This window comes from Lactuca saligna, chromosome 5 (assembly GCF_052625555.1).
Source record: "Lactuca saligna cultivar CGN05327 chromosome 5, ASM5262555v1, whole genome shotgun sequence".
Taxonomy (NCBI): Eukaryota; Viridiplantae; Streptophyta; class Magnoliopsida; order Asterales; family Asteraceae; genus Lactuca; species Lactuca saligna.
Window position 1 is genome coordinate 299570868 of NC_136421.1, and position 72089 is coordinate 299642956.

At 34.6% G+C, this 72089-nt stretch overlaps 1 protein-coding gene and 1 long non-coding RNA gene across 3 annotated transcripts; both read right to left on the bottom strand.

Moving 5' to 3' along the window:
- Window positions 1-28365: 28365 nt before the first annotated feature.
- Window positions 28366-30166, bottom strand: LOC145044987 (uncharacterized). Of its 2 annotated transcripts, XR_013681749.1 has the most exons (4): window positions 30103-30166; window positions 29756-29804; window positions 28552-28606; window positions 28366-28415 (listed from the first exon to the last, which is right to left on the bottom strand). It is a non-coding gene; the product is annotated as an uncharacterized LOC145044987 (long non-coding RNA). The 2 variants fall into 2 exon arrangements; XR_013681748.1 differs by lacking the exon at window positions 30103-30166 and having other exon boundaries at window positions 29756-29839.
- Window positions 30167-48431: 18265 nt separating this feature from the next.
- On the bottom strand, window positions 48432-53619 carry LOC144998421 (uncharacterized). The gene is made up of 17 exons (XM_078958193.1): window positions 53259-53619; window positions 52867-53013; window positions 51942-52401; window positions 51544-51856; window positions 51297-51443; window positions 51125-51213; window positions 50953-51045; window positions 50690-50819; window positions 50440-50504; window positions 50145-50319; window positions 49815-50015; window positions 49675-49722; window positions 49428-49580; window positions 49262-49344; window positions 49082-49197; window positions 48881-49004; window positions 48432-48794 (listed from the first exon to the last, which is right to left on the bottom strand). Exons 3-16 carry the CDS (start codon window positions 52382-52384, stop codon window positions 48943-48945), a joined length of 2118 nt encoding a protein of 705 aa, XP_078814319.1. The 5' UTR covers window positions 52385-52401; window positions 52867-53013; window positions 53259-53619; the 3' UTR covers window positions 48432-48794; window positions 48881-48942.
- Window positions 53620-72089: the final 18470 nt, after the last annotated feature.

The window sequence follows — 72089 nt, forward strand, 5'->3', positions numbered from 1 at the left end:
AATTTTCGAAGTTTATTAAATAATTAATAATTAAATTTAATTATTCAATCTCGGTATTATCCGGAGGCGAGTCATCGGGCTCATCCGAAGTACGCCCCGCGTACTAGCCTACGCCCCCGCGTACAGCGAGGGGTGACGAAGCAATACTCGATTACCTCTGATGACGCATGCGCTTACGAACCGAGGCGTGCCCCCCGCGTACCCTCGTACGCCCCGCGTAACCCCGAGGTCCAGCCTCTATAAATAGGATCCGAAGGCAGCCTTAGTTCCTTTACAAATTTCATCCTTCTCTCTAGTCTTTTGCCTCGTTTTGTGTGCCGTTTGTACCCCGAAGCCCCGGTAATATTCCCGAAGTAAGATCCGAAGCCCCGAGGATCCCGAAGAGCGTTATTCCCGAGCCGAAGCGCTGCCCGCGAGGAGCCGGTTTTTGTGAAGATCTTCCAGATCTACAGAGAAACACCTCTTCTACAAGCCGTAGTGCTGTCCGATCATCTTCTGATCAAGTGAGTGTGTAGTTACTTTCTTCTAACGCATAATTATGAAGTATTTTATACGAAATACGTGTTATGTGTATATTTTGTTGTTATGTGTGTGAATGTATATTCACTTTCTTCTATCTCATGGATCTGATTTATTTTCTATGAAATACGTGTTATGTGGGTGTGCCTCATCTGTTATGTGTAATATATATTGAATAAAATTGCTATACAGGTTTTAAATTATGTATAAAAATGTATATTTTTATCTACTAATATGTTGGGTAGAACATGGGTAGATAATTGGTGTTTAATAAACAGAGGAGAGGCCTCGATGTTGTTGTTGTTGACCTAGTTATCCAACGGAGTATAGATAACGACCACAGACTCCTTCTAGACAGCCTTGTGGAACGCTAGCAGGTTCATAACCTGTAGGTGTTGTGAACGATGTGTTCACCGGTGTACTCTATCCCCCTCATGGTTGCCTTTAGGATATCTATTGTTGAGGAAACCCCTTAACAGTAATGTCCGTCCCGATGAAAATCCTAGATTAGGTCCCTTGAGATAGATGTTGTTTTAGGGACGTAAAGTGAGGATAACGGGAATGGGTAATCGGGATAGTGATTGGTTGGTGAAATTAAATATAATTTATTTATTGTGGGTTGAAAACCCTATATGCTCACCAGGCTCCCAAGCCTGACCCACTCAGTTTTATTTGTATTACAGGAAGTGGCACAAGGGCGTAAGATGGATGAATCATCAAGTTGTTTTGTTTACAAGTCTGTATATGTATATATTTGTTGAATGACTTGTAATGTTATCGTTTATGCTTTATGGTCTGTATCGGAACATGACATCCCGAGTTTTGATTATATAATGAAAATGCATCTCTTGATGAAATGCTTTGATAAATATTATTTTATCATGTTTTGTTTTGGGAACAAATTCCGCAACACTTTTAAATCAAAAGGATTTACTCTGAAATTATTTTAAAAAGCATAAATGAAATCGGTCTTTTCTGGCCGTGATTTTGGGGATGTCACATCTTATGACACTCAGATTTTATGGTGTATGTGTTTCTATCCATGTGAATTTGTCAAAACGAAGGTTTACGACAAATCCAAACTTATATGGACTGAACTTTTTCAATCTTGATTTCTTGCCTTATGGTAACACGAATTCCCACCATGTCTTCCAAGTTGTTTTGCAACTCACCCCTACATATCAATGTACTTTCCATTGATCAAGGTATTATGCATTCAAATGAGAACTCATAGAACTCACATATATATAGTTAACTCAAAAGGAATGACACATAAACTAGAGTATGTTAGTCACGATAGGTTATAAACCTCAAGTCGTGTGCTAGTGATGATCAACTAAGTTTATCCTATAATTTGTTCTTGAAACTTTTCAAGACATTTAAGACTCCTACTGACTCCTTGACATATAAGGTTCTCTTGTCAAGAAACATTTCTTGACAAAACAAATATTCAAGAGTTAGTGTAGCTTCTTATCAAGTTTAACACTTCACTCAATTCATCCTAGTTGGTCATTGTCTTACCAATTTCAAATGTACAAGAATAAAAAACTTTCTTATTCTACATTTGATAAGTGTTACTAACCTACTTAAGACTTGTCACTCATGTCACAATCTTGACTCTAAGACTTGATATTGGAACGAAGTATGATCGACTTCTTGATTTAACCATTTTCACAATTCTTGATTCATCTTCTTAGACATACAAATGTACTAAGACTCATTTAGAGGATCAATCAAGATATGGTTCTTAATCATTAAGACTTATCATAAAACACAATAAAATGTACTCTCCCTTCTTCTTAGAATAGAGAAACTTGTATCTTTCTACCTACTTGATTCTTCTTATTCGTTCAGCTATTCATTGAAACTCTTTCAATCAACTCATAATTATACTCAATCTTATAAGTATAACCATATTTACTAAACTTTAGTAAATCATGACGAATATCTTTATCACTTCGTGGTGGAATTGATCAATGTACAACCTAGTGTACTCGATCTTCTAGTCCTTCACTTGACACTTTGTCAAAGAATTAGTCTAAATCTCCCAAATGTGAAAGTTTTTCATTCACCATACAATACATGTTGCATGATTCCAAGTTTCTTTCCAATTGAAACTTGGGCGATGAGAAACTCTTTCTATTTGGTAAATTTTCCTTACAATGCAATTCAACTGAAAAACTATGATATTATATATTTCTTAGCAGTCTCCCCTAACTCTAAAGTAGCAGCTCAAAAATCCGATCTTTGAATCCATGCGATCCAAATCCATTTCTTCGTGATCAGATTCAACACGCTTCTTCCTTAATTTTCCTTTCTTTTCTTCGATCCTGCAAAACATCAAAATGTAATCTTATCACATCATGTATTAAGAATCAAAAATAGGAACTTATATAGTTAGTTAATGGATTTTACCTGAAGTAGAGCCATACGTCTTGACTCTCCCATCTCTTAGATCTCTCAGGTAGCTAGGGCAGCTTCGTCTCCAATGCCCCTTCTCTTGGCAGTAAAAGCAAAGGGACTACTTTGGTACATAGCAATGGACAATCTCAGTGTTTTATGGACTTCCAATGTAGCCAGTGTCCAATGAAGTATGGGAGTTTGATCGACCAATCAAGTTTGCTTGACCAGTGCGCCAAATCATCATTGATTCAGCAACAATAAGAAAATAGGTCAAATCAATGAGGGTCACGTCGTTAACCATCGTATAGTACTCTCTTAAGAACTCACTATACGACTCAGGAAGTGACTGAAGAACCCAATCAACATCCAACATCTCTGAGATATCGACACCCAACATCCTTAACCTATCAATGCGTGACTTCATCTCTAAGACGTGTGCACACACAAGTTTCCAATCTTCGTGCTTACTTGCCAATAGGTATTGAGTGAGCTTGAACTTTTCAAGCCTTTGAACTTGTGGGTCAAGGAGAACAATTGGAGGAGGTCGAGAAAGTGAAGCATGACTCTCATTTCCTTGATCGTATCTTGGAACGCCATCTTCATTTGGAAAGCTTGTTCCAATGGATTTGGGAAGACCATTGTTAGATTCAGACATCTACAAAATGGGAGAAATTCAAGTCAAGTTGATTAGAATCCTTGATGTAACACCCAAACGAAACATCAAGGCTAAGATCCAACACAATACTCTACAACCTAGAAGAGGGATGTCGTAATCTAGTTGCAGAATATTTGAAGGTAGGTAAATGACGATTTACCAATTTCCACCATGAAAAACGAAAAAGAAATTTAAGTTTTAAATGAATTGAAACTCCTAGATCTTTTGAGATTCATTTAACTTTTCAATGGCGAGTTTAATCTCGATTATGCCCTTCAGGTTTGCGACTGGGATGCCGAGGATCACAAACAAGGTGTGAATAACCGTCCGAATCACGTGATGCACCCAATGCTACTATCACCTAATGAATGTGCCGGTTAGCCACACACGATCCATTGATCTACGATAAACACCGAGCCACCCTTTGCCACCAATGTTAATCCCAAATTAGTGTGCCGGTTAACCACACACGCTCCACTAACGTTTGACAAGGGTACGAAGTGTAATTCCATGGATTAACATACAACTTCACATTTTGCCTAAAGTAACTACAATTTTGGGAATTTGTAAAAGCATGTAGTTACTTTGTACTTCATTATACTTATAATCGAAGGTTTCATCCTATCCTACCCATTCGGCTAACGACCCTCCACTAGTCAAGAGTGTAGTGGGTAAGAGTGGATACCCATTCAATCTCCATTTTATAGGGAATTTCCATAAACACCCCTTATTGACCAGCTTCATGAATGAGGCTTACTAACGGTAAGACTGATTGTTTACTCATACATATATAATATTAGACTTTTAATGTCATATATACATAGTATAGGGTGTATTTTAAACTTTTAAAATACTAGGTGGTCTAATTTAATTAATTATACTTTTAGTTTAATTAAATGTAAACCAAAAACTTTATGGATTTATTAACTCTCTTTTAATTATACACTTTAATTAAATAACAAAATCATAAGGGTGGAATTTGAACTTTTTCAAAATACGAGGGTTTTAGAATTTAACATTTTAAAATTCAACTTTTAAATTCCAAAACTTGAGGGCAAGTTTTGAAACTTTTCAAAACATTTGAGATTAGAATTTAAATATTTCAAAATTAACTTTTAATCAAAAATTTAAATTCCAAAACTTGAGGGCAAGTTTTGAAACTTTTCAAAACATTTGGGTTTAACTATTCAAATTTCAAAAACAAAACTTTTAAGTTCAAATTTAAACTATAAAACCAAAAGGAGACAATTGAAACTTTTTCACAAGAAAATTAAAATTTAATTTACAAATAATCAATCTTTATCTAATAAAACAAAAGATTATCTAAATTTTGACCATTATCTTTTATTTTGGCCAAGATAATCACCATATATACATAAAATTCGGATTTTATTGATAAAAACTCTTTTGGTAACTATCACACGGCAAAATAGGCAAGAAAATCGCAAAAAACAGGCTGCCAAATCCATGGACTCGTCGAGTTAGGGACTGGACTCGCCGAGTCAGCTTGACTCGCCGAGTTCATCCCCTGACTTGTCGAGTCAGTAAGGCAGAGGGCAAAAAAACTTCGTTTTTCATGCAAAAATCGATCAATCAAGCATCAAATTCACTAACAAATATACCTAGGCTCTAACACCACTGATGGGTTTCGAGCAATACATCAATATTATGGTGTACATGAAAACACTAATAGCTTTAGATCTAGTTTGTCTAATGAACATGCAATTGATAATCCAAATCCATAAACCCTAGATCTAATAAACTATAATTGAAATTAGGGTTTAGATCTTACCTTTGATTGTTATATAGCAATAACAATCAATCCTTAGCTTCAGAAAGCTTAGTGCCTCAACTATTGCACCTCTAATGGAGTCACAAACACCATTAAGCAACTTGGATGAAGAGGGAAGAGAGAGGAGGCACTAAAAATGGCTGGAAACCCTAAAGGAACACTTGGCCACGTTTTTGGGGCATAAGGGTCCTTTATATAGATGTAGGTTATTAGGGTTTGCAACTAGGAAACCATAATCTGACTGCTTAGGCCCTAAGCAGCCCATAGACTCCTTTAACATATCCCTTGGACGAATTCCTTATGGGCTTCCCATAGAATTCGTCCAACCTATATATTATTAGGTGATCCATAGCCCAATTGTAATTATCTTATAATTACAACTCCAGTCCCCTAAGTTTAATTAATCTCTTTTAGCCACAAAATTAATTCTTAATTAAATTTTGACAAATATCAATTAAACATTATGATTTCTCCTTTAATATATTATTCTTATAATATATTAATAAATCACAATTAAACCTTTCTCTCCTTAATTCATCCTACATATTGCTATAGTGAAGGCAACCCAAAAGGACCATGCTCATAATTGGGACAGATACATACCAAAATAGTTATGGACTTAGACACTAATCCAACAGAAAGTACAAGTATTTTCTGACTTGCATGCCAACAACCTTCACCGAGAAGGAAGATCTGATCGAAGTTATGGATTCGATCTCAGAGATGGAGTTGGCTTTTATGGCGTGTGGTTGCGGAGTTAGACTACAAACCACATTTGCAATGAGCCAGTTTAGAGGAGGCACGGTTCGTTGTTGGAACACTCTGGGGAAGACTTTAAGCCCCAATGAGCACCTGCAACTGACGTGTGTAGAGTTTTTGGTGCATTTCAAACGCAAGTACTGCTCAACCCAAAACCTGCTCGAGTTAGAAAACCAATTCCTAACCCTGAAGCAAGGAAGCATGTCAATTGATGAATACACCAACAACCTCCATGGGAGTACGCGGTGCCAGTACGTCAAACACCTACTCTGGAGGCAGCTATCTTGGCTGCCAAGTCTGTGGAGGATATGATTAAGGGAAGAGCTGCCAACAAGGTTGAGGTTGGCGAGAAGAGGAAGATCAAGGGGTTTGTAAGGCCCAACAATAAGAAAATCAAGTCTGGTTCAAGAAAGTTCGGAGGAGGAAATGAAGCGAAGTAGTGCGAGAAGTGCAAAAAGAAGCACTCAGGGAAATGTAGCGAGGAGGTGACCTGCTACAAGTGTGGGAAGACGGAGCATTACGCCAATGAGTGCACCGCCAGCAAAAGGGTGTGCTACGAGTGTCGTGAGGAAGGGCACATTGCAAGTGATTGCCCAAAGAAGAAAGAGGCGGCAAGCTCCAACGTTCCACCAAAGCCAACGATGAGAGCTTCCAGATGATGCTCGAGGCTACAAAGAAGGTAGCAGACGTCGTTTTAGGTACCTTTCTCGTAAATTGTTTGCCTGCCAATATACTGTTTGATTCGAGAGCAAACTGTGACATCCCCTAATTTCTCGGCCAGAAAAGACCGATTTAATTTATGCTTTTTAAAATCAAATCAGAGAAATCTTTTTAAAAGATGTTGCGGAATTGGTCCCCAAAGAAAAATATGATAAAAGTTTTTCAAAACCTTTCTTTAAGAAATATATAATTTCCTTTTATATCAAAACCTCGGGATATCATGTTCCGATACAGATCAAAAGCATAAACAACACATTACAAGCCTTACAACAATTATTTATAACTACTGGCCTATAATCCAATATCACTCATCATCATCATCTAACTATGCTCGGGGTCCTCTACCTGTAATATAAACAGCTGAGTGGGTCAGGCTTGGAAGCCTGGTGAGCATATAGGGTTTTCAACCCACAATACATAATTTCATGTGCTTAAACATCAATCAATCAACCGAATTACCCCAAACCCTTATTTATTTCTCAAGGGTTTACCCTAAGAATCAACCATCACTCCTACCTAAGGGTTCATCCTAACGAATAGGTACGAAGTCACATCGTCATCAGGGTTTATACAATAGGCACTAAGTCCATAGCTGCAAAGGTTTATTCAACATGTGCTAGTTCATAGCTCTCATTTATTGACAATATTATTTACATGTATTCCCCCCTGCAATACATGTCAATGGGTTTAGAGTACATAAAATGAAAATATATTTCATTACACCTACAGGTTGCGGGCCTACTAGTGTTCCATAAACTATCCAGAATAGTCCAAGGTTGTCATCCATACTTTGCTGAATGACGAGGGCTAACATTTTGGGTAAGTGATTCTCTCAAATTTCACCACTCACCCTTAACTCATGATCAATATTACTGATCATCTCCTTTATCCAACTCACCTTTCATCATACCCACTGTTTCATCTACCCATATTTACCCAACATTTTTCGTAGATAAAAATACATATACAGTTTAAATTATTTAAAAACATGTATAAATCATTCCTTCAACACCCATCTCAAATAAACAAACAATATATATTCACACAACATGTTTTTATGTAAAATACTTCATATCTATGTGTAAGGTGAAAGTAACTACACACTCACTTGATTTAATGAAAATCGGGCAGCAATTCGTTTCCTAAAACGATCGTTTCTAATAAAACCGGAAGTTTTATTGAGAAACCGGGCTCTGCGAGGGTCGGACATCGAAACCGAAAAAATAAATTTCCCGGGCTTCTCGGGCACTCTGGGACGTGTTTCGGGCGTTGGAAATGATTTCGGGGCTTTGGGGAAGTTGAAATAGGTTAAAAATGGGTTTAGGGTGTAAAAATGTAAGAATTTCCAACATTAGTCGGGAGGGTTCGCACCCTCCTATTTATAGGCTGCGAGGTCCGAAGTCGGTTGAGAGAAGGGAGTCAGCGGCGAGGCAGATGGCATCAGGAGCGCGAAGGTATGTGCTCGGATCCGGAGGAAGACACGCGTCGGACATAGGGCGCCCTCGGATTGGACCAGCGAGGCTCGGATGATGAGTTAAAAGCGAGGCGCGTCGGACGTGCATTGGACCGCTATTCGGACGAATCAGAAGGTGAAGCGTCATCAGCTGGGTCTTCGGCTCGGACACGTAGCTCGCATGACTCAGCCATTTCGAACACGTGTCACATTTTGGGCGACGGTGACGTGGCCGAAGCCACCTATGCGAATTTTCTCGGTTTTTGTGCAAAAACTTCTAGAATCCATAACTTTCGCATACGAGCTCCGTTTTTGACATTCTTTATATGCACACGTAGGTAAAATTATGATATATAACTTTCGTTCAGACTTCGTCGGCTAATTTTGACTTTAATTTTTTTATTATTATTTTTAACAGACCTAGATAGGAAATCCGTTAAAAATTCATAACTTCTTCATCCGACCTCTGTTTTCGTCAGACTTTTTACCGTTGTGCTACTAATGACGAGACCTTCGATTCTCGTTTAGGTCGTGTCGGCTAAAAATCACTCGATCTAAAATTCGAGTTTTTAGCTGTCTACTACTAAGCTGAAACTTCGAAAAATCATAACTTACTCATACGAAGTCAGCTTTGGGCGTTCTTTTTATACATACTCTCGGTTTAACGAGCACTATGAGTTTCGTTTAGATTACTAAGGCTAAAAGTGGTTTATCAAAAACTCACTTTTTACGACATTTGGCATCGTGTCGGTTTATCGCAAAACTTCGACAGGTCATAACTTCTTCGCTATAACTCGGATTTCGGCATTCTTTATATATCTGTAATCCTTGTCACGCCCACTACAAGTTTCTTACTAGATATTGGCTTTATCTAAAATTCAATTTTTAACGCTCATTTTTATTCTTAATTAATTAAATTCTAATAATTAAGCATAAAACACATAATTCACATAAAATTAATATAATTCCTTTTCATTTCTTCTAAATGAGTTACAAAGATTAACCTAGACCATTATGTCAATATTAATGCCTAGCCTAGAAACACGGGCGTTACAACTCTTTCCCCCTTAGGATGATTCCGTCCTGGGAATCACAGAACGACAAACAATTACGAGTAGCGACTCACCATGTCACTATTCGTTTCCCAGGTGGGATTTGGCCCATTCGTATGTTTCCAACGCACAAGCACTAAATCGACCATCTTGCATCACAATTTTTTAGTCTTACGGTTAACGGTTGCCTCAGGTTGTTCAATTAACCTCTTGTTCTCATCCAACCTTAATTTAGAAATGGGAATTATGTCGGGCACACCTCCCGTGAACTTTCTCAAATAACACACATGAAAGGTGTTATGAATACCCTCTAGTTCTTCCAGTAATTTTAGCTTGTAAGCTTGATTCCTAATCCTCTGAAGAACTTTAAATGGTCCAATAAACCTTGGACTCAACTTTCCCCTTCAACCAAACCTTATAAGTCCCTTCCACGATGACACTTTACGTAAAACTGAATTAGCAACTTCGAATGATATCGGTTGTCTTTTCTTGTCAACATAGCTCTTTTGAGCAGCTAACATCCTTTCCCTAATCATTTTCAACTTTTCAGCAGTCTAATGGACTATTTCAATTCCCATAAACTGCTTTTCCTCAGCTTCCAGCCAACATGATGACATTCAACACTTTTCCCCATACAAAGCGTGATGAGGTGCCATAAGGATGTTCGAGTGGAAACTTTTATTATAGGAAAACTCTACTAAAGGTAAATGTTCATCCCAGTTACCTTGGAATTCTAGGGTACATGCTCTTAGTATATCCTTTAACGTTTGAATCGTTTATTCGCGCTGACCATCGGTTTGCGGATGGTAAGTTGTATCCAAACACAACTTGGTACCCAATTCCTCTTACATACTCCGCCAACACCTTGAGGTAAAACGACTATCACGATCGGATACAATCGTTTACGGAACACCATGAAGCCTCACAATATCCTTCACGTAAGAATTTGCAAGTTTATCCATGGACCATTTCTCGTTGGCTGCTATGAAATGCACACTCTTAGTGAAGCGATCAATAACCACCTAAATCATGTCGTGACCGTTCCTTGTTTTGGGCAATTTAGTCACAAAATCCATAGTGATTTCTTCTCATTTGCCCATGGGTATAGGCAAAGGTTCTAAAATCCCATAAGGTTTCTGATGTTGTGCCTTAACCCTAGCACAATTTACACACTCGGCCACATACTTTGCAACATCGAGCTTCATCGCCGTCCACCAGTAATAGGGTTTTAGATCCCTGTACATTTTCGTACTGTCGAGATAAATCGAGTACATGGTTTTGTGAGCTTCTTCCATCAGAAGATCTCTTACTCCTCCCGCCTTAGGTACCCAAATCCTATCTTTGAATACCTTCAGTCCTTGACCGTTTGTATCAAACACCAACGTTTTGCCCAAACGTTCCTCCTTTCGGTCATTTCTCTCTAAAGCTTCCTCTTAAATTTTCACATATGTCGAGACAACTTCAATTCTCAACGCTCTTGGCTTTTTCTTTTCAAGATTTACCTTCCGACTAAGAGCATTGGCAACAACATTTGCTTTACCAGGGTGGTAAAGTATCTTACAGTTGTAGTCTTTGAGTAAATCTAGCCAGCACCGTTGTCTCATGTTCAATGCCATCTCCATACCTTTAAGGCAAATACTACCGCTGCCAACTCCAGATCATGAGTGGGGTAGTTCTTTTCATGCTCTTTCAATTGCCTCAATGCATTCGCTATCACTATAAACTGTGAAGTCATCAACTCCTTTAGGTGACGAAAGAATTGGTTCTTCACACGACACCTTCTTTAACTTCTTAAAGCTTCCTATGCTTCTCATTCCAACTATAGACAACTCATTTGTGGGTCAAAGCTGTCAATGGAGTCGGGATCGAAGAAAAGCCTTGGATAAATCAGCGATAATATCCAACTAATCCTAAAAAGCTTCAGATCTCCATAGGACTTTCAATCGTAACCTTCGAGTTACAAAATAATCCTTATTGAGGGCTCCTTCTTCTTCTCGGAATAAGTACTTTCCTTCATTTATTGTAACAGGCCGATGGGTCATGTTCTCATGACCTCTCATTGTATACTGCACTACTTAGACTCAGATCTCCTAGGGACAAATTTCGAAACAAACTATACCTTCCTTCATGTTCTAATGTGATACAATCACAGTTCAACATGAATCATTTCTAACTACCAACTTCTTTAACAATGAGTGCGATACTTCTATTGATCGCTTTGATCATCTTTCACTTCAATCTTCTGGATTAAGTCAAATGCTACATCGAACTTGGTTCTCTGAACCACATAATAAACTCATCGTAGTCGGACTCAATTTGATATGACCACTATGGTCGGAATAACAATTATCTTCTTAGTCATTACCAAAACGATGGTAACGATGGACTAGAATAAGAAAGAATCAATTACGAGTTTCTTGGTAACCTTGTGACTTTCCCTGATCCAAGCGTGAGTCCTGTGCTTCCAGTAGTATAGATCTCTACTACTATTCACACCTACTCATACTCATCCCAAGTACGGTCTCGTAGTCCCCAAGTCCTAAAATCACAAAATAATTTAACACATACGAATGTGTCCAATTAATCATAAAATTTTCCTAGACTCTACTAGGACTTCTTCCATGCGTATCTTCAATCATGAATTCTGCTTCAACTTGGTTGGTGATGGAAATTCCAGACGATTGGGACAACTTCAAAATTTACACCAACCATTCCATTCATTAGATGACAAAACCAGGGTTTATATTATTTCCTTGAAACGATTACACAAAGGTTCTAGTTTATCCTATACTATGCCTCTAATAGGCTAAACCACTTGTTACTATTCACATTACTACTTCGTAACTTGATCTTCGGGTATCAAGTCTTTACTTTTACTTCCTAGTGTTATTAATCACTTCATCAAGGATATCCTAAAATTCCTTTAGCGTTGGTGGTGCACTTGGCCTTGTTACTTCATTTTTCTTCGGACATTTGTTAGAAATATGGCCTTCTTCTTTACATACATAACACACCCCCTTGGGAATCGTACACTCATTGGCATAATGTCCTATTTCTCCACACCTAAAACACTTCACCTTCCCGTCACAATTCCTAGAGTGTTTATTTTTGCACTTCCCGCACCATTTTCCTTTATCTTTTCTTTTGCCAGACTTTAAGGATATGTTGCTCTTGTTGGGCCTTGAAGATCCCTCAAGTTTCCTCTTTTTGTCAACTTCAACCTTGTTGGCGGTTCTATCATTGATCAATTCTTCAATAGACTTAGCAACCCTAATAGTTGCCTTAAGAACAGATGCCTTACATACTGGCACAGTAAGTTCATCCTTACTTTGTTGAAGTAAACATTTGGTTTCTTCCATCTGTTCATCTAACATCATACGCACCATTGCCTGCACCCCAACCATCGTGATTGGCTCAGGCTGCGGATTATCGTTTCCGAAATCACTTTGCGTACTTTCCATTTCGATCTATACACCAATCGTAGGTGATTTTAGATCTTTATTTTCGATAGATGTTAAATCTTCGTTATTACTTCGAAACATTTATATGTTAGTTCTAATATCGTAGTCATACATTTAGAATCCTACACACATAAGGTTTCAAGATCCGGTCGGCAACAGACCATAGATCCGAACAAATAATGACATATATGGCAAGCATATATCATTTAGCACATAAAAGCATTTTAGACATCTTTCCTAAAATAAACTAGTGCTCGTGTCTAAATTATGGTAGACACTCATCTCACAATCATCACTTAGCATTTTAAGTTTAAGTCTAGAAATCCTACAATTTCTTAGTTCGCTTAAACTAATGCTCTGATACTAACTGTGACATCCCCTAATTTCTCGGCCAGAAAAGGCCGATTTAATTTATGCTTTTTAAAATCAAATCAGAGAAATCTTTATAAAAGATGTTGCAGAATTGGTCCCTAAAACAAAATATGATAAAAGTTTGTCAAAACCTTTCTTTAAGAAATATGTCATTTCCTTTTATATCAAAACCTCGGGATGTCATGTTCCGATACAGATCAAAAGCATAAACAACACATTATAAGCCTTACAACAATTATTTATAACTACTGGCCTATAATCCAATATCACTCATCATCATCATCATCCGACTATGCTCGGGGTCCTCTACCTATAATATAAACAGCTGAGTGGGTCAGGCATGGAAGCCTGGTGAGCATATAGGGTTTTCAACCCACAATACATAATTTAATGTGCTTAAACATCAATCAATCAACCGAATCACCCCAAACCCCATTATCTTATTTATTTCTTAAGGGTTTACCCTAAGTATCAACTATCACTCCTACCTAAGGGTTCGTCCTAAGTAATAGGCACGAAGTCACATTGTCACCAGGGTTTATACAATAGGCACTAAGTCCATAGCTGCCAAGGTTTATTCAACATGTGCTAGGTCCATAGCTCTCATTTATCGACAATATTATTCACATGTATTCCCCCTGCAATACATGTAAATGGGTTTTTAGAGTACATAAAATGAACATATAGTTCATTACACCTACAGGTTGCGGGCCTACTAGTGTTCCATAAACTGTCTAGAATAGTCCAGGGTTGTCATCCATACTTTGCTGAATGATGACGGCCAACATTTTGGGTAAGTGATTCTCTCAAATTTCACCACTCACCCTTAACTCATGATCAATAGTACTGATCATCTCCTTTATCCAACTCACCTTTCATCATACCCACAATTTCATCTACCCATGTTTAACCCAACATTTTTCGTAGATTAAAATACATATGCAATTTAAATTATTTAAAAACATGTATAAATCATTCCTTCAACACCCATCTCAAATAAACAAACAATATATATATATATATATATATATATATATATATATATATATATATATATATATATATTCACACAACACGTATTTTATGAAAAATACTTCATATCTATGTGTAAGGTGAAGGTAACTACACACTCACTTGATTTAATGAAAACTGGGCAGCAATTCGTTTCCTAAAACGATCCTTTCTAATAAAACTGGGAGTTTTATTGAGAAACCGGGCTCTGCGAGGGTCGGGCGTCGAAACCGAAAAAATAAATTTCTCGGGCTTCTCAGGCTCTCTGGGACGTGTTCCGGGCGTTGGAAATGATCTCGGGGGCTTTGGGGAAGTTGAAATAGGTTAAAATGAATTTAGGGTGTAAAATTGTAAGAATTTCCAACATTAGCCGGGAGGGTTCGCACCCTTCTATTTATAGGCTGCGAGGTCCGAAGTCGGCCGAGAGAAGGGAGTCAGCAGCGAGGCAGGTGGCATCAGGAGGCGAAGGAACATGCTCGGATCCGGAGGATGTCACACCCCGAAACCGATGGCGGAAACGTTCCAGGGCAGAGGACGTCATGCGTAGTATCACAAAACAGTTATTACTCTGAGGTTAGTTCACTAGGTTCATTATTACTAAAAGTAAATCTCCATTATCTAAGTTCGTGAGTTCTATAACCATACAATAAACTGGATATGGCGCGTAACGGGGCCAATATCATTTTATGACTTTGTCACCCGTAGACCTATCGGTCCCATTGTAGCTATCAGCAAGGTGCGGGGTAGTCAGCCCCATATAGATCTATACACACAAGTCACGTTCTCCCTCCAGGAGATTCTGGTTACAGGGTCGGTCCTCCACTTGCGTATCTCTGTGGAGTGTTACCGAGGACGTGTCTCTAATCTTAAGATAAATAAATTTACAAGTAATAGTATAGAAAATCTTGTTTTATTGGTCCTTCACTCGCGTATCTTTGTGGAGTGTTACCAAGGACGTGTCTCGAATTCTAAGATTAAAAAATTCACAAGTAATGATATGGAAAATCCTGTTTTATGATTGGTATAAATCCTTTGTAAATTATAAATTACAACATAAAATATAACATTTTATGATGAGGTTCACAAGTTCCTTGTTCTGGTTTTGAAAACTAACTCTACAAGTTAATTTCTTAATCGGTTGGTAAAGCGGTTTTCAGTGTTAAAAGAATGTTGAACATGTAAGTATTTCATACGAATTAATAAGTTTTGAGTACAAGTTCCCTTGTACTTTTGCTTGTATTCCCCCCTGAAAACATGAAAAACTCGGAAAAAGGTGTAGGGGTATGAACTCACCTGACGCGGGTGTGCCGGGTAGGACGCTAGGTGTCAATTTAGGACTTGAACACACGCGGGGGTCCTATGTAACATGAAGTGATACAAAATTGTATCTAATTAGCTATCTAATCACTAATTAAGCATGTAAATACACTCTAATGCATGGAAACACTTTATTTCAAGTGTTAGGAATGATACGGGTTGCATCTAAGGAGTGTATGGCCTCGTTAAGGAGTTTACACTTCAAGTGATGGCCCTTAGGGGTGTTTACGGCCCAAAGACCATATCCCCATGAGTTTACGGCTGTAAAATCATGGGTGTGGTGTTTTTGGGTGTTCAAAGGTCTCATATTGCACAAGGCAAGGTTCTAGGGTTGAATCAAAGGCTTAGGAAGTGGTTGGAACTTGAAATGACCTTGGAAATGGAGTTTACGGTTTATGAATGACGCTTGGTGAGTTTACTGCCGTAAACACGTGAGTTTACGGCCGTAAACTCACGTTTGGCTCATTTTTGCATGGTTTGGTGCTTCATATGAAGGAATACAAGGTTCTAGACATTAATCCAAGCTATAGGAGGTGTTTAAGGGCACCATATGACTCCTTTAGGGAGTTTACGGCCAAAGGACCAATTACTTCGGGGTTTACGGTCGTAAACTCTATGAGGACTTGGTTTCTTTGCTGATTAAGGTCCCTACTTCGATGGTGGTTGATTCTATGTCGAGTTCTAGGCATAAGGAAGGAAGAAAGGGCAACTTTGCACCCTTAAAGGGAGTTCACGGCCCAAGAACATTCATAGGCCGTAAACTCTCATTCATCCTCGATTCATGGTGTATTCTAAGTCCAAAACATGTTAATCCTAGTGTACAATGAGTTAGGATAGGAATACTTACAATCTAGGAGCTTGAATTGGGTGTTTCTTGATCAAATCCGAGTTGTAAAGAGAGAGTAGAGAGAGGGACTTCTAAGAGCTGGAAAAGGGTGAAATGGAGGACCATTCATCCCGTATATAGGGTGAGTTTACTGCCCAAGTGTGTTTACCGCCCGGAGTTTACCACCGTAAACTCCATCTTATGGAGTTTATGGCATGGTTTTTGATGTTAGGACTTTAGTAGCGGTTTTCTAACACTTGATCCTTAAGTGTAGTTAGCTCGGAATACTAATACGGACTTTAATTTGGGCTAAAAGGTGGAGGAAATGAATTTGATTTTCAAATGAAGTTATAGACTGCTGAAATTATATATACGAAATATTCGGGTTGTCACAGAGGAAGACACGCGTCAGACACGGGGCACCCTCGGATTGGACCATCGAGGCTCGGATGATGAGTCAGAAACGAGGCGTGTCGGATGTGCATTGGACCGTTGTTCGAACGAATCAGAAGGCGACGCGTCATCAGCTAGGTCTTCGGTTCAGACACGTAGCTCGCATGACTCAGCCATTTCGAACACGTGTCACATTTTGGGCGCGGGTGACGTGGCCGAAGCCACCTATGCGGATTTTCTCGGTTTTTGTGCAAAAACTTCTAAAATCCATAACTTTTGCATACGAGCTCCGTTTTTGACGTTCTTTATATACACGTGTAGGTAAAATTACGCTCTACAACTTTCATTTAGGCTTCGTCGGCTAATTTTGAATTTAATTTTTTTTATTATTATTTTTAACAGACCGGGATAGGAAATCCGTTAAAAATTCATAACTTCTTCATACGACCTCCGTTTTCGTCAGACTTTTTACCATTGTGCTACTAATGACGTGAACTCGATTCTCATTTAGGTCGTGTCAGATAAAAATCGCTCAAATTAAAATTCGAGTTTTTAGCTGTCTACTCCTAAGCTGAAACTTCAAAATATCATAACTTCCTCATACGAACTCAGATTTGGGCGTTATTTTTATACATACTCTCGGTTTAAGGAGCACTACGAGTTTCGTTTAGATTACTAAGGCTGAAAAGTGGTTTATCAAAAAATCACTTTTTACGACAGTTGGCACCGTGCCGGTTTATCGCAAAACTTCGACAGGTCATAACTTCTACATTATAACTCAGATTTCGGCATTCTTTATATATCCGTAATCCTTGTCACGCCCACTATAAGTTTCTTAATAGATATCAGCTTTATCTAAAATTTAATTTTTGACGCTCATTTTTATTCTTAATTAATTAAATCCTAATAATTAAGCATAAAACACATAATTCACATAAAATTAATATAATTCCTTTTCATTTCTTCTAAATGAGTTACAAAGGGTAACCTAGACCATTATGTTAATATTAATGCCTAGCCTAGAAACACGAGCGTTACACAAACTACTCCTTTGTATCACATAAGTTTGGTGGAAAACTAGCATTGCCCGTAGAAAAACTTGATAATGCCCTGATTGTAGAAGTTGCCAGTGGCAAGTTCATACCTATTAGTAATCGTATTAAGAACATAGTCACCGACTTAAACGAAAACAAATTCCACGAAGATCTGTTACCCATAGAGTTGAACGGTTTCGACATCGTTTTGGGAATGTATTGGCTCGGTGACAATGATACCGAGATACTATGCCGAAAGAGGATAGTAAGAGTAAAACCACCCGAAAAAGAGTCATTCATTGTGTACGGGGACAAACGCAGAGTAAAATCTAGAATCATCACCCTGATAAAAGCTAGAAAATGTTTGTCCAAAGGATGTGCATCATATTTGGCATTTGTGATCGACGCTAAGAAGGAAAAGGAGGTGCAGAGTAGAACAATTGTATGTGATTATCCGGAAGTCTTTCTTGAATATCTTCCCGAATCCGTCACTTGAATTTTCCCCAGCCTAAACCCAGGCCTCACATCGATCAACTACCCATCTGGACCCATGGTATGTTCCGTGCCCTACGTGTCTATCAGATACGCTAAATAACCCGCATACTTGAGTTAAAATGCTGCCGAGCCCTGGCAGCTAACAAAACCTTCAATCTATCAATCCAAAAACCCTCAGAGTTGAGCACACCCTCGAGCGAATACTCGAACTTAACTCAATCATAACCAGACTTCCAACCTGATTCCCCAAATTTTGTTATTAACTACCGAGAAGACGTGATACACATAATAGGGAGTTTACCGAACCCCCAACTGACACAACCCTCAAATCAAGCGGCCACTAGGGCCTCCATTCTCCCTATCGGGTTATGAAACTTATCCCCATTTCAAAACCTCTCACACTTCCACATCGCGGGGTAACACTCCCCTACTTAGATTCGACTAAGCCTTCATAATTCATGAAAACTGGAGGATTCTCAATCCTTCTCACTTCCCGACGACCGATCCGAGGCCAACCAACTCTTTCCCACTAGTGCTCCATTACTAGCCCATCCCGAATGATCACACACTTCCAAGAACCAGATGAGAGCTTGCTGAACTCCAGAGAAACCATCAGCCACTAATGCTTGAGCGACCCTACACTCATGTCCTGAAGGCCAAAAGATAAATGCTCTAACTAATACCTCAACAACGAACCCCTTTCCGTTGATGCTTTCGTTCGTCAATCACGAACGGTTGCTAATACCACTGAGTCCCGACAATGCTGAATAACCATCCTGAGCAACCCGATCCGCGGACTTCCCACATAATACCACTTTTTCCAAAGGTTTTCCAATAAACTTCCCGCTCTCAGGCTCTAGAATCAGTCTCTTGAGGATTCGTACCCTGACTTAATTACCAACTCAAACGTCCATAGTTGAACTGCAGCAGCTGAAACAACCTCTGCCCTAAACCGGGCTACAACTACTCCCAAGACATAATCTACAATCCTACATGTGCAATAGATTGAACAATCACTTCTTACCATCCGATGCAAAAGATCCAAGGCAAACCAAACTCCATACTTATGCCAAGTCTACCTACCTGTGCTCACTGGCGCTGAAATAATGTTGCCAACCTCTGCAACCGAATGACCCCAAGCTGGAAAACAACCTACCCCTGGGTCACAAGCCTGCTCACTCCTTCGAGCTCGAAAAACTGAGAGGGCACAATCCTTGCCCTACCAAACTACAATCCAATTCATCAATTAGCCATTCCACTTCCAGCTGCAAAACCCCAGATGAACATACTCATCACTCCTTTCCAGTGTCCCTGCGACGCACATTCCGGTCTCGAGCAAAACCCCCGAGCCTCAATCTAGAAACCCACAAGTTAGTCTCTCCCGCTCAACCCGCGAAAATATAACGAGTACAGGTCATCTTCCTGCTCCCAGATAACTGTATCCCTCTGCTCATCAGATTATGCACCAATAACAAGTCCCGGTTCTGCATAGCACTCGTCGAAATACTCAACCATGGCGGTCTTAATAGACCGAAACATCCAAAAAAACTATTCCCGGACAACCCCGAGATCTCACTAACATGATCCTCTGACAATGCTGGCCTATCCTAGCTGCCAGCTCCCGATCCAAACCTGGATCCTGTCTCAAGATGTCTCGTAACCACCATTCTGGTAATATACCAGAAAGATCTCTGATAACCCATATAATGACAAGAACCAATTCCCAACCAAACCCTAGGGGTTGTGACTTCCTTGCTACACGTACAGGTCCTATGCTTTCAGTAGTACGGGCCCATACTACCTTCCACACCTACCCATATTTGTCTCAAGTATCATCACAACGCCCTAACAATAACATAATCATAGCGAGCGCTCAAAACCCCACTCCTAGAGAAATGCTAAACATCTCATAACTTGCCTCCCAACCTCTCACAACCCACCCATGAAACTTCCACCAACCCTGCAGCCCTCGTATATGCTAACCATACATAACGTTAGACCCTATAGACTTTTGAATACTCGGTCCTACTCTAAGCCCACAACCAGACAAGGAACAGGAAATAAAGTCAAACCAAACATTCTCAGGCTATAAGATCTTAATTATGTACAACCGTGATGCATATACTAAGCAACTACAGTAATGATGTCAATTTCATATAAGGAAAACCCTAGGCTATCAGGCATCATGTAATCAGACAATTCTATCAAGCAATTCCTGAAGATCTCTAGCCTAGTACCAGCATGTTGTTCTAACATATTACATAATCAAATATTGTATGGTATTTTGGGGTCTATCCGCGAGCTCCGGCTGATCGTACACTGCATCCTCCTTTATCATTTGAAAACCATTTTAGAAATCATTTTTGAAATCTTTCCCTGATTTGAGATTGGATTCACACAAGTGTTCCTCCAATTCACTCAAACTAAGGCTTTGATACCAACTTGTAACACCCGTATAATTCAAGCCAATTTAAAACTTTTTAAAACATATAAAAAGCATTAAGTTATTACAGTTTACTTTCAAAATAATTTAAACATCAGAGTATTCCTAGAATATATCATGAAAATGTAAGGAGGTGCACGATCACGCATTCGCCTTCCCGCGATCATCAAAAAACCTGAAACAATAATCGATAAATGTAAGCTCGAAGGCTTAGTGAGTTACCCCCAAAATACCAACGCCATACAGATATAACCATATCATATAAACATATAAGAAAACAACAAACAACATGTATAATGAGCCATTAGTCTGACTGGACCGACTTCTGGTCCTCAACCTATCTGGACTGCTCTCCGAGCCATCGGCACGTCTGGACCGCCCTCCTCGGGGCCTTGAGCCTATCCGCACCGCTCGTTGGGCCTTCGGCCTGACTGGATTTGCCCGGCCCGGGCCTGCAGTCTACCCGGCACACAGCAGGTTCTGCCTTAACCTTCCCCAAACCAATAAACATGTACACATACATATAAACAAGTAAACATGCAGATCTAACAGATCACTAACATGGAAACCATCCTATAACCAGGATACCGATTTAACCGATCTCTAACATAGCAACCATCCTAAACCAGGATGAAATCTAACATAACAACCATCCTAAGAAAGGATGTAATCTAACATAGTAATAACATAGCAACCATCATAAGCCAGGATGTAATCTTACATAGCAACCATGCTAAGCCAGGATGTAATCTAACATAGCAACCATCCTAAGTTAGGATGTAATCTAACATAGCAACCATGCTAAGCCAGGATGTAATCTAACATAGCAACCATCCTAAGCCAAGATGTAATCTAACATAGCAATAACATAGCAACCATCCTAAGCCAGGATGTAATCTAACTTAGCAATAACATAACAACCATCCTAAGCCAGGATGTAAATCATAAAGGGTCGGCCTTGGTGCCGTAGACCCTGTTGATATAGTGAGGAGAACTCACCTGCAATTACCGACTGAAGAGATAAGACCAAGCTGCTCCAACCACTGACACGAACTTCACCAGAGAACACTACCAAAGAACCAATTCCAAAATTACCAAAATACCCTTGGAAGTCAAACTGGTCAACTCTTGGTTAAAGTTAAAGTCAACCATCCTGGTTGATTCTACTCGCTGAGTCAACCCGTCGACTCGTCGAGTTCTTACACTCAGAAACTCTCATAACACGACTCAACTCGTCGAGTCGCCCCAAGACTCGTTGAGTTCAACGATCTCGGAATTCCATCCTGTCCAACTCACTGAGTCGCTAACCGACTCATTAATCCAAAGCTTTAACCAAAAGAGGTTGGGTTCTGCGACCAGACTCGCCGAGTCCAAGAACAGACTCGCCGAGTTGTTCTTCCAACTCGCCAAGTCCATGCACATCTTCATACAACTCGTCGAGTAAACATGGGTTTACTCGACGAGTCTCTCTAGTTCTCAAACCATACAGTGGCTTTTCGAGCCATGCAGGGGCTCAAATCCACAGATCCACTCTTCTACAGTTTAACCCTCACATAAAGTGGCAAACTTTACGTGAAACCAAGGAGATATAGGGCCAAAACACTCTAGGGCTTGGGTTTTAGACAAAGGGGCCTCACCAATAACTCTTAGACAGAAGCTTTATGACATTTTGGACCATCACAAACCTAGATCTGAACTAGCTACCTTAGATCTAAGCCTCTAACTCGAAATAGTTCTCAATCATACCAAAAATGCCCCAAATCTCAAATGATAATAGATCTAGATGCAAAAGAGTGAAGGTTGTTATTACTTCCAAAATGTGCCCAAACTAAAGTAGATCCTGGATCCACACCACTCTCTTGATGCAAGCCTTTTGATCTTCAAGGGTCTCCCACTAGAATTAACTTTCAAAGCTTTAATCTCCCTCCAAGGCCTCACACACATGAGTTTAGGGTTTTCGGGATCTCAAAGGGTGCTAAGGAGGATAAAGGGATGACATAAGGTCCTTTAAATAGGATGCAAACCCGAAAATTAGGGTTTTCCCTACTCAGCAACAACTCGTCGAGTCCAGCTGCCGATTCGGCGAGTTGGTCACTTAACTCGCAACCAGAATCCCGTTCAGACTCAACGAGTAAACGCACCCACTCGTCGAGTCTGCCCCCTAAATACACATTACACCCTTGAACTCTTGCTTCTGAACTTGGGATGTTACATTTTCATCATAAATTTGGTTTATTAAAAAATCTTATTTTCCGCATTACTTGCTACTTGACGATTCTGAAACTTTGTTTCAGTTCTTCAACACTTAGACACTTGAAGTCTAAAGTCACTAGTTTTTCTCAATTTCTTCAGTTTATATCAAGGCTCATGTGCATTATTGATCACTTGTTTGTCCAATTTTCTAAGCTTCTAAGGTTACAAAAAAGTACATAAAAATTCAACGAACAAAGTGCAATATAATAAGAAAACTGAAAGTATAAGGCTATAAATGGTGGATTTGTCAACATAAATAAGGAATACTTTTTAAAGTAAAATGAGAAACTTGAATTTTGCAGTTGTAACAAAAAGAAAACCAAAAAGCACAATGCTATAATAAGAAACTTGAATTTTACAATGGATTGATTTTTCAAAGTTAATTGTGCTTATAATAAGAAAATTGATAGTACAATGCAACAATTGGTCTTTTTTTCTAAGTAAAATGCCTTGATAGGATAAAAAAATTGATTGATTTATTTTTAAAATGCCTTGATAAGAAAAAACTTGAAAGATACAATGTTTATATGGGTTGATGTTTCAAAGTAAAATGTCTTGATAAAGAAAATTTTAAAAGTTACAATGTAGTAGAACAAAACATACCTAGATTTAAGAACTGAAAGTATTTTGCTATTTTTCAGTACACTTGGAATAACAGCAGAACGTACCCAACACATATTATAATTGCACTGAATACCAAAAGAATGCTCCAAATTTGACCCATATACCGAAAACGGGTCGATTTGGGTTATGTTATATCACTGAAAAGAACTACATGTGATATTAAGTAATAGCAATATACTGTTACATAAAAATTAACTTAGAATTGTAACACACACACACACACACTTGTAGATGAACACAAAAAATTATATTTATGTGACATATAAGTATAATGAAATAAATTTGATGATGATAAAAAAGAAAATACAAAACATAACATTTGTTCACATAGTACATGAAATAAGCAAGGCGTCATGATCCTAAGTTTTCTTCATACCCATATGAAATGGTGACAAGTATCATATTTTGATAAAATTTAATAATATTTTAAGACACTTCACATCATTTCTAGGAGGGTATTTAATTCCTCTTATAACAATTTCATTGAAATACAAATCGATTTCCACTGCTATAAGTGGGTGAATTTTCAAAGTTTAATGTGCTAGCTAACAAGAAAAAAAAGGTAGTTGTATAATTGGCTAGGGTTTTTAAAAGTACAACACCTTATGAAGAAAAAAAAAACAAAATGTTGCAAGTAGAAAAACAAAGAATATAGGCATAGTTTGAGTTTCAACCTCATCTTGTGCCTCAATAAACACCTTTTTACATAGTAGCATATATAGGCATAGTTTGAGTTTCAACCTCATCTTGTGCCTCAATAAACACCTTTTTACATAGTAGCATAAGTTCAAGTTATTAAGCTCACTCAAAACAAATATGTTATATAATTTTTTCCACCTTAAAAGATCCATGTTTCATTCCAGTTGTTGACAAACATTTTTATCAAGACAACATCTCCAACAAAAGCCTCGTATAGTTTCTTTCAATTCCAAGGTCACTTTCAATATCAAACTACAATCTACATGCTAATTGAAACAATATTATAGAAACTAAAGAAAAAAACAAAATGGGGTGAATAACAATGGACATTCTTCTCCATTATAGAAACTATAGAAAAAAACGAGAAGACATTAAGATTCAGAACAAAAAAGTTAAATACACTACTACCTTTTGGTTTTGCTTCAACAACAAATTAAACAACCTAAAAAGCTCTATTATCACAAAAAGATTGTGATTATTATCAACAAAGTTGAAATTTTTTATTATAATAATAGATTAAAAAGAAAGAAATAAGTTCCAAAAGAATCTAAGAATACCTCTATTGTAAATAAAAGATGATAAAAAAAAGAAACTCATAATTTTCAAATAGGAAAATTTTGTATAAAGCACCTTTGCTTTTCAAAGATAAAAACCATAATTTAACTGTTTATGCCCCTACCAAAAATGCTATCATTTGAAATAAACAGAATATAACAAATGTTCACAAAAGTTAGAGAAACTAATAGTAATACACCTTATATTATAATCCCTTTATTTTGAAAACCACAACAAAACACATTAAACAAAATAAAAAGAAATAAAACAACTTGTAGCTCAAAATTTAAATTCCATAACAAGAAACTAAAGTTAGAATAGTTTAAGCAAGATCATATTAATGCATAAGTCGTGTACAAAACATAAGAAAAAGGACATCAATCCATAGGTCTTTTTTTAAAACATTACTATTAAAGATTATATAAATAAAAGTAAAAAAAATATACTAAGTGCCATGGAATCTTAAAATAAATTTATAGTCAAGACAGTTATTTTCATTTATATGCATCGGATGGTGATGAGGTGGAGTTGTAAGTTTTTTCTGTAAGATTGTATGCATTGGAGAATTGAAAGATGAAGTTGTATAAGAGTCGAATGATGAAAATGAAAACAGAGAAGATAACATTTGTTCACATAAGACATGAAATAACAAAGCATCAAAAGAAAGAGAAGATTAAAAAAATGTAACTTAAAACATCATATAAAGACCCTAATTTTCAAGTAGGAAAGAATTATATAAGGAACCTCTATCATTTAAAAATCAAAACCCTTTGAAAAATTCAATCAAAGAAGAATCGAGAACAAGACAACTGAGATTAAACAAATGAAAATACATAATATCTAACATGAAATGAAGAAAATAACACTGCCAACAAAGGGGAAGGAATCACATTCCATTCCATCAGGCAAAACAAACAACTTCTTTCCTTCCAATGGAACTAACCGTTACATTCCCTCAAACCAAACACATCCTCAAAAAGGAAACACATAAATATAAAGTTAAGGGTTGTTTCTCTTTTACGAGGTTAACGAGTTAAGCAATTAATGAATATTGTGATTTGCTTTTAGAAATGTAGGGTAAAATGGTCATTTTGGTGTCATTCTTTGTGAGTATTCACAAAAAAAAAAAAACAAACGAAACATTTTTTTTTATGATGTTTTCCCTGTGTTTGATCTGAGTGGAGATAATACAACAGGACCATAATCTTCTATATTCTTTTTGTACCTGAAAATGAAGAAAACAAAATCATATAAGAGGTTCAAATGCTAATTTTGTTAGAAAACCTTTCAGACATGAGGAAAGTGTACAACTTGACTTGAGCACTATGTCCCATTGGTTGCTTTTCAGGTTTTGAACTATATAGAGGCATGATTAAATCACTGGTTTCATTAGTTTAAGAAGCAACTTTTACATGCATCTATGACTCCTTTCAATCTGTATTTTCACCTTCTGAAGTCCATCAATATTCACTAGAGCCAAAATCAACCTTAAAGAGCTGTATTGAGCATAAAATGTATAAAAGGAAAAAGGCTCTTATTTCTTAACATGAATGGAAACAAGAATCAAAACATTAATAGTTCTAGACTTCAAGAACAGAATATTTGTTCACATAAGACATGAAATAACCAAGGCATCAAAAGGAAGAGAAGATTAAAAAAAAAAAAAAAACATAATCATAAACACCATTATATATAGTTCAATAAAGACCATGATCAATCAAAAGGCCATTACTGATATTCAACAAACATTTTGAAAAAAACAGAGAATTGACACAAATACCCTTTTGAACATCAACATTGAGCAAACATCTCATCAAAATGGAAGGGGAGTCAGTCACATGTTTATGCTCCCCATCTTTCAACAAGAAACCCGAAATAGGAAACACTTACTAATAAATAAATCCAAATTTTTTATCAAACAAATAATTTTGCATATAAATGTAAAAGTTATAAAATAGAAAAGGGTGAACAAAGGACAAACCAGATAAACTGCAGATTAACACCAAACATCTGTTTTTGCTTCACCAACCTAAAAAAGGCTCCATTGTTATCAACAGAGTTGAAATTCTTTCTTGATTACAATAATAGATTCAAAAGGAAGAAATAAGTTCCAAGAAAGTAAATTCGGTGGACAGATAAGAAAGCCAAAATAACTGCAATTTAATAAAAAGAAACACAAGAATCTAAGAATGCCTCTGTTGTAAATAAAGATTACATCGCGGTAATTTTCACCTTCTGCAACGTGAGCCAAAATCAACATTAAAGAGTTGTATAGTATTGAGCATAAAATGTATAAAAGGAAAAAGGCTCTTATTTCTTAACATGAATGGAAACAATAATCAAAACATTAATAGTCTTAGACTTCAAGAACAGAACATTTATTCACATAAGACATGAAATAACCAAGGCATCAAAAGGAAGAGAAGATTAAAAAAAAAAACATAAATCATAAAGACCATTATAAATACTTCAATAAAGAGCATGATCAATCAAAAGGCCATTACTGATATTCAACAAACATTTATGAAAAAACAGAGAATTGACACAAATACCCTCTTGAACATCAACATTAAGCAAACATCTCTTCAAAATGGAAGGGGAGTCAGTCACATGTTTGTGCTCCCCATCTTTCAACAAGAAACCCGAAATAGGAAACACTTACTAATAAATAAATCCAAAAATTTTATCAAACAAATAATTTTGCATATAAATGTAAAAGTTATAAAATAGAAAAGGGTGAACCTTAAAGGACAAACCAGATAAACTGCAGATTAACACCAAGCATCTGTTTTTGCTTCAACAACCTAAAAAAGGCTCCATTGTCACCAACAGATTGTTATCAACAGAGTTGAAATTCTTTCTTGATTACAATAATAGATTCAAAAGAAAGAAAATGAGTTCCAAGAAAACCTAACTTTTTATCTTCAAATAAGAAGGCAAAGTATAAAAGCATGAATATGCTATAAATAGGTTAATTTTTCAAAGGGAAATGAGCTTATAATGTTGTAACAAAAAGAAAACTTAAAATGCAATGCTATAATTTGGTTGGTTTTTAAAAAGGTAATGTTTGATAAGAAAAAACTAATACATGTTTCATTTTGTATCTTCTTTGTTCTAAATGACTGATGAAGATAATGAACTTAAACAACAAAGAGCAGGATCAATCAACTATCAAAAACAATTACAAATAAATAAAACCAAAAGATTCTAAAATTATCTATCTATAAAATGAACATGATGAAAAATAAGAAATTGATAACCAAGAAACTCAAACACCCTAACTTTCAAGTAGGAAAGAAACTATAGAAGGAACCTCTGTCATGCAAAAATCAAAACCCTTTGAAAAAAAAAAAAAAACATTCAAGAACAAGATAATGGACAGATGATAAAACAAAATATGAAAATCAGACATGGGATAGATAATCCATTTAAATAAAATTAATTTTATCAAAAAGAAAATGTAAATAATGTTGAAATTAATGAATCTTGTGAAATTTGCTTATAGAAATGTAGGGTAAAATGGTCATTTAACCTGTTTGGACCCCTTTCAACCTTTATTTTGTAGCCCACACCATTTCCCTAACAAAATGAAGTATTAGATTTAGATGAATTACAATTTATGATTAAACAACTAATTATAATCCGAGTATTCACAAAAAGATGAGATGACAAAATATATAAACCACAACATCAAATGACTTAATTTGACAAATACTTGAATGTTGACTTTTCAAACTTTGGGTGCCTCGCATATCTTGTGAATTTACAACCTGGAGATAGGGAAAAAAAAAAGATAAAACATATTCAATAAGGAAAAAGATAAACATACAGACAAAGTTAAGGGATGTTTCTTTTTCACATAATGAGGTTAATGAGTTAAGCACTTAATCTGGAAAGCTATACATTGTAATTGTCGTTTCTTTTTTACTTATTTTAGACAGAATGACTCACTAAATTGGTTAAGCCAAGAAACTACCTATTTGCACTTATTTTTCCTCCCTAACTCCTCTCACGTTCAAATTGATAAATATTGTTGAAATTAATGATTATTGTGAAATTTGCTTTTAGAAACGTATGGTAAATTTTGTTAGAATATAAAACAACTTTCAGACATGAGAAGAGTACACAACATAACATGACTTGAGCACTATCTTCCATAGTTTCTTTCAATTTCAGGGTCACTTTCAATATCAAACTACAGTCTACATGCTAATTGAAACAGAATTATATTTATTTTTAGAGAAGATAAATTTTGCATATAAATGTAACAGCTATAAAATAGAAATGGGGTGAATAAGAATGGACATTTTTCTCCATTATAGAAACTGTAGAAAAAACGAGAAGACATTGAGTTAAATACAGTGCTACCTTTTGGTTTTGCTTCAACAACCAATTAAACAACCTAAAAAGCTCAATTATCACAAAAAGATTGTGATTGTTATCAACAGAGTTGAAATTCTTGATTACAATAATAGATTAAAAAGAAAGAAATAAGTTCCAAGAAAGTAAATCGGGTGGACAAATAAGAAAGCCAAAATAACTGCAATATAATAAAAATCAGAAGAATCTAAGAATACCTCTATTGTAAATAAAAGAAGATGATAAAAAGAAGAAACTCATAATTTTCAAATAGTAAAATTTTGTATAAAGCACATTTGCCTTTCAAAGATAAAAACCATAATTTAATTGTTTGTGCCCCTACCTAAAATGCTATCAATTGAAATAAACAGAATATAACAAATGTCTCATCAAAATGGAAGGGGAGTCAGTCACATGTTTGTGCTCCCCATCTTTCAACAAGAAACCCGAAATAGGAAACACTTACTAATAAATAAATCCAAAAATTTTATCAAACAAATAATTTTGCATATAAATGTAAAAGTTATAAAATAGAAAAGGGAGAAACTTAAAGGACAAACCAGATAAACTGCAGATTAACACCAAGCAATCTGTTTTTGCTTCAACAACCTAAAAAAGGCTCCGTTGTCACCAACAGATTGTTATCAACAGAGTTGAAATTCTTTCTTGATTACAATAATAGATTCAAAAGAAAGAAACAAGTTCCAAGAAAGTAAATTCGGTGGACAGATAAGAAAGCCAAAATAACTGCAATTTAATAAAAAGAAACACAAGAATCTAAGAATACCTCTGTTGTAAATAAAGATTATATAAATAAAAGTAAAAAAAATAATATATATACTAAGTACCATGGAATCTTAAAATAAATTTATAATCAAGACATTTATTTTCATGACTTTATACTAACCTTGCTGCATCAACCAAGGCTGTTCTTATGACTTTCAAAGGGTCAATGATTCCATTTTTCACCTGCAAATAAATAAACTTCAGTAAAATTACTCGATTCCAAATGATAATAATAATTAAAAAAAAAAATCTCCATATCCACTGACGCATACCTTTGGCAACATCATACCCAAGATCCAGATCTGCTCTAAAAACTTGCCAACAACAACACTCAAAAAACAACAAGCTGGATGCTGACATGGCAATATTTACAACTCTTATAAAGTTGTATGATGCTCTAACCTTTCTTGATCATAATAAGCCAGAATCATTTGATAACCTCATGTATACAGCAAAAAGAATCATGTTATAGAATTGGGATTTGATCCATCTGAAAAATATAATCTGATCCCATGATGAACATGTTTAATGGTTAAAATAAACATCACAAAGAGGCCTATGTTATGTTATACACATCATGAATCATGCCAACTAAGAAATAAAATACCTTGATAAGGAAAATTTTAAAAGTTACAAATGTAGTAGAACAAAACATACCTGGATTAAGAACCAAAGGTATTTTTGCTATTTTTCAGTACACTTGGAATAACAGCAGAACGTACCCAACACAGATTATAATTGCTCCGAATTCCAAAAAGAATGCGCCATAAGATGAAAAAAAAAAAAGGACAACCTGCATTGCAATTTACAAGCACACACACACACACACGATTATCTCTACATAAGATGAAGAACATGATGACCCATATACCAAAAATAAGTCAACTTGCATTACAATGATAGAAGAGAAATAAATGTGATATTAAGTGATACCATAATCCCATTCCATAAGAATAACTTAAAACTGTTCATTAAAACACACACTTGTAGATGATCATGTTCAAGGGGTTATTAAAAATTATATTTATATGGGAGTTATGAGCCAGATCTAACAAAGGGTAATCGAAAAAAGAAACATCTCAACTATTTTTAGAAAAATTCTTCAAAACCTAGGATAGACATTTCGGATATCTGATGGTAAGACTGAACTACACAAAAAATGATTTTTTTTTAATGATATTTACTGAATTTGGCCTATTTTCTTATTGAAGTTGTTCTGGTTTGAACAGAAAATACTTGGATTAGGAAACGACAACCTGCATTGCAATTTACCAGCACACACGAGGTGACAAGCTGGAACAGAGAAATCAGATTCTAAAAAAAAAAAAAAAAAAAATTCAACCATCACATAAGACCATTATAGAGAGGAAGATACTTGAATAAAGATGATGATCATTTGGTTAAAAAAACAATTACAAACGAATAAAGCCAAAAGTTTCCAAGATTATCTTTGTATAAAAAGAAGAACATGCTGATAAACAAAAAAACAGATAACCAAAACTCAAAGACCCTATCTTTTGAGTAGTAGTGAATTATATAAAGAGTCTCTGCCATGAAAAACAAGAAACTCAAAGACCCTAACTTTCTAGTAGGAAATAATTATATAAGGAACCTCTATCATTCAAAAATCAAAACAAATCCAAAACGTTATTAAACAAACAAAACTATATTTATATGGGATAAACAATCCATTTAAAGCAGATGATTAGAGATGTTATTAAGATTGATAATGAAAAGATTTTAAATAATGGAAAAGTCATCAACTATAAAGATACAGACCACAAGCCTCCTAAGACAATGAGAGAGGAGAATCATTTCACTGCAGTAAAAAAGGACACTGGATACATCGTGTTACAAAAGAGTTAAAAATGTAAAAACCGTTATCAAATAAATAATTTGAGGAAAGTCATGATGGAAAGAGCATAAAAACAAGTTGAAATGAATAAAATCAAAAGACAGAAATATAAATGACGACCCGTATACCTAAATCCAGTCGCGTTGGGTTAGAGTATATGACTGAAGAGAAATATAAATGTGATATTCAGTAACACCAATATCCCATTACATAAAAATAACTTAAAACTGATGATTTAAAAAGAGACAGAAAATACGATAAACACATTCAAAGGGATATTAAAAATTATATTTATATGGGAGATATGAGCCACATCTATCAGAAGGCTAAGACTGAAAATACCTGGATTAAGAGAAGGGCCAACTGCATTGCAATTTACCAGCACACAAGAAAAATAAAAAAGATCCAAAATTAACACTTTAGTAAATCTGACCTGAACAGGATCTTGGATTTTTTTTTTTTTTTTTTTTCATTTTTCTCAAAAAAAAAAACCTTCTCAAACTTTTTTGGAAAAAGAAAATTAACTAAAAGAGCTAGATCACAAAAACTGAAAAATGCAAGGTCTGTTTCAGGTAAAAAATAAAATTGAGGTTTAATCCAGAAAAAACACAAAATTTATGGTTCGTTTATTAGATTAACCCTAAATTAGCCTACAAGAGGCAAATCAGACCATTACTCAAGTCGTCGCTTTAAAAAGAGTGTCCTGAAATTAGGCTTAAAACCACATATCACCAGAGATTAGAGATATTCAACAGACCTTTATGAACAAAAACCAAAAAGTCATCAAACAAATGAAAATATATTAATATGAGAGAGAGATTAGCCGTTTAAAGAAGATTAATTTCACAGGAAAAAAGGGTATGAGCTATAAAATAGGAACTGATTTTGTAATAAAGGGGGTAAATAAGAATGGGGAAACAAACAAACTGCAATTTATCAGCATGCATTGGTTGACAGGAACCCACTTTCAGAAAACATATATATATATTTTTACCTCCACTATAGCAACTGCATAATTAAATTAGATGTTATTAAGATTCATAATGAAAAAAGATTTTAAATAATGGAAAAGTCATTAACCATAAAGATACAGACCACAAGCCTCTTCAGACAATGGAAGAGGAGAGTCATTTCACTGCAATAAAAAAGGACAATAGATACATCGTCTTACAAAAGAGTTAAAAATGTAAAAACCGTTAAACACTTCATAGTCAACAAAACCAAAATTATGTGAATATGGGATAGAAAAGCATAAGCCTACTAAAAAGATAATACAATCCTATGATGGACATGTCCAATGGTTAAAAAACAACCATGACAACTAAAAAATAACAATCTCATCATCATAAAAAAAAAACAGAGAACAGAAACTTCGTTCACATAAGACACTAAATAACCAGGTCAACAATAGGAAGAGAATATTAAAAAAGCACAAATTAAACCATCACCTAAAGACAATTTAGAAAGCAAGATACTTCAAGAAAGAGCATGATCAATCCCCTATAAAAAAAATTGCAAGTAAATAAAACCAATAGATCCTAAGACTATAAATCAATTTCTTAATGAATTAATCTGTACAAGAATGTTGAGGCCATTACTCGAGTCATTTTAAACAAGAGTGTAAGGTGTGACTCTTTTTAGCCAAAAAGAATTTAACTTTTCATTATTTAACGAAAGATTAAAATGTTAATAATGTGAGGTAAACGATTCAAAAAAAAAAAAATATAAATGAAGAAGGAAAAGGAAGAAAGAAAGTTACCTTCTGTTCCATTGAATGAACATTAAGAACTTTCTTGATAGCTTCCTTGTTACTGTATGGAATCAGATATAAGATCAAACATCATAAGGGCATTAAAAATTATTTACAATCTATTGGATTAGAAATTGAACTTACATGTACACAACAGTTTATTCAAAAAGGCCATTTTCATTGTCCCAAAGAGAGTCCATGGAAATTCAAAATGAAATTCACTACTTATAAAAAAATATTTATTCATGGAAATTCAATAAGAAATGCAAAAAGGAGTCCATTAAGAACAATTATAAAGCTCTCACTCATATCAAGTATCATAGTGTATTATAAATTATGATTACAACAATTTATAAGAAAAATAAAATACCAAAAAGGCATATACTATGAATGTTTGGAACATCAATATATACCGAGTCCATAACTACACTTATAAGTGGTTCCTGAAACAAGGCACCAATTTCATATACTGAGAAACTCACATGTTAACTTCTTTCTGTGGACTATGGGATGTTAACTATTGAAATATCACACAACATGAATACATCTCTAACTCGATAGCAATAGAGAATAGAAGAGTATTGGGAAAAAAAAAAAATACCAACAATAGGTCTAAACATTATGAAAATCATGATTGCTGTTTTTTTGAAATTGAGCCCCTTGTCAAATGCCTATACCCAATACAAAATTCATATCAGTTCATATCTAAAACAGAATCCATATGATAATTTATGTAATCCAAAAGCTATCACTTTACCACTTTGCATTCGGTTGACAAGAGCTCAATTTCAGTATACATATGTGTATTTTCCTCTGGTATTAAGATTCATAATGAGAAGTCTCATGCTTGTGATCCCAACTATCAACCAGAAACCAAAAAAAAGATAAACATTTCCTAGTGACTAGATCCAACAAAAAAGTAACAATGCTTCATGTCTAAAAAGAAAAAACCATGTCATATCATATATTCGTATACCTATATATCATTGAAGAGAAATATATGTGATACCCCTTTAATTCTACTCCTACCACAGACCACATAAAAATAACTTACATAAACCCAGAAAGAAAACCAACTTGTAGATGAATAAATTTTAAAGCTTAACAAAAATTATAACAGAAACAGGTCGAGTTGGGTTACTTTATAACACTGAAGAGGAATAGATGTGATATTAAGTGCTACCAATATCCCATTACATAAAAACAAATTAGAAAGAAAACACATTTGTAGATGAATACATTCAAAGGTTTATGATTACCTCTACATAAAATGAATACGTTCAGAAAAACTCATAAAAAGCTCTATAATACATTTCTGAATTCTTACAGTTAAAATGAAACTACAAAAAAAATAATAATAATAATAATAATAATAAAACATGACATTGAATAAAGAGCAAGAGCAATCGACAATCAAAAACAATTACAAATAAGAAAAAAACTACATGAGTTTAAGATTACCTCTACATAAAATGAAGAAAATAATGACCCGTATACCTAAAACGAGTCGAGTTCCATTAGAGTATATGACTGAAGAGAAATTCAAATGTGATATTCAGTGATAACAATATCCCATTACATTCAAAGGGTTATTAAACCTATGATACACATTTCAGATATCTGATGGTAAGACTGAAAACTACACAAAAAATGATTTTTTTTTATTTATTTATCGAATTTGGCCTACTTTCTTATTGAAGTTGTTTTGGTTTGAACAGAAAATACATGGATTAAGAAAGGACAACCTGGATTGCAACTTACCAGCACACAAGAGATGACAAGAGCTGGAAACAGAGAAATCAGATTTACATAACGCATAAAAATTAAGATCAGATTTATAAATCAAAGTTGTTTTGTCATATAAATCTCACCTGGTGGTTGTTGTTAGGGTTATTAAGTTCTTGTGGAGACTTTGCTCCCTCTTGAATGGATTTTGATTATTGAATGGTTATTTGAGACTTAGTCTTTCTTCATTTTTGGTGAATGGTTATTTGAGACTTAGTCTTTGCATCGGTTGACAAGAGCTCAATTTCAGTAAACATATGTGTATTTTCCTACGGTATGGCAACTGTATAAATAAGTTAAATGTTATCAAGATTCACAATGAAAAGATTAATAATGGAAAAACTCATTAGCTAAAGAAACATACCACATGACTATGGAAGAGAAGTCTCAAGTTTGTGATCCCAACTTTCAAACAGAAACCCAAAAAAAAAAAAAAAACATTTCCTAGTGAATAGATCCAACAGGTATATACAAACACATCTCGAATCAAGCCAACTAAGAAGTAACAACTGTATCAAGATAAAAAAGAAAAAACATAACATAACATTTGTTCACATATTAGATGAATTAACCAAGGCATTATGATCAAAAGGATTAATAGAAAATAAAAAATAATAACTTAAACCGCCACATAAAGACTATTATAGAAAAGAAGATACTTATCATCATCATTAGTCAGACATCCGTCTCCAATATGAGAGAATGGGTGGATAATTATATTTAGATGATGATCCTTAATTATGTGATACCACCTTGTAGATGAATAAATTCAAAAGCTTAACAAAAATTATAACAAAAACAGGTCAGGTTGGGTTGCGTTGCGTTAGAACACTGAAGAAAGAAAACACACTTGTGATGAATACATTCAACGGGTTATTGAAAATTACATTTATATGGGACATATGACCTATCTAACAAAGACCCATCTGATAGTTAAAATGAAAAAAAAAAAAAAAAAAAAAAAAAAAAAAAAAAAAAAAAAAAAAAAAAATCATGAAATTGAATAAAGAGCAAGATCAATCCACAATATAAGAACAATTACAAGTTGTGTTATCACGGAAGAGAAATAAATGTTGGTAAGACTGAAACGACAGAAATAATGATTTTTTTTATATTTATTAAATTTGGCCTATTTTCTTATTGAAGTTGTTTTGGTCTGAACAGAAGGGACAACCTGTATTGCAAGGCATAATAAGGAAGAAAAGATTATTAAAAAAAACATCACTTAAAACCATTATAGAAAGGAAGACACTTCAATAAAGATCATGATCAATCGACTAAAAAAACAATTACAAATGAATATAGCCAAAAGTTTCCAAGATTATCTTCGTATAAAAAGAACATACTGAAAAAAAAAAACGGATAACCAAAACTCAAAGACCCTAATTTCCATGTTGGAAATATTTATATAAAGAACCTTTGCCATTCAAAAATCAAAACGCTTTAAAAAAATTAATCAAAGAAGGGTCAGGAACAAGACAATTGGTAGATAAAAAACAAAATATGAGAAACACAGACATACACGAATTCAGTAAACATATGTGTATTTTCCTCCACTATAGCAACTGTATAAATATATAAGATGTTATTAAGAGTCAAAATGGATCATTATACTGCAATAAAATGATGGGGTACATCCATTGTGTTAGAAAAGAGTTAAGAATGGAAAAAAAAAAAATGTTATCAAATAATTTAAGAAAGTCATGATACCACTGGGTCCAAGAGAGAGAGAGAGAGAGAGAATTGAAACCTAAATGTATATGACACATTAAAATAGCATAGAATTGCTCATTTAAGAAAAACACAGAAAGAAAACACAGTTTTAGATGAAGACATTCTAAGGGTTATCAAAAATTATATTTATATGGGACATATGACACATCTCAACTAAGAAGAGCAGAATCAATCGACTATAAAAAACAATAACAAATAAATTAAACCAAAATTTGTCTCTGTATAAAATGAACATGATGAAAAACAAGAAACTCAAAGACCGTAACTTTCAAGTAGGAAAGAATTATATATCAGGACAATCTGTCATTCAAAATTGAAAACCCTTTGAAAAAACTCATTCTAGAAGAATCAAGAATAAAAGAATGGACAGATGATAAGTATGAAAATCACAGAAATGGTTAAAGAGACCATTCTTGGACTTGCTTCCTAACAAACAAAAGTTGATTTATATGGGATAGATAATCCAATTAAAGTAGACTAATCTTATCAAATATTAAATGTAAAAGCTGCAAATAGAAAGGGTGCGAATGAAAAAAAAAAAAAAAGAGTAAAAGCTATAAAATAGAATGGACAAACCTGACAAACTGCAATTTACCAGCATGCATTGGTTGACAGGAACCGACTTTCAGAAAACATATATATGTTTACCTCCACTATAGCAACTGCATAATTAAATTTGATGTTATTAAGATTCATAATGAAAAGATTTTATATAACGGAAAGTCATTAACTATAAAGAAACAGACCAAAAGCCTCTTGAGACAATGGAAGAGGAGAATCATTTCACTGCAATAATAAAGGGCAATGGATACATCGTGTTACAATAGATTTAAAAATGTAAAAACCGTTATCAAATAAATAATTTGAGGTAGTCAATAATCTTACGCATGATCAAGAATATAATGAAGATCTGGTAAAACCAAAGATTGTAGGATTGTCTCTGTTCTAAATGAATGAAGAAACAAAAAAAAAACTCAAAATCAAGAAACTCAATAACCATAATTTTCAAGCAGGGAAAAATTGTATATGGAACCTTTGCCTTTCAAAAATTCAAACCAAGAAACTCAAAAACCCTATTTTTAAATACCATGGAAACTTAAATTAAATTTAAAATCAAGATAGTTATTTTTATTATCATTGATGCATCAACCAAGGCTGTTCTTATGACTTTCGAAGGGTCAATATATGATTCCATTTTTCTCCATATTCACCTGTAAATCAATAAAATTTCTCAGTTCCAGATAATAATAAATTCAACATCTTCATTGGAGGAGGTGATAAGGTGGGAGTTGTATGGATGAAAAGTGGGCCCCATGCTCTTATCATATATATAAGCATTGGTAAGGTTGTATGCATTGGAGTATTGAAAGATGAAGTTGTATGAGAGTGGAATGATGACAATTCTCTTAGCTAAACATGATGTACAAAAAGAAAGACATGTTAGAAAATTGGTATTTGATCCATTTGAAAATTTTATTTGGAAAGATATGGACATTAACACTTTGAAGAAAAATGTTAAAAGAAATGCCCCTGTTCTCATCTCACATCTACAGATTTCTTATCACTAGCAACATCAACAACAACTGTCTCATACTGACCCAAATCAAGATTCATCATTTGACTTAATAACCTAAAATGCAAAAACTGGTCAAGTTTTATATCACTGAAGACAAAACAAATGCGATCTCATGTGATACCAATATCCCATTACATATTAGTAACCTTGAATTGCTCATCTAAAAAAAACACATAGATCTATAGTAAATCAAAGGGTTGTTAAATATTATATTTATATGAGACATATATATATCCATCTAAAAAAGGGTTAGTTATGAAACAAGACATATCTCAACAATCTTCAAACAGCTGTAAATAGATGATACCTAGGGATATTAAATACATCAAACTTCTAAGAGTGCAATGAAAGGAAAGGATACATTACTTTTAACAGTATCTGTTAACTTTTTCTAAACAGAAAGAGGAGCTGAAAAAACCACTTTTTAATAAAAACCAATAGCTGAAAAAAAAAAAGAGCATGATGATACCAAGAATTTTTCAAACTGACTAGAGACCATTATAGAAAGAAAGATACTTCAATAAAGAGCATGATCAATCAACAGGCCATTACTGATATTCAACAAACATTTATGAAAAAACAGGAATTGACACAAATACCCTCTTGAACATTAATAGTCTTAGACTTCAAGAACAGAACATTTGTTCACATAAGACATGAAAATAACTAAGGCATCAAAAGGAAGAAAAGATTAAAAAAAACATAATTATAAAGACCATTATAGAAAGAAAGATACTTCAATAAAGAGCATGATCAATCAACAGGCCATTACTGATATTCAACAAACATTTATGAAAAAACAGGAATTGACACAAATACCCTCTTGAACATCAACATTGAGCAAACATCTCATCAAAATGGAACAGGATTCACATGTTTATGTTTGTGCTCCCCATCTTTCAACAAGAAACCCAAAAAAGGAAACACTTACAAAATTCACATGTTTATGTTTTTGCATCCCATATTAATATGGGATGGATAAGCCCTTTAGAAAAGATTAATTTTGCATATAATTGTAAAAGTTATAAAATAGAAAAGGGTGAACCTTAAAGGACAAACCAGATAAACTGCAGATTAACACCAAGCATCTGTTTTTGCTTCAACAACCTAAAAGAGGCTCCATAGTCACCAACAGAGTTGAAATTCTTGAATACAATAATAGATTAAAAAGAAAGAAAATAAGTTCCAAGAAAACCTAACTTTTATCTTCAAATAAGAAGGCAAACTATAAAAGCATGAATATACTAACTAGCTCATCCACAAAAACATAAATTTAAGGGGAAAAAAATTTCCATCATTGTATTTGTGCCTATCGTTCAAGAGAAGTAAAAGTAGTAGTAATAATAAAAATGAGTAAATGACATTAATATCCCTTTATTTCTAATTATACAACAATTCAACAAACAAAGTGCAATGATATAAACGGGTTGATTTTTCAAAGGGAAATGAGCTTATAACAAGACAACTTAATTGGTAAATTTGTCAACATAAAATGCCTTGAATATAAAAAATAAAAAATAAAAAATTGAAGGTTGATTTTTAAAAAGGTAATGCGTTGATAAGAAAAAACTAATACATGTTTCATTTTGTATCTTCTTTGTTGTAAATGACTGATGAAGATAATGAACTTAAGAACAACAAAGAGCAGGATCAATCAACTATCAAAAACAATTACAAATATAAATAAAACCAAAAGATTATAAAATTATCTATGTATAAAATGAGCATGATGAAAAATAAGAAATTGATAACCAAGAAACTCAAAGACCCTAATTTTCAAGTAGGAAAGAAACTATAGAAGGAGCCTCTATCATTCAAAAATCAAAACCCTTTGAAAAAAAAAAACACATTCAAGAAGAATCAAGAACAAGATAATGGACAAATGATAAAACAAAATATGAAAATCAGACATGGGATAGATAAGCCATTTAAATAAAATTAATTTTATCAAAAAGAAAATGTAAATAATGCTTAAATTAATAAATATTGTGAAATTTGCTTATAGAAATGTAGGGTAAAATGGTCATTTAATCTGTTTGGACCCCTTTCAACCTTTATTTTGTAGCCCACACCATTTCCCTAACAAAATGAAGTATTAGATTTAGATGAATTAAAATTTATGATTAAACAACTAATTATATTCCATGTATTCACAAAAAGATGAGATGACAAACCTTGGTTTATTTTCACCTTTTAAATAATTCCATCACTAGGGCCAAAATATATAAACCACCACATCAAATGCCTTAATTTGACAAATACTTGAATATTGCTTTTCAAACTTTGTGTGCCTCACATATCTTGTGAATTCACAACCTGGAGATAAAAAAAAATAGAAAAAGATAAAACATATTAAAAAAGGAAAAAAGATAAACATACAGACAAAGTTAAGGGATGTTTCTTTTTCACATAATGAGGTCAATGAGTTAAGCACTTAATCTGGAAAGCTATACATTGTAATTGTTGTTTCTTTTTGACTTATTTTGGACAGAATGACTCACTAAATGGGTTAAGCCAAAAAATTACCTATTTGCACTTTTTTTTTCCTCCCTAACTCCTCTCACATTCAAATTGATAAATATTGTTGAAATTAATGATTATTGTGAAATTTGCTTTTAGAAATGTATGGTAAAATTTGTTAGAATATTAAACAACTTTCAGACATGAGAAGAGTGCACAACATAACATGACTTGAGCACTATCTTCCATAGTTTCTTTCAATTTCAGGGTCACTTTCAATATCAAACTACAGTCTACACACTAATTGAAACGAAATTATATTACTTTTTAGAGAAGATTAATTTTGCATATAAAATAGAAATGGGGTGAATAAGAATGGACATTTTTCTCCATTATAGAAACTGTAGAAAAAACAAGAAGACATTGAGTTAAATACAGTGTTACCTTTTGGTTTTGCTTCAACAGCAAATTAAACAACCTAAAAATCTGTATTATCACAAAAAGATTGTGATTGTTATCAACAGAGTTGAAATTCTTGATTACAATAATAGATTAAAAACAAAGAAATAAGTTCCAAGAATGTAAATCGGGTGGACAAATAAGAAAGCCAAAATAACTGCAATATAATAAAAACCAGAAGAATCTAAGAATACCTCTATTGTAAATAAAAGAAGATGCTAAAAAGAAGAAACTCATAATTTTCAAATAGGAAAATTTTGTATAAAGCACCTTTGCCTTTCAAAGATAAAAAACCCAAATTTAACTGTTTGTGGTGCCCCTACCTAAAATGCTATCATTTGAAATAAACAGAATATAACAAATGTTCACAAAAGTCAGAGAAACTAATAATAAGACACCTTATATTATAATCCCTTTATATTGAAAACCACAACAAAATACATTAAACAAAAATACAAAATTAAAAGAAATAAAACAACTTCTAGCTCAAAATTTAAATTGCACAACAACAAAGTAAAGTTAGAATAGTTTAAGCAAAGATTATATTAATGCATAACTCGTAGGTCTTTTTTTAAAACATTACTGTTAAAGATTATATAAATAAAAGTAAAAAAAAAATAATATATATACTAAGTACTATGGAATCTTAAAATAAATTTATAATCAAGACAGTTATTTTCATGATTTTATACTAACCTTGCTGCATCAACCAAGGCTGTTCTTATGACTTTCAAAGGGTCAATGATTCCATTTTTCACCTGCAAAATAAATAAACTTCAGTAAAATTACTCAATTCAAAATAATAATCATAACAAAATCTCCATCTCCACTTACACATACCTTTGGCAACATCATACCCAAGATCCAGATCATACTGCTATAAAATCTTGCCAACAAAACTCAAAAATCAACAAGCTGAATGATGACATGGCAATATTTACAACTCTTATAAAGTTGTATGATGCTCTAACCTTTCTTGATCATAATAAGCCAGACTCATTTGCTAACCTCATGTATACAGCAAAAAGAATCATGTTATAGAATTGGGATTTGATCCATTTGAAAAAGATAATCTGATCATGATGATGGACATGTTTAATGGTTAAAATAAACATCACAAAGAGGAAGATAAGACATGATCAAAATGAAATAATAAGGCATCAAAAGGAAGAAAAGATTAAAAAAACATAATCATAAAGACCATTATAGAAAGGAAGATACTTCAATAAAGAGCATGATCAATCGAATATAAAAAAACAATTACGGATAAATCGACTATGAAGAATATGATGAAAAACGAAAAACTGAGAACCAAGAAACTCAAAGACACTAATTTTCAAGTAGGAAAGAGGTTATATAAGGAACCTCTGCCATTCAAAAATCAAAACCCTTTGAAAAATTCAATCAAAGAAGAATCGAGAACAAGACAATTGATATATATATATATATATATATATATATATATATGAAAAACACAGATATGGTTGAAGAGAAATTTCTTGGGCTAGCTTCCTAATGAACAAATCCAAAGAGTTATTAAACAAATGAAAATATATTAATATGCGATAGACAAGCCATTTAAAGAAGATTAATTTTGTGGGAAAAAAAAGGGTAAAAAAGCTATAAAACAATGAGGTAGTTAGAATTTGAAGAATTTTTCATACTCACATGAATTCCTACATTCTTGTAGAAACAATAGAAAGTCAAAACTTACACACCACATAGTTATCTAACTACCTCATCCTTATCTTTATCAATCCTCCTAACCTCTTGACAAAGATCATAGATGATGCTTCATTGAAGCCTTAAGTGCTTTGAGAAAGAGGACTATTGTGCAATTAAAAACGGTTGATAAGTTACTTTTTTTTTGTAAAAAGAAACTAAAAACTATTGAAATAAAAAGACATACATCGACATTGGTGCAAATGATGTCCAACACAAAACATATTCAAAAAGGAAAAAAGATAAATATAAAGTTAAGGGCTGTTTCTCTTTTACATACAGAGGTTAATGAGTTAAGCACTTAATCTGGAAAGCTATACAACATTGTAAATGTTGTTTCTTTTTTACTTATATTATTGGTCAGAATGACTAAATGGGTTAAGCCACCTATTTGCATTTTTTTCCTCCCAACTCTTCTCACATTCAAATTGATAAATATTGAAATTAATGAATATTGTGATTTGCTTTTAGAAATGTAGGGTAAAATGGTCATTTTGGTCTCATTCTTTGTGAGTATTCACAAAAAAAAAATATACAAAACATTTTTTATATTCATTTTGTACCTGAAAATGAAGAAAACAACAACATATAAGAGGTTCAAACAGTTCACAGTGCTAATTTCTTAACATGAATGGAAACAATAATCAAAACATTAATATTCTTAGACTTCAAGAACAGAACATTTGTTCACATAAGACATGAAAAAAACTAAGGCATCAAAAGGAAGAAAAGATTAAAAAAAACATAATCATAAAGACCATTCTAGAAAGAAAGATGCTTCAATAAAGAGCATGATCAATCAACAGGCCATTACAGCATTACTGATATTCAACAAACATTTATTAAAAAACCGAGAATTGACACAAATACCCACTTGAACATCAACAATGAGCAAACATCTCATCAAAATGGAAGAATATAAATGTAAAAGTTATAAAATAGAAAGGGGTGAACAAAGGACAAACCAGATAAACTGCAGATCAACACCAAGCATCTGTTTTTGCTTCAACAACCTAAAAGAGGCTCCATTGTCACCACCAGATTGTTATCAACAGAGTTGAAATTCTTTCTTGATTACAATAATAGATTCAAAAGAAAGAAATAAGTTCCAAGAAAACCTAACTTTTATCTTCAAATATGAAGGCAAAGTATAAAAGCATGAATGAACTAACTAGCTCATCCACATAAACATAAATTTAAGGGGAAGAAACAAAGTGCAATGATATAAACGGGTTGATATCATTGAAGAGAAGTAAAAGTAGTAATAATAATATAAATGAGTAAATGACATTAATATCCCTTTATTTCTAATGCTACAACAATTCAACAAACAAAGTGCAATGATATAAATGGGTTGATTTTTCAAAGGGAAATGAGCTTATAATAATAAAACTTAATTGGTGAATTTGTCAACATAAAATGCCTTGATGATAAAAAAAAATTGAAGGTTGATTTTTGAAAAGGTAATGCGCTTATAATAAGAAATCTGAGAGTATAATCCTATAACTTATAAGCTTTTTAAAGTGAAATGCTTTGATAAGAAAAAAACTAATACATCTTGCATTTTGTATCTTCTTTGTTCTAAATGACTGATGAAGATGATGAACTTAAGAACAACAAAGAGCATGATCAATCAACTATCAAAAACAATTACAAATAAATAAAACCAAAAGATTCTAAAATTATCTATGAATAAAATGAACGTGATGAAAAATAAGAAATGATAACCTCTGTCATGCAAAAATCAAAACCCTTTGAAAAAAAAAACATTCAAGAACAAGATAATGGACAGATGATAAAAACAAGATATGAAAATCAGACATGGTTGAAGAGACATTTCTTGGACTTGCTTCCTGATAAACAAATCTAAAAAGTTATAAAACAGATGAAGATATATTTATATGGGATAGATAATCCATTTACATAAAATTAATTTTATCAAGAAGTAAATGTAAATATTGTTGAAATTAATGAATGTTGTGAAATTTGCTTATAGAAATGTAGATAAAATGGTCATTTAGTCTCATTATATATATATATATATATATATATATATATATATATATAAGAAACATCTTTTATGATGTTTTACCTGTGTTTGATCTGTTTGGAGATGATACAAATACAATGAACCATAATCTACATTCTTTTTGTACCTGAAAGGAAGAAGAGAAATGGTTTAAGATATTTAATAAAAAAAATGTTTATGGAAATTGTCAAAAACATCTTTTGAAGTCTAAAAAAGCATGATGAAATCACTAGTTTTATTACCTTACTTAAGAAGCAACTTTTACATGCATCTATGACTCCTTTCAAATAACAATGGCATCATGATCAAAAAGAGGACTGTTTATAAGTAACTTCTTATTTTTGTAAAAAGAAACTAAAAACTATTAAAATAAAAAGGCATACATTCCAACCACAAGATGAGCAGGATAAGTGCTCAAGATCTATCAAAAAGGTAATGGTTAGGTGAAATTATTAATTTATTGATTTTGTAAAAGGAAGAAACAATTGATGTCTAAAAATATATAAACCAACACATCAAATGCCTTATAATTTGATCTCAAGCGTCAAGAACAATATAAGGTAGACAAATACTTGAATGTTGAAATTATATTAATGAATAAATCCAAAGTTTTATCAAACAAATGAATTTATATTAATATAGGATAGTTAAGCCATTTAAAGAATATGAATTTTGCATATAAATGTAAAAGGTATAAAATAGAAAGGGGATGATGCATAAGAATGCACAAACCAGATAAACTGCATATTACCACCAAGCATCTGTTGACATGAGCTGAACTTCAGTAAACATATGTGTATTTTCCTTCATTAAAGCAACTGTAGAAAAAACGAATGACATTAAGATTCATAAAAGAAAGTTACTAAAGGAAAAAGTTCATTACACTGCTATCTTTTGTTTTTACTTCAGCAACCTAAAAAAGGTCCATTGTCACCAAAAGATTGTTATCAACAGAGTTCAAATTCTTGATTACAATAACAGATTTTAAAAAAAAAAAAATTCCAAGAAAGTAAATAATGTGGACAGATAAGAACACTGAACTTTAATATCCAAATAAGAAGGCGATGAGGACTGATTGCATAAAATATTGAAAAAGTTATAGGGATACCTCAAACATTTAATAACATAAGAAGGAATAACTCAGAAAAAACTCGTAACAACTTTCATTATCACAGGAAAGGAACATAAAAAAGAAGTTTAAATGAATAAAATCAAAAGATCACTATGATTCGCTCTGTATCTACTTAGTTCTAAATAGTTCGACAAGAATGTCGAGCAATAAACTTAAGCAGGATCGAGAACGTGATCAATGGACTAGCCAAAAGAACTGCAATTTGATAAAACCAAAAGATTCGAAGATTATCTCTGTTCTACATGAAGAACATGATGAAAAACAAGAAACTTATAATCAAGAATTCGAAAACCCTAATTTTCACATAGGAAACTTTTGTATAAGGAACCTTTGCCTTTCAAAACTGAAAACCAAGAAACTCAAAAACCCTAATTTTAAAGTAGAAAAAAAAAAAATGAAAACCCTTCGAAAAGATCTATATCAAAGAAGAATCAAGAAGAAGAGGAGTGACAGACGAAAAAACAGAATATGGAAAACACAGACATTGGTTGAAGAGACGTTTCATGGTGTTGGAGAAGAAGGAAGGGAGTGCCGATTGATGTGGTGGTGGTGGATATATGTAGGTTTCTGAGGGCGGTTTACGTGGGCAACGCAACGGTAACATATTTTATTTCCTTATTTCGTCTACAGATTTTTTTTTTAAGGTTAGCTTTTACAAGGTGCTTTTTATACTTAAAGACTGATAAAATAGTAAATAGATAACAAACAAAATAAAAAAACCATTGTTATTTTTTGGTTTAATCGTTTAGGTTGAAATTGTATTAAAAAACAATTTATTTTTTAATAAAAGTTTTATAGGATCTTTAAATTCTATTTATGTTAATTTTAAAAACTAGTGGTCAAACCAAATTATTGTCAAAATATAGTATTTTTGTTCAAATTAAAAAAAACTTTGTTAAAGGTAGCATTTTTGTTGATTTTTTTTAATGGCTTATTTGTTCTCACAAAGGTTTTTTTTAATATATATAGGGTGAGTTTTTACAAATGATTTTTTGTTTTTGAAAAAATGAAGTTTTAAGTTTTATGAGTGGGTTTTTTTATGGAAAAAAAGATAGAAAACGGAACCAAACTGGTCCCAATAAAAGTTTAATATTTTTTATACTAAATTATCAAAATGATCCGTATATTTGTATGAATGTTGCATTTTCAAATAAAATAGTTGGATTTTTCAACACAAACAAAAACGAAATTGAATAGTTTTCAAACCAAATAAACTAAAACTAAACCATAAAAACCGAAACCGAATAGTTTGGTAATCCAAAAAAAACTTAAACTAAATCATAATAAATGAAATCAAAAGATTTTTCAACCTAAAAAATAATAAACTTTTTAGTTTGGCATAAACATGTATCGATATACTATTTATAAATTACAGAAGATTATAAATATCGGAATGACATGATATCAAGTGAATATTCACAAAAATGTTTAATCCAATCAAATGAGGATTGACATGATATCAAGCGAAAATATTGACAAAAATGTTTAATCCAATGAAATGGGATAGATGAAATTAAAGCTATATGTGTTTGGAAGCCTTGAAAAGAATTAAATTATTATTTGAACTCATAAGTTAACTTAGTTGGCTTTAGCACCGTTAGCTCCGTATTATTTATCCATATGAGGATTATGGGAGAACTTTGAATGCACATTCTAGACGGTTAAAACCATTGCAAACGGTCAAATGACATCCATGATTTCCTCAAGTTCTTGTAAAAAAATAAAGACATGAAAAAGTCTACAAAATCATTCAGGATTTGATAATGAAATCAGCTCTATTTTGCTTCAACCAAGCACATTATGGTTTATGATTCCTTAATATTTAAATTATTAGATATATTTCATTCCTTCCACAAAACAAGCATCTGTTAATGTCCTTGTAGTCAATAAAGCACCACAAATTGAAACCCAAAATTCCAAAACCAGCAAACTTACAAATAAAGAAGCATGAAGAAGGTTTGTAAGAATTAGGAGAGAAGTTTATACAATCTATCTAAATGAGGCTGTAAAGATTTTGCATTTCTTCTACTACCAGTAACACAACACATTCTCTTGGGTGTGCAAAAATTTAAAACTAAATAAATAAATAAATAATTGTTATTGATGTAAAAAAAACAATAAAAAGGTATACCCGATTCATAGGCAGGGTGAACACGATGAGCAAAAAAGATGCCCAAGCTTCATAACTCTGTTATTGACATATGATTCAACAGAAGCAACAAAATTTTCAGTGCCTAGAGAAAGTTATAGATAGACTTTCACACCTCAAAGCCTATGCCACTCAGCTCAGCGAGCTAGCCTCACAATCTGGCTACAAAAAAAAAAAAAAAAGGTATTGGAAGTCATACATGTACTAGTTAGTTACAAAAGTAAAATCAAACAGAAGAATACAAATACCATTATTCATCTCATCTCATCTATATACGTGGTTGTTGAGAGAATTGAGATCAATCAATCAGTCAGTCAGCATCTTCTGCCCGACTGCCCAATTTCACTATGTCTTCAACAAGAATCTTCCCCTCTGTCATTCACATACCAATACCAAAACAAGTTAAGTTGTTTGGGTATGAAAAGAAAGTTAAGATGGGGATGGATCACCTTTATCTTTGGAAAGGTTGGTGATAAGCTCCTGAACCCCTTCCTTCCCTAAAGTATCTTTCAAGTATATGGCTGCAGATGCCACTTCCTCTGGAGTCACTTTTCCATCATAATCTCTAAAGTAATAAGCCAAAATGTCATAAATATGTCACAAATTATAATGAAATGTAAACAGCATACCTGTCAAGCACTCGCCAACGATCACCGATCTTTGCATCCACGTCATCAATTTCTTTCTCAAGATTTTGGAGCATCGCATCAACCTAATAATAATAAAGCAAGCCTTGTGTGATGACTGTTGAAGATCAAAGGGAGATAAATCATAAATGTCTTGTTAGTTACGTACCCTGTTTATGAGGGCTGAAGACACCTCATCAGCTACAGGTTGTTCATCAGTAGTTGAATCTTCACTTTCCATGCGTGCAGCTCTATATGCCTCCATCGCCTCTTTTCTGCTATCAATTCCCTCTTTCTCCATCATACTATGATAAAAATTTATCTGCAACCAAAACACAGTAACACAAAACTAATTAATAACTCTATTCTTTCTATACTTCACTAATCACTATCACACATTCTATTATTATATAAACCTCTTTGTTGACAAGCATCAGAAACTCTTCTCTCTCCCTGCTCACAGACTGCACAAATTAACACCACAAATGTAATTAAATCACAAGAAAAAAATGGCACAATTTAAAATCAAATTGTTTCTCCTTTATATTATCCTTACAGATGCAGAAGCTAATACAGCCAAAGCTTCACTGACTTTACACAGCTGCTCTTGTTTTTCTAATGCTCTTGATCTTGCCTCTTCCTGTGCTTCTGAGGCTGTTATGCTAATCATCTCCTCTTTTAATGATGTCACGTCTTTCTCAATTCCAACTGATTCCTTCTTCTTCGCTTGCACCTCTTCCTCTTTCTCTTCTTCTTCCTATAATGCAATTGCAAGTAATATCAATGATTCTTTAGGATCCCAATCTCAACATACACTCCTTTACCAAAATTCATAACATGGGTATTTCTATTTCATTTCAGAAGAGATTACTGATTAGATTGTAACCTTGATGAGTTCCTCTTGCATTTCAAGAAACTCGAGTTTTCTCTTTCTTTCTGAAACAGAATCCTCAGATGGCAATGAGGTGACACCAACAGTGTCCACAACTTCATCTGGTAATGAAGACAATGCAGCTCTGACAACTTCCTCAGGCTTTAACTTTCCAGATACAGTGAAAGATCTGCAAAAAGAAAAAATCATACAAATCCCTATTAAGCATCCTTCCACTACAATAATTATATTCTTCTTTTCATGATGGAATCTCGGTTCTACTAAAAATATTATTTATTGTTATTATAACCTGGAAAGGATGAGGAGTGAAGATGGAACAGAGTGATTAAGAGATAAATCCAACCAATCACGCAGCTGCAAAACATTCATAAAACAAAATTTCTCAATGGATTTTGATTATATAACACTCATTAACCTATTCCATAAACAGAAATTGCTTAATGTTCTTGTGTGTTGATTTTTTTTTCCATGCAAATGATAATTTAATTTTCAGTCTGCTTACCAAAATATATTTTCAAACATGAAATTTGAAATGAAACCTGGTAACGCATTTCCTCCACAGTGAGTAATCCAACCATGCCTCTCTCTCTACAATCTTCACGAACCTCATCATCAGTCAGAGCATCAACACCACCCTCTGCTTCAATCATCTTATCATCACTCTTTATCCTACAAACCAAACCCTCATTGTAATTGCAATGCAATGACACTACAACTGAAACATGATTTCATAAAATGGTAAAACAGTGTAGCTTTACTACAAATTTATTTATGTATATATCAAATAAGAAAGAAAGCTCACCATCTCAATCTTTTGCGAAGCATGTATCGCAAGTAAGCATCTGTCCCATAAGGTTGGATTCCCATATACTTGCACATATTCACTAAACGAGGCCTAATCAACAACACATCAGGGTTAAAAAAGGAAACATTGATATATTATAATTATATACAAGAAAGGTTGAAAGCTCAACCTGCTGATATTATCAAGTGTAAGTTCATCATTGAATAGCTTTGCAAATCCCAATATTTCCTCATTGGAAACAACAGCACCTGTTCTGGCCTGTATGTATCATCATCACATTGTAAATTTGTAAATAAAAGAAGCATATACTTTGGAAGTGGTGATTACTACAACACTCTTGCCTTGCTAAGAAATTCATCAAGATCCTCTGCTGTTTTCTTAACTTCTCCACTCCTGCTGTTTTGGATCTCTTTTGCCATCTCTTTAACTGTATCTTGAAGAAACTTTGCGTATTCTATTCTTGCATTTAGCTTTCTTTTCAATGCTTCCTACAACAAACATCAAACGCCAATAAAAATCCTCCATAAAAAGAAAAACTTTGAAGAGGTTTAGAAGAGTAGGTGTAGGTAGTTGAAGCAATTAAGATACCTGTTCTTTCATCTTGTCCTGAAAAGTAGAAGGTAACATATTGGGGAATACTTTCAAGAATACTGGAAGCAAAAACTCCATGAAAGGTACGATGATAAAAACAGCAACAGGAACAAGTCTAAAGATATCTGCAGTGGTTCGTGTGAGTTGTTGTCTCTCTCTCCTTGAGAGACTCTTTCCATTGGCAAGCTTTAGAAGCATTCTGGAACTGATCCTCACATCAGCACCAAGAAGCTTAATCCCCAACCAATAATGCTTCATGCTTGATACAAATTCATTTTTCCAGTGACTCATTTTCTTACCCCAATCTTCCCTTCTCAATACAAAGTCAAAGAACAAATGAGACTTACACAAACACAAACACAAACACTTGTTGGAATTTTAACAGGAAAAGTTACCTGCTCATGGAAGCCACAGCTCTTAAAGCTGGACGAATACCCGATAACACACCACAAGTTCTGTGGAAAATGGATTTTGCTTCTTTCACTTTTTTGGTTTTTGCTTTAGCCTTGGCACTGCTTAAGCCCTCAACAGCTTGATCGCATTCTTCAGGGGATGCTTCTTTTTTTCTCTTTTTCTTATTATTATCATCTGTTGCACTTGTGGTAGTAGTAGTAGTAGTGGTGGTGGTATAATGTATAGATTGCCATATCCTCATATGTCCTACTTTTTCATTCCATGCAACATCTTGCTTCTTTTTGTTGTCCAACAATAAGGCTTTAAGAGGATCATAACCCACCCCTGAGTACTTGGTGGAGAATGAAGTAACAGAGACATGATAGAGGTAATTGGGAAGAAGAAGGTGTCTCTGCCTTAAAATTGCTCTAGAGGCCATTATCATCACATACCAAAAACTCCCTGTAACAACCACATCAGAATTCAGACATCATTAAGACGACCCCCGATTCCTCATATACATAGGTTTTATACACGTGAAGCTTATACTTGTTAACTAATCCAACATTAGATTTGTAAGTCGTAATACTCAATTTTTGCCTATACATTAAGGATTGTGGTTGTTGTTGGCCAATCGTGTTCCATTTCCTTGTGATTTAAAATCTTGTTCCTCTTTTTTTTTGTCTTGTCTTTCTTTCGGATAGCTGATACATGTGTATCTATAGTTATGACATTCAGTACTTCTAACGAGTGGTGCAGTTTGCTCTTAAATGCCAATTCTTGTTCAATATTCATAGCGGATTCCTTTGGTATTATTGATGTGTGATGTGCTAAAGAGAAACTTACAAACTCTGTATGATTGGATTTTCAATGCTATGAGTTAAAAAATATTAGCAAATAGATCTTATATGCAAAACAGAAACTTACAAATTCTGTAGGATTGGACTATCGTTTATACAGAGAGCTCTAAGTTGTTTGAACTTCACGATTTCCTTGGTAATTGCCTCGGGGACCTTAAGTTTGTTGTTGCGCAGACTAAATGCGATTAAGTCCAGCTAAACGCAAAACTGTTGCCTGAAAATCAGAGGAGAGAACTACGTCATCATCAATGTCAAGATCCCCGAGTTACAACCACACTACTCCCCTTCGGGCCTCCATTTTCACCTTCTCGACCTCTCTTTTCATAATTTCTGCAAAATTTACTTTGATATATTCCCATTTGCAAGCTAAATTATATGCATCTTCATTGTCTAAATTTAGATCAATATCCATGTACATCAATGAAGGATCCGCTACAACCTATAGATATAAGCATATACCTGAAAGGGCACCTGATACAACAGCTGATGATAGACAAAGGCTCCAATCGAACCTGCTACAGCCCGGAGATAAATCCAGAGATCAAAAATATATAGAAGAAGGCATCAGAAAATCGATCGTTTGGAGGCGTCATAAAACCGATCGGAGAAGGCGTAACGGTGATCATCAAAGGATCACAAAGTAATGAATCTCGAAATTCTCCTTCTCGATGATTGAAGAACAACTGGATGAAGGAAGGGAGATTAATTCCAGATCTGGACGGCGGTTGTGGTGTTGGTTTTGGGGGAGACCGGCGGAGTCGATGAGTGAATCATCGGCGGAGCAGTGGCGGGAAAAGTGGTATTTTGCTGCGTGTTTCTCTTTTCTCGCCATACAAAAATTCAGGCGCCGTTTTAATTGCGTCACCATGAACTCACTCTCATGACTCATCAAGTGATGTGGGTCCAATTGGGCCATGGACTAGATTTCATGACATTTAATACTTTTCTTTTTATAAGTAAAAAGCACAAGGCCCACAACTGATTTGTTGGAGTTCCCATCGCCTCGGCGTCAAAGAAAATTTCGGTTATGGATTTATAAAGTAAAAAGTCAAAATGTTGAATTGACATAAATTTCTTCTTTGTTATAACCCAACAAAAAGTTTGAATAAAACTAAATGGTCATTTTAACCTTCCAAATATTCAATATATTTTATGTCTTCAACAAATTTATACAATATAGTTAAGATCAAACATGGCCTTACACATCTAAACGACATTAGTTTCCGAACGACCTACTTGCAAAATCAAACTTTAAAATTTTCATGAAGTCCCAAAATGCAGAATAATCTAATACTCAATTGTTATGGGTTTTAATAAGTGGTATAATTATTAAAACCCATGTGATATAATGAAAAGTTATCAACTTGTTGATGATAGAAGTAGCCAAAAATGATATGAGTTCACCGTTATACTTAATAGTGAAGTGATAACCTACAAATAAAAATTAAATGGGCTAAGAACGACTTAAAAATAACATTGTAATTTCAAATATTTAGAGGAAAAAAATAAAAATAAATAATGAGAATTGAAAATCCCCATAATTTTTAGCTTTGTATAATTTTAACACAATATTGTAGTTTTTAGAGTGAGACCCCATATTGGTAATCCATAAGCTTCTTGACAGCAAGTCACTATAATTAGGATAAAGATATAGCACATTATTTATATCATTATATGTATTATAAAAACAATAAATGATGTTGCCATTACACAAAATAAATAAATAAACGCTAGTTTCAAAATAATCCTCATGCGTAGATCATGAATGTTGAAATTAGTAACAGGCCATTGTATAGCAGGAAGAGCAGCACCGGTGGAACTACAAAAAAATAATATTCGTTTCGTCATGCAATAAATTTAAATAACTTAATGGAATATTGTACTTTGAAAGACTTACCCACTTACAACATTGTATTTTCTTTTGTTTCTTATCAAGACATTATACTTTTAAATTCTAGAGTAACTATTGTTTTCATACATCATGAAAACTAATGGCTTTTTTATCCTTTTTCAAATGAACATTTTATAGATTTAATGTTAACTTAAAAAAAAACTACGTACTTTATGGCAATAAAAATTGTTTTCCATATGTAAAAAATACAATGTTATAATAAGAAAAAAATGAAAGTTGAATTGGAAGTTACTAAAAAAAGTTATAGCTTTTATACCTCAAATATTGTCAAATATGTTGAATGTTGATATGGGATTATCTGGATTTTTCAACTTTTATTTCTAGTTCCTGAATATAAGTTTCACAAATTTAAGTGTCTTATAATTTAAATACTCAGTACAACCTATACATATGAAAAACCTATCCCCGTCCCCAAATCTATGTAAACACAAAATCACTAAGACGTTTAAAACAATGATACTTGACAATTTTCCCTAAAATTATTACATAAACATTGATAAAAGTTGTTTACCTGACCGAATTCGAGTAAATTATTGTTATATAGACTATAACTAATATTTTTTAAACTTAATCATTCTTTGACGATTAAGGGGTATTTGCTAATTTGATAGAAAGGTTACCTAGAAGAGAATCAAATATTAACATATGCTTCAAAAGCTTATCATCAGAAACAATGACAACTACTGAGACTTGCAATTTGTTTGGTCGTTCGTTTTTTTAAGAAACCCGACAAATCAGATTTGACTCTAATAAATAGGATCGACATGAAACTGTCAAAATTCAGTTTTGATAACTTCTCAAAACTAATCTTATCTGAATAAAACCGAAAATCAATAATAATAATAATAATAACTAATTTCAAATTTATCTCATAAGACCCCAAGCCCAAGACCATCTTTTGACCATTTAATATATAATTAAATTATTAGTAGTCCACTAGTAATTCAAAGCCTACAAGGCTACACTATCCCACCTTAAGTTCATAATCCATTGTAGTAGAACTAAGAGAGCATGTCTTTTAAACATCCCAATGTTTGATGTTCCTTCCTATGTGGGATAAGAAACTTTGACAAAATTATATAAACACCAACAATCCCTCACATTTTCGATTTAAACTGAATATAATCCCCCACATTTGAATAGAAAATAAGTAATACAATTCCATAAAAACAAGATATAAGATGCATAGGAAAAAGTGTCTTTTGAACTGGAGCTTTTCATAGTGAGTACATATCGGAATTACTTAGTGAATATTAACTAGAAATAGTAATCTAAACAATACATATCACGCATATCATATCTAAACATGTTTCAATTCTTACGGTTGCGTTGATTTCGGTCTTGAACAAATCCTACTTCATGAGATCCTTAGAAGATGTAGCCATAATTATCTTCATAGATGCGACCGCACATCAATCTCATATATAGGCGATGCTAATCTGGAAAATTCCACAAGCTTCCCCTAGTAAGCTATCAATATCATTAAGAATAAAATCATCTCTAAAAACATCTATTGAAACATACGTAAATATTAATATTAACGAGCATAGATACCTGTGTGTACTAACTTGAGTTTTCATTAACTAGTTTGCCTATTAATCCTAGACCATGGGATCTCTAATGTTGCTAGGTTAGGTTGTCACCAAGTGATAACTCATTGTGTTGGCTTTAAGCCTATTCCCCTCGATGTAAACAAAACTTGCTCTCAATTTACGCCCTTTGTCAAAGGACCAACAATATTTTCCTTTGACTTTACATAATCAATGGAAATAACTCCATCTTTTAGCAAGTCACGAATAAATTTATGACGCCATCTGATATGTCTTGATTTGCCATTATATATTTGATTCTTGGCTCTTGAAATAGCCGCTATATTATCACAATGAAGACAAATTGCAAAGACAGGTTTCGTCACCCAAGGAATACCTTGTAAAAATCCTTGAAGCCATTATGTTTCTTCAACAGCTTTATCTAAGGCTACAAATTCAGCTTCCATAGTAGACCTTGTGTTTTGTGACAACCGTCAAATTTCGGTCAAGTCAAAGTCAACTAAAGTCAGCAAGTCAAACCGTTTGACTCAATTTGCCCATGAGTACTAAAATTCACACTATGAAACTTCTACATAACTTCTATTCTAATGAGAAATCATAAAACAAAAAGTGCGAACATCTAGATCTCCTTAACCTAAAACTGTAGTACGTGGCGAGCCAAACCGATAAAACAATGATGCATACTCATCGGGAGTGTGTAAGATCCTTAAACAAGGCTTAACAGGGTTTACGAACCATGCATTGCGATGCCGGACACTCACAATTGTCACACAGGTATCCTCTCTCAATCGTTTTCACTCTATCTCTCTCTATGTCAAATCTCTCCCAAATCCCTCTAAGTATGTGAAATCTCTCTCAAATATCTCTCTGTATGAGAAATCTCTCCAAGAATGTCAAATCTCTCCCAAATCCCTCTAAGTATGTGAAATCTCTCTCAAATATCTCTCTGTATGAGAAATCTCTCCAAGAATGTCAAATCTCTCCTAAATCTCTCCAAGTATGTGAAATCTCTCCCAAATCTCTCTCAAAAGTTTCCCGTAACTTTTTGGAATCATTCGGGTCATTCCGACCCTTAACCGGGTCAAAAACGGCTTAAAACGGGGTAAAAACGAGAAAACGAGACATTAGGAACCGAAACCTCTCGAGAAGAGAGAAGCTTCTTAGGACCCGAAGGTCCTCTTAGGGACTGAGAGCAAGGAGGAGCCGAACCCGAACCTCGCCCAGGAGGAACCAAAACCGAAGGTACTGTTCACCACTACCCGAACCCCGCTTAAGAGGAACCGAACCTCGCCGTGGATGAACCGAACCCGAAGGTACTGTTCACCACTGTTCATTCGGCACCTTTCGGTCGGACGCGTCGCCTCTTATCTCCGGACCGAACCCCCCTCTCGCCTTCGCCTCTCGCTTCCTCGCCCCTTTCGCTTCCCTCTGTTCGTTTCATTTCCGGCTACAGCCCCCAGCAAGGACCGAACCTCGGCCTAGGGACCGAGAGGTCTCGCTGGGAATGCCTTTCTTCCCGGTTTTCGCATAGTTTTGCATTTAAGGCCCGTTTCTAATTATTTTAACGCGGGATTTTCACCCAAAATCATATTTTAACATAATAAACCCTAAATATTCACAATTTAATCATATTTTCATAAAAATCTTTATTTAAATAATAAAAGCAAGTGGGTAAAGTACAAAGAGGTGGAGTGTTGACTTTGCTTTACCTTATGACACAAGCAACCACTCCCACACCCACTCTATGACCAGCCACACCTCCCCACCTTACCTAGGTCACATCAATGTCATTTCCACTCAATTATCACTCTTTCCCACGTTTTTGAGAGCTGGATATTCATCCTCTCTCCTCACTTCTCTCATTTGATCTCATTTCACAAGAAGATCAAACTCTTTCCTCTCTCACTTTCTCTCTCTAGAAATTCGAGATTCAAGGGCTGATCTTGAGTTTTTTCCTCCACATTTAGTAATCATAATCCATTCTCTTTATGATTATCTCACTTATTTCCACTCAAATCATGGATATCTTACACAAACTCCATTATATTTGTGTTAGAGCTTCGAATCTTCAAGTGATTCTTCAAATGTTCTTGGGTTGAACACTTCCATTCTTCAACAATCATCTACTGAAATCACTTAAGTTGAGTTCATACCCCTACATTTTTATGTTTTCTCAAGTTTTCAGGGGGGGAATACAAGTTAAAACACTAAGAACATAACTAAAATTTTCTAACAGCCTTCATCAGAAAAGTTCAACTCCATTCACGGACTGTTTTGGGCATCTTAAACATTTTTGTTTTCAAAACTGTACAAGGTGCAAATAGTTCAAGTTTTTAGCTTTAAAATGACTACTTGAACATCTCCATACGATTTTTCTACAATTTATGGTGATTTTTACAAAACTGCCTATCATTTCAAACAACAATCCGTACCAGTCTGTGATTTTGGACTTATTCACCCAAGTTGGAGGTCATTAAAAATCGTGATAAAAATTATGAGTAAACTAGACACATTTTGTGAACTCTCAGAATTTACGGATCTAGTTTTCGACTTCGTATGATTTTTCTATGATTTTTCCAAAACAGGGCAGAATTGCTAAATTTAGCCAACAGCATGTAAATATCATAACACTTTGTAATATGTTGAGCAAAGTGTATAATCATAAGCTCTAATTATTGAATGTGTTTCTTTGTTAGTTTATCATCATGAACTGAAACTAAGTCATTCATAATAAATATTATTCATTCATTTTAGAACACGTATATTAAACTATAAAAAGTATAGTTTGATAAATTCATAACACTAATACATTTCTATAAAAGAATTCATACATATTACATACATTTTAGATAAACTATAATAGGTATAGTTTATGATACATCACTCAACACACTCGTACAAAAAGGGTACATTCATACAAGAAAGATTTATATTCACACACATTTCACGTAAAGTTGTTAACCTATATTGTGAGACTCTCTCTCTCTCTCCCCGTACGTCCGAGTGCGGGATATAATTCCTGGTAGTTATAATCAGAATCTCCTTGAGGGAGAACGTGATACTTGTATATAGATCTATATTGGGTTTGACACCCCACACCTTGCTGCTAGCTACAGTTGGACCTGTAGGTCTACGGGTGACAAATGTCATTTTATTTTTCGCGACACCTGAGAACGTCGTGGCAGGTTCACATAGTCATAGTATGATTATAGCGACTCACATAGGGATATAACAATCCATAAGTTTAAGGGATTTTATTTTAAAAAGCCTAAATGAGTTTTATGTCGATTTAAAATCACTTTTTATCTCTATGAGTACAGATATTACTGTACACTTTTGGTTTTGGTAGTTACGACTACACATCATTTGAAACCACATTTATACTTTTAAGTATGGTCAATACTTGTTATTTCTCGGTCCTCTAATTTAGGACTACATATATATAAAGTATTAACGAACACGAGAACATACAGAAATTTCATTTAATTCAAACGCGTCCATGTCCATTTAAGTACATAACATTTTCTATTAATAATAAAGGTTACTTATACATTTTGGTCTTCAATCATAAGACTACATTACGCAGATTTTAAAGAAAATATCGGATTTTCTGAATACATATTCTAACGCTTTTACAAGGAAAACGATTTACTTTTCCAACGAAATCTCTTATGAACTCACCAACCCTTGTGTTGACACTTTTCAAAACTACTTGTATTCTCAGGAATTCAGTGAAAACAGGAAATCAACAACGTTTTGAGGATGGGACGATAAATCGTCAAACAGTTCATTTTGTATTATAATGTAATTTATGTGAATCATGTAAACATGTGCTTTGATGTAACGTTTTCAATTATATTTGTATTGGTTGTATTTACTTTGAGCACTATTATACTCATTGTTGTGATACTCTACATGAAGTCCTCCACCCCCGGACGTTTCCGCCATCATTGGTTTGGGGGTGTGACATGTTTACAGTTTTTTTGCAAGATTTCCAAGATACTGCAACACCTCCCGAAGTGAACACATATTTATTTGAGGATTTACCATCAAAGTTAGTTGAGATCCAATTTGCATCACAAAATCCTTCTAACACAGGAGTATATTTTGTATAATGAAAACCATAATGCATGGTATTTTAAGGTAGCGAAGCACCCTTACTAGAGCAAACCAATGATCACGCCCTGGATTACTAGAATACCAACTAAGACGATTTACAGTATATGTCAAATCAGGTCGTGTACAATTTATCAGGTACATCAAGCTACCAAGCACTTGAGTGTAGTCCAGTTGAGAAACAATATCTCCTTGATTTTTCTTTAGTTTAGTTGATGGATCAAAAGGATTAATGATTGCCTTATCATCATAATGACCAAAACGTCTCAATATTTTCTTTACATAGTGTGATTGGGTAAGAACATATCCGTCTGAATTCCTTTGAATTCGAATTCGCAATATCACATTGGCTACTTCCGTATCTTTCATATCTAATGAGGAGCTTAGCCTCTGTTTAGTTTTATTGATAACATCCAAATTACTTCCCATAATAAGCATATCATTGACATAAAGACAGATAATAACACATGCATTATTATATTGTATGATGTAAACACATTTGTCACATTCATTAATGTGAAAACCGTTCGACAATAATCTCTAATCAAACTTCTCATGCCACCGCTTTGGCGCTTGTTTAAGTCCGTATAAAGACTTGGTTAATTTATACACTTTGTGATCTTGACCTTTCACAATAAACCCTTCAGGTTGCTGCATATAAATTTCTTCATCCAATTCACCATTCAAAAATGCAGTCTTTATATCCATTTGATGTATAGCCAAATTGTAAATTGAAGCAAGGGCTAACAAAGTCCTGATAGATGTAATTCGTGTTACCGGTGAATAGGTATTAAAGAAATCTTGTCCTTTTTTTACGAAACCCTTTGGCTACTATACTAGCTTTATATTTGTCAATGGTACCATCAATTATGAGTTTTCGTTTAAAAATCTATTTATGGCCTAATGGTTTATATCCAGGAGGCAAATCAACCAATTTCCATGTTTTATTTTGTAAAACTGAATCAACTTCACTCTTGATAGCTTCTTTCCAATAAGGTGATTCAGAAGATTCAATAGTCTCCTTATATGTTTGAGGCTCATTGTCAATGAAATGGGTTATGAAATCAGGTCCAAAGTCTTTGGTAATATTTCCATGTTTACTTTTCTAGGTTCTTGAATTAAAGCGTGAACCTTAGAAGTACCCACATCAAATGGTTTTACATTGGTGTTCAATTCATTGTGATTTTGTATATCATCAAACGATTTTTTCTTGAATGAACATCTTTATAAGGAAAACGGTCTCATAGAATTCTCCTTCTATAGATTCTATTATAGATTTGTGATGAATATCATCAACATGTGACTTATATACCAAAAAATCTATATGCTGCACTATTTATGGCAGAACCAAGAAAAATACAGTCAATAGTTTTTGGTCCAAGTTTAGTTTTTTTGGGTAAAGGAATTTGAACTTTAGCAAGACACCCTCACACTTTCATCATTTTGTATGATGGCAATTTTCTTTTCCACGATTCATAAGGAGATTGAGGAAATTTCTTATGAGGAATTTTATTCAATATGTTATTTGCAACAAGACAAGCTTCACCCCACAAACTTTGTGGTGCTCCAGAAGTAATCAACATCGAATTTATCATATTTTTAATGTTCGATTCTTCCTTTCAGCCACTCCATTATGTTGAGGTGAATAAGGAGTTGTAGCTTGATGCACTATTCCATGAGTAGAACAAAATTCTGAAAATTCGTTTGATTCATACTCACCCCTTATATCAGATCTTAGAATTTTGATCTTTTTATTAAGTTGATTTTGAACGTCAGCCTTGTAAATTTTAAATTTGTTTAAGGCTTCGTCTTTTGTAAGCATCAAATAAACATAACAAAATTTGATGCAATCATCAATAAAAGAAATATAATAATTCATTCCTCCACATGTTGAGGTCAATTTAAAGTCACATAAATCAGTATGAATTAAACCAAGTATAACATTTGATTTCGCAACAGACTTATGTGGATAACTAGTGAATTTTGCTTCTGTGCAAATCTCACATTTTGTGTGCTTATATAATTTTGTCAAAGTTTGGTGTTTATATAATTTTGTCAAAGTTTCTTATCCCACATAAGAAGGAACATCAAACCTTGAGAGGTTTAAAAGGCTTGCTCTCTTAGTTCTACTACAATGGACTAAGAACTTAAGGTGGCCTGATGTGGGGTTGTGGGCTTTGAATTACTAGTGGGCTACTAGTAATGTAATTATATATTAAATGGTCAAAATATGGCCTTGAGCCTTGGGGTCTTATGAGATAAATCCGAAATTAGTTATTATTATTTTTTTCGGTTTTATTTAGATAAGATTAGTTTTGACAAGTTATCAAAACTAGATTTTGACGGTTTCATGTCAATTCTATTTATTCGAGTCAAATCTGATTTGTCAGGTTTTTAAAAAAAACGAACGACCTAACAAATGTTTCTCTCTCTAAATAATTCCATGAACGCATACAGTAAATGTAACATCCATAAAATTCGAGCAAATTTAAAACATTTTAAATCATATAAAACGATTCAGTTATTACAATTCGTTTCCAAAATAGTTTAATCATCAGAGTTCCCAGAAATCATAATCATCAATCGAGGAAGTGTACAGTCACGCCTTTGCCTTCTCGCGATCATTAGTTGAACCTGAAACAAAAAACTGAAACTGTAAGCCCAAAAGCATAGTGAGTTACCCCAAAATACCCATACCCACAACAATACAAATATAATCATAAACAACATACTATGGGTCCAATCATCCATCGGGATGGAATAGCCCAGTCCCTCGACCATTAGGTTGGAATGCCAACATACTGATACACTTCACATAACATATATACAAATAACAGCATGTATTGGGTCAACGGCTTTATAGAATGGATTACCCCTGGGCCCACAGTGTGAGTTTGGATTGCCTTACGGGCCCACAACTCACATCTGGATTACCATCGAGCCTACAGTACGAGTATCCCTCAACACGTATCTGGAATGATCCCGGGTTTGTTGGTTACCGCACGGAGCAGTTTCACCTCAACCCATCCCATATAATATGTCGACATGTAACACAACTAATGCACATATAGATAATCACATAATACTACAGGTAGTCCTACAGATCTACCTAACTGGCATAAGAACTAGCATGCAGACAGTCAGACCAATTATGGGTCACTAAGCATAACCACATCCGATCTAACAGATCATACTAGCATATAACCATCCTATCTACCAGGATACCAATCTAACATATCACAATAGTAATAATCCCAATAACCAAACAAAGGGTCGACCTTGGTGCCTTATACCCTTGAGTACAGTGAGGATAACTCACCTCGAATGCAGAAGCTTCCTGAAGGAAATCCTTAGCTGCTGCCCTGACCACTTCCTGAGCTATCAATACCGATCAATATAACCAATTAGCAATTGGGTCCCATATTATAATCCTTAATCCATGCATGGGGGTAAAGTGACCATTCTACCCCTGACCCAGTATGATCCCAAATCTAAGGCCCAACTCAAACAAAAGCCCAACACTATAATGTCTATAAATCTATCAATGGCCCAATTTTCCAAATTGGGCCTAAAATTTTACATGGGTCTTGCCATGAGGACCAAATATTTCTTTTCAGTCCAACCCACCTAGAATCCCGATGGTCCAATAATAATCAAAACACTTAAGCCCAAAATGCTAAAAAACACTCGTGGCCTAAACAATGGCCCAAGTTTCTAAATTGGGACCAAATCCTTCCGAGGTCTTTTCCCCCATCATTAACAGCCCACAACCAGATAACCCAACTGGCCCAAGATAAATAAGCCCAACAGTTGGCCTACACCGAAGCCTAATAAGCGAAACTCATTCTAACTGACTACACAGGGCGTAGTCAGCTGTACGGAACGCGTACTAGGTTCGTGACTTGTACGTTGTGCGTACCAGCTTGTACGCCCATCGTACTCATCTGTTAAGTCCTTTATGTTATTAAGCTATTAATGCTTCAACCATGGGACCAAATTACAGATCTGAGTTCTACTTAACGTCTTAATCCATAAAGTCACTGACTCGGTGACTTATATGGCCCACATGAACCCAATACTCAAAGTATAGCAATTTACTTTCATGAAAATGGCCATAACTCTTGCATGAACCCACTAAGATCTCCAAGATGACAACTTTTTGCCTTAGGGACTCAAATAGCACCAAGAGTGGCAACTGTAAGCCTAAGAATCGGATTTGAACCATAAAGCTTCGTCCTTGGGACCAAAAAGGGACCAAAACCCATAAATGGTAGATCTAAGAGATGAATGATCAAGTTCAAAGCTTTATACCTTCAATAAGCTGAAAATGAGTCACAAAATTCAGATCCATAAGCTTCTCCTTGATCCCCCATCTTTGCATCAACTCCTCCTTCTTGGAAATGGACCAAATACTCCAAAAATGGACTCCATGAGCTCCAAAATGTCTTTATGGATGATTAAGGATGATTTGTAGGGTTTAGAGGGGTGGAGGCTGATGATATTAGGGTTAGGCTATGAGATAAGGTGTTTAAATAGGGTCCAAGACCCTAAAATAGGATTCTGATCTAATTGGAGTACGCCTAGCATACTCTGAAGAACATTCGCGACCATGTTGGTCAGTACACCTAGCGTACTGCCTTCTTCACTAGTATGCCCCGCGTGCACTTTGAGTACACCCTGCATACTCAGCTAAGCCGGGAAACCATGAAACTTTCGAAGGCCATAACTTTTTTGTTATAATTCTGATTCTGACGATCCTTATATCCATGGAAAGGTAACGAGAATCCCCACACTTCTATAAACTTTATTTAACCTGCAACCCGACTGAACTAAAATCCACAATTCATACAAGAAGTTTGAAATACTACATTCCCATTTTACCCTTGCCCCAAAGTGTAAATCAGGCTATTGGATCACATACCAACATTACCCACATACAAATGGGCCTAAATATTTCCTTTATAAAGGCCCTAATCCTTATGACGACCGCTCTTCAGGCCACAACCTCGATTTAGGAGTTTATTCGAAACGTGGTGTTACAACTCTCCCCCAATTAATTTAGATTTCATCCTCGAAATCAAGTATCACCATTCCCAACATACCAAACAACCTGAGCAACACGGCCACACCCTGAGAATTCCACAGCTTTCCCAAGGAAACTAAGACCAACCCCGAAAGGTTCTAAACCCCAAAGATGAAATGAATTCCTTATGATATGATCACATTCACTCAATCCGAAATTTGAAGTCTCAAGATGGTATGGCTCCCTAACAGACCGCCTACACTAGATCATTTACGAATCCCGTTGCACTTACTCCCAACTGGCTACTCAACTTCTGATAACCTAAGGTTCCCACGAGAATACAGAATCACAAATCACACATTGCTACCGTACCTTTACCAAGGTACCCTTTTTCTGCACTGGACTTTTACCTTCCCTTCCAAGATTGCCCTCGACTTCTCTACTTACTTTCAGTATGCATCAACTTGAGTATCACCCAATGATACCATAACATTGCCGTCCTACCCATACTTTCGCAACCTGCAAACGTTGGGAGTTACTATAATCCAACTAAGTTCCTCCAAAAGACTTAATCTATCTGCCATTTTGCCAATCCTGGCAATAATCCTACTGGCTCAAAGAATCGAGGACTCAACTTTTCCCTCCCTGAAATGCACCCCTTTTGTGCTGACAGGATGATGCGTCCTTCAGCTCCCAAAATATCATACATAATCAAACCACTAGATAAAAACGAACACTCATGCTTGGACCAATCTATTGGAATAGTGTCTAAGGCTGCAACTATATTAGGCAAGTATTTGACCCGATTGTGCATGGTCCTTTTGGGTTGCCTTCACCACATCAACTTGATAGGATGATTTATTATGAGAGAATAGATATTATTAATATATTATGAGAATAATATAAGGAATAATAATATTGTTATTTGATTAATGTAAGTCATAGATTAATTAGTATTAATTTGGTGACTTAAAGAGATTAATTAAATAAGAGGGTATAAACTGTCAATTGTTTGATAGTTACACTTTGGGCTATGAATCCTTAAGAGATAGGGTATGGACGATTTCTAGGGCTAGGATAAGCCTCAAATCATCCAAGGATTATCTAAGGAAAGGATTAGGATTGCTTAGAGTCTAAGTTATCGAATTAGGGTTTAAGGGTGAAACCCTAGGAGCCTTACAAGTATAAATAGACCTCTTGGGATAGGGAAATGGGCACCTCCTCTACAGCAAGGAAACCCTGGCCGATTCCCTCCTCTTTCCTCTCTTTTAAATCATTCTCTTTGCTAGTTGGTGTTTGTAAGCCATTAAAGGAGTGACAATTGTGACTCTAAAGCTCCAAGAACAAGAAGATCAAACAAGTGTTTCAAGGTAAGCTTCTAACTCTGGTTTTGTATTGTTCTTATACCTTATTAGCCATTAGAAGTCTTGGATTCAATGCATGTTTAATTAGAGAAACCTAGATCCAAGCATTAGGGTTTGTATGTGCACATAGGAATGTTCATATGACCAAAACCCATCAGTGGTATCAAAGCCTAGATTGGTTTCTATTAAATTGTTGCTTGATTGTTTGAATCTTACCTGCAAATTTTGAATTTTGTGATTCTGAGTCATGGACTTGGCGAGTCCCATAGTGGACTCGGTGAGTTGGCCTGACTCGGCGAGTCCAAATTGGGTACTCGGCGAGTCCGAGCGTCAGGAAGAGCCAAAATCGGGATTTTTTCATATTTATCTTATGGAAACTTACCTTTATCATATTAGATCAACCCAAATCCAATTTTATGATATATATGACTATATTTTTGATCTAATTGAATATATTTATCAATTAATAAAATATTTAATTTCCTTATATTATAATTATTAATTATTTTGATTAAATTGGTAAATTGTTTTCTCAAGAAATCATAAATAAATCAAATATGGATAATTATGTGATTAATTGTTAATTAGAATTATTTGTTGTTTGATCCTTTATGTTTTAAATGTTTAAAAACTTGCCCTCAAGTTTTGAAATTTATGTTTTGTGATTAAAAGTTTAATTTAGACAATTTAAATTTCAAACCCTAGAATTTTACAAGTTTAAAATCCAACCCTATACTAATATAATATTACAAGATTAATATCTATATATGTATAACTTAAATGCTAGTCTTACCGTTAGTAGGCCTCATTCACGAAGCCGGTCTATAAGGTGGGTATAAGGTTGCGGCCTATAAAATGGTGCTTAATGGGTGTACACTCACACCCACCGCTTGCTTGATCGGTGGAGGGTCGTTAGCCGAACGGGTAGGATAGGGCAACCTCATCCTCTCATTAAAAGTATAATATGAAATACAAAGTAACTACATGTTTTCTTAAAATTTCCCAATCTTAGTTACTTTAGGAAAAGTGAATTGATGCAATCCCATGAAATTACACTTTGCACCTTGCTAAGAAGTTAGTGGAGCGTGTGTGGTTTACCGGCACACTAATTGGTTCTAAGAGAAGGTGGCAAAGGGTGATTCATTGTTTATCATAGTTTGATGGAGCGTGTGTGGTTTACCGGCACATCGAATAGGTGATCGTTACAATGAAGGCACCATGTGAATTTGCATGGTAATTCACACCCACTTTGTGATCCTCGGTATCACAGTCACAAACTAGAGGGGCATATCGAGATTTAAACATGCCATTGAAAATTTCAATGAATCTCATCCAAACCTAGGAATTCTTAATACATTTAGGACTTAAAGTTATGTTTTTCATGGTGGAGAATTAGTGAATCGTCATTCACTTACCTTCAAATTGTTTGCATATTAGATTACGGCATCCCTTTTCTAATGTGTAAATATTGTTGTTGGATCCTAACCCTAATTTTTCTTATTGGGTGATAATTAGGGATTCATATTCTAATCCATCTTTGTCCTTTCTATTTGTAGATGTCGAACGCTAACAACGCTGCTAGTTCATTCACTTTGATGAGCCTTTATCAAAAGGTCACCTTCGATGGAACGAACTTTAGCGAATGGATAAGATACATTCGCAGGATTACTCGCTATGAGGATAAGGAGTATGTCCTCGATGAGAAGCTCAAGAAAATCAACCCTGAAATCGCTACTCCGGCTGAGATGACCGCTTTTGAAACTCACGAGCGTGATGCAACGAAGGTACATTGCATCATGATCGCCACTATGAACTCCGAATTCCAAAAGTCCAACGAGGACATGTATCCGTACGAAATGCACCAAGACTTGTTGGAGAGATACCATCAAAACGCGAGACAAGAGCGTTATGAGATTTTCACTAACATGATTTCCGCTAAGATGGGTCATGGAGAGCCTCTTACCGTGCACCTGCAAAAGATGCAAAGGTATGTCGATCGTCTTCGCAAATTAAATGTTGACTTTCGGGAAGACTTGGCGATTGACATGGTGCTTCACTCTTTGCCTCCAAGTTACAATCAATTTAGGATGACCTATCACATGAACAAAGAAGAGGTCACCCTAAGCAAACTCCAAGGTATCTTGAGGGTCGCTGAGAGCAACTTCAAAGACAAGTCTGTTGCACCAACTCCCAATCCGCCCGCCGCTCCTGTCTTGGCAATTGGACAAGGAAAGGGAAAGAAGAGGAAGGCTTCGTCTAAGAACTATGGCAAGGTTAAAGCTCGAGATGGTGCCTCTAATAGTGGGACCAAAGTTGATCCGGCTAAGCCCTGCCCTAACCCAAAGGAGGCAGAGTGCCACCACTGCCACAAGATAGGACATTGGAAAAGAAGCTGCCTAGAGTACCTGCAAGCCATCAAGGAAAGAAAGATCAAGTCGTCTTTCGCAGATGGAATCTTTGCTTTGATGAGAAAGTCAAAGAGTTTGGATTTGTAAAAAACGAAGATGAATCGTGTGTATATGTCAAAGCCAGTGGGAGTGTAGTAAGCTTCCTCGTTCTATATGTCGATGACATATTACTCATAGGAAATGACGTCCTGACTCTGCAGGAGGTTAAGTCCTGGCTCGGGAAGTGCTCCGCTATGAAGGACTTCGGAGAGGCTTCCTATATTTTGGGAATAAGGATGGTAAGAGAAATAAGTAAGAGACTAATAGGACTTAGTCAGAACACTTACTTAGAGAAGGTACTAAAACGTTTTAGTATGGAAAACTCGAAGAAGGGAGAATTATCGATACAAAGTAATGCCAAGTTGAGTGAGACTCAAAGTCCGAGTACCGAAGCTGGGATAGCTGAAATGAGTCGAGTTCCATACGCTTCCGCAGTTGGCTCAATCATGTACGCTATGACTTGTACTCGCCCTGATGTAGCCTTTGCTTTGAGCATGGTTAGTAGATATCAAGGGAACCCTGGCAGAGCCCATTGGATTGCGGTGAAGAATATCCTTAAGTACCTTCGGAGGACGAAGGAATGGTTCTTAGTCCTCGGAGGGAGTGATGACTTGAAGGTGCGAGGGTATAGTGACGCCAGCTTTCAAACTGACAGGGACAACTACCATTCGCAGTCAGGCTGGGTCTTTATCCTGAATGGAGGAGCAGTGACTTGGAAAAGTTCCAAGCAGGAAACCGTAGCTGATTCAACGTGCGAATCGGAGTACATTGCAGCGAGCAAAGCGTCGAAGGAGGCAATATGGCTGAAGAACTTCATTGGTAATCTTGGAGTTGTACCTGCCATAAAGGAGCCCATGGAGATTTTCTGTGATAATGAAGGAGCGGTTGCCTTGACCAAGGAACCGAGAGATCATGGTAGATCACGACATATCGACAGAAAATATCACTTTATTAGACATCGTGTAAAAGAAGGACAACTCATAGTGAAGAGGATATCATCAGAAGATAACCCAGCAGATCCGCTTACGAAGGGACTGAGTAGGGTTAAGCACTTGCAGCATGCTAGGAGTATTAGGCTGAAGGATAATATTAGCTTAGATTAGATAGTATTGGAAACGTGTAATAGATAAATGTAATTAACATTTGATGATTAAATAAAGGAGTTTTATTTATAAGTAATGTTACTGTCTTATGTTAATTGTTTAACTATTGTTTCACTTTGCATGTTTTGTCTTCCAGAATAATTGAGTTTATTAAGAATAATCGAATTATTCAAATTGTCCACAATCGTTCATATGTCGGAAGTAGATATGAATGAAGATTGTCATGAATAGGTGTGTAGATTGTCTAAATGGTTTTAGACATAGCAAAAGTTTGCTGCAACGTTCATGAGTGCTTATGAACTAGTTTTGAGCATTGGAACAAACCCTCGCTTGCTGGAATCACCTTATGGAATGTGATAGAAAAGGGTGATCGCAAGACGATAATATCATATAGTCTTAAAACCTAGATATATGGTTTGTTATTTGTTAATTGATTGTACATTGATAATGCGAAAACGCATGGTAACTCGATGTTATAAAACGCATTGTTGTGTATAGTTGATTAATGAATAAGTAAATGCATATAAGTCGAAGTTTATTTGTAACTTTTATCCTAAGAAGGAAAAAGGGATATCTCGGCCGCTCGATGATTTGATTTGACTTATGTGCCGGGCCCGGTCAGAACTGAATTGATGTGTTCGATTAAGTTCTATGTCAAATAAATCAGAAATCGAGAAACCAAATGCTAGACTAATTATTCCATATAAATGTCAACATGATGTCTATACAGAGGACTGTACGATCCCTTATCTAAAGGACAAGATTTATTAGATCAGAGTTTGACAGCGTCTTTGAGAGCTACGATTGCAAATCGGATTGTACTTGTGCATATAGTTACTAGAAATATCCAAGTGGGAGACTGTTGGAATAGTGTCTAAGGCTGCAACTATATTAGGCAAGTATTTTACTCGGTTGTGCATGGTCCTTTTGGGTTGCCTTCACCACAGCAACTTGATAGGATGATTTATTATGAGAGAATAGATATTATTAATATATTATGAGAATAATATAAGGAATAATAATATTGTTATTTTATTAATATAAGTCATAGATTAATTAGTATTAATTTGGTGACTTAAAGAGATTAATTAAATAAGAGGGTATAAACTGTCAATTGTTTGATAGTTACACTTTGGGCTATGAATCCTTAAGAGATAGGGTATGGACGATTTCTAGGGCTAGGATAAGCCTCAAATCGTCTAAGGATTATCTAAGGAAAGGATTAGGATTGCTTAGAGTCTAAGTTATCGAATTAGGGTTTAAGGGTGAAACCCTAGGAGCCTTACAAGTATAAATAGATCCCTTGGGAGAGGGAAATGGGCACCTCCTCTACAGCAAGGAAACCCTGGCCGATTCCCTCCTCTTTCCTCTCTCTTAAATCATTCTCTTTGCTAGTTGGTGTTTGTAAGCCATTAAAGGAGTGACAATTGTGACTCTAAAGCTCCAAGAACAAGAAGATCAAACAAGTGTTTCAAGGTAAGCTTCTAACTCTGGTTTTGTATTGTTCTTATACCTTATTAGCCATTAGAAGTATTGGATTCAATGCATGTTTAATTAGAGAAACCTAGATCCAAGCATTAGGGTTTGTATGTGCACATAGGAATGTTCATATGACCAAAACCCATTACAATCATCCTCGGGATAGAATACCAGGCATGCCTACGACGGGTCCAGTCATCCCTAGGACGAAATACCCTCGATTGGAATACCACTGAATACATAACCCATGTCTAAACCCATAACTTGAGATCCAAGGATCTATCCTTTCATCTACT

What these genes read in the sequence shown, in the direction of transcription:
- LOC144998421 (XM_078958193.1), bottom strand. Translation starts at nt 52,384, where the DNA reads ATGATAATGGCCTCTAGAGCAATTTTAAGGCAGAGACACCTTCTTCTT. An exon ending in TTGATGAATTTCTTAGCAAG is followed by an intron (nt 51,214 to 51,296) that starts GCAAGAGTGTTG and finishes TGATACATACAG; the next exon opens with GCCAGAACAGGTGCTGTTGT. An exon ending in ACACTTGATAATATCAGCAG is followed by an intron (nt 51,046 to 51,124) that starts GTTGAGCTTTCA and finishes GTTGTTGATTAG; the next exon opens with GCCTCGTTTAGTGAATATGT.